Here is a 72,089-nt window from a genome sequence, read left to right on the forward strand (position 1 = left end):
CCTTACAGTACTTATTTTCCTCTGTTCCTCTGTACTCGGGGCGTCTCTAGGAGTCTCAGTTACAGGGAAGCCACCTGATAAAATGTCCCTGGCAGAGCTGATCAGGGTGAGCTAGGACCCCGCAGCTGAGTGTCTGGCAGAGACCAGTGATCATGTGACCGCTGCGAGTAACAGAAGCCGCGGCTGCCAGAAGTTTCTGTACTGTAGTGACGGGCAGTCTGGATCTTTTGGATCAGAAATGGATCCCTGTTAGACATGTGATAGTTCCAGATGAAATTATCGCAAGTGACATTCCGCTAATACATGAATAAAACCCCGCCTACTGACAGCCAGCCATAGGAATTGCTGGATGGGCGGGGCTTGGTTGTGTGTGGGCGGGGTTTGGTCAATGCGGGGCGGGTATTGGCCGCTATTTACCTCCAGTGAGAACCATTTAAAGACTTTAGTGTCTGTCACTGGGGTCTGGCTCCCATTGTACACAGCTGGAAGGGGCCCCTGTCTGGGATCGGTTATGAATGACCCATCACTACTATCCAGCACACGGAGCTCACTGAGCGCTTTGCGCCTACAGGAGAGAAGACAGAATCCATGATAAACCGCTTCTGTCTTCACAGGGGACACTCAGCTCCGTGCCGTGTGAGCTCAGCAGGTCATCAGTCACACTGCGCAGTGCTACACTGATGAGGAAAGGACACTTGGCTCACCGCATGGGGCGGCGGGACAGAGACCCAAATCCGGGCCAGTTGGGAGCTATGCTGGTGGTACGCAGTGGATGGTGGTGCCTCGGTGAACACAGTTATTGGGATTTTTCTTGGTTTATAATAAACTGCTCAACACTGAAATCACAGCAGCAAGAAGAGAAGGGGAGAATGGCAGACATCACCGGACGGAGACGCCCCCAACCTGTGCATGGCGGAAACATGGACACAACATGACCACAACCTCTGGATTATCATCGAGTACGAGCGAAATTAACCTCCGGACTTGTCTCCATCGGGGACGTCATTGGTCAGTGATTACACAGGAGCTGCCGGCAGCGTCTCCGGACTTGTCTCCATCGGGTACATCGGGGGCGTCATTGATCGGTGATCACACAGGAGCTGCCGGCAGCGTCTCCGGACTTGTCTCCATCGGGTACATCGGGGACGTCATTGGTCAGTGATTACACAGGAGCTGCCGGCAGCGTCTCCGGACTTGTCTCCATCGGGTACATCGGGGACGTCATTGGTCAGTGATTACACAGGAGCTGCCGGCAGCGTCTCCGGACTTGTCTCCATCGGGTACATCGGGGGCGTCATTGATCGGTGATCACACAGGAGCTGCCGGCAGCGTCTCCGGACTTGTCTCCATCGGGTACATCGGGGACGTCATTTGTCAGGGATTACACAAGAGCCGGCAGCGCCTCCGGACTTGTATCCACCCAGCACATCAGGGACGTCATTGGTCAGTGATTACACAGGAGCTGCCAGCAGCGTCTCCAGAATTGTCTCCATCGAGCACATCGGGGACGTCATTGGTGAGGGATTACACATGAGCTGCCGGCAGCATCTCCGGACTTGTTTCCATCCAGCACATCGGGGACGTCATTGGTCAGTGATCACACAGGAGCTGCCGGCAGCGCCTCCGGACTTGTCTCCATCGGGTACATCGGGGACGTCATTTGTCAGGGATCACACAGGAGCTGCCGGCAGCGCCTCCGGACTTGTCTCCATCGGGTACATCGGGGACGTCATTTGTCAGGGATCACACAGGAGCTGCCGGCAGCGCCTCCGGACTTGTTTCCATCCAGCACATTGGGGACGTCATTGGTCGGTGATCACACAGGAGCTGCCGGCAGCTTCTCCAGACTTGTCTCCATCGGGTACATCGGGGACGTCATTTGTCAGGGATTACACAGGAGCTGCCGGCAGCGTTTCCAGAATTGTCTCCATCGGGTACATCGGGGACGTCATTGGTGAGGGATTACACATGAGCGGGCAGCGTCTCCGGACTTGTCTCCATCCAGCACATCGAGGACGTCATTGGTCGGTGATTACACAGGAGCTGCCGGCAGCGGCTCCGGACTTGTCTCCATCGAGCACATCGGGGACGTTATTGGTCAGTGATTACACAGGAGCTGCCGGCAGCGTCTCTGGACTTGTCTCTGACGCACCCCTGGGCCTGAGTCGCGCAGCGTTGCGCACGCGGGAGCCTACCCGGAGCCGGATCGGATAGGGGTAGTAGTCTCGTGGCGATGACCCGGTCCGTGCCCAGGGAGTCAGACTAAGTGGCGGTATATTAGCAGTAGATGTAGGACGACTACGCCACCCGTTGAATGCAGCTATGGAGCTGCCACTGCAGGGCAGACCGCTGAGGCCGGTGGAAGGATGGTGCAGCGTGGATGGTGTAACCCCCAACGGGAGGGGTATGGCCTCAGGGCAGCCGACGTGGATAATGGGGGTAGCAGGAACCACTCAGAGACGATGCGGTGTAGTTCAGGGTCTTTACTGGTGACAAAGATAGACCCTCCCGGAGTACTGGCTAGCGGTCGGGGCCTGGTCAGTCCTTGAGCAGATGGGATCCCCCTTGGCCAGGCGGAGTTGTAGGCCTCCCCAACTAATTGTACTCTTCTGGCTTCCTTGCTAGAGGCGGGTAAAGGTAGCCCACGTCCCTGAGTGTACCGTGTGGTGTTCACCCGTATGGCCGGTGACTCGGGGCCTTCTAGTGGCTTCCGCTCCACGACGGCGGTGCTGGTCCCACGCGTGTGACCGTGCCTTCGGGTTTCTTGGCCAGAGGACCTGAAATCCCCTGCCGGTCGGTTTCTGCTGCTGGGTCAGGGTTAATCCCCACAGCCTCGGACTCCGGGTCCGGTGGTAACTCTTCAATCAGGGCGAGCTCTTCAGCTGCCAGCCCCTGATTCCTTTTAGCACTGCTCCCACTGAGCTCCTGATCTTTCTTTCCTAAGCTGCTCCTCTTCTTCTCCCTAACCCTGCCTCAGCCCCAGTTTTATATAGGGGAAGTCCTTCCCCTCCCAGGACCGGGCAGGAGGTGTGGCATGAATAGGATTCCTGACCAAGAGACCTCCCACCTGCTCTCAGACATAACATTGCTATTACTGTGGAGACCAGACCCCTGGGGTGCCACATTCCCCCCTAGTGAAAGTTAGTACTCCGGGACTAAACATACTTTTGTAAACATAACAAGGTGCAAACAATAACATTCTGATAGAGACAACACATAAGGTGGTCACGGCGTGTCCGCAACCGGGTGTAACTTTTGAGGAAAACAAGGGTGTCCATTTCACCAACACAGGGAGACGTAACCAGGTAGGGGTCTGTCCTGCCCCGAGTCCTTAACAGTCTTTCAGTCCGTCATGGGTTACGCTCCAACTATATGCACAAAGGATTCCCGGTAAATCCACCAAAGACTCCTATAAATAACTAGAAACACATAATTATACACAAGCAACAATAAACAGGTAAACATTAATAAAATAGCTTGAACATTTAGATCCTCCACCGTATGGGCAGCTGGCCTCTAGTGACCCTAGTGGACCTACGGAGCTGGTTGATTGGTCCTGAGCTACAGGGTATAGGAGCTGTCAAGGGTAAACTGGGCAGCCGTCTACGGACTCTTTGGCTCACTAGGGGTATGGCAGGCTCACTATAAGCAGAGGGTTGATTTTCCTGGTCTGCTTGTGTGGGGCCTTCTGCCTCCTGGACCGGCTGTTCTTCCAGTTCTACCTGTGTCTCCGTAGGCACTTGGGATGCTGGTTGGAGGAACGTGAGGATGGGTACCACAACAGCACCATTGACTTGAGTCCAAGACCGAGGGAAGTCTCCGAGCACAGTACTAACCATATCTTCCCTTTCCTCTACGGGTCGAGGGTCCTCTTGCTCCTCTTCAGGGTTCCGTAGCTGTTCGGGACACTTCTTTAGGTGATCCCGGGATACAATGGCTGTGGTTTCCCCTCCGTCTTTACTGATTGTACAGATCTTTGGGTTGTCGTGGCTTGAGGGCAGTACGGTGTACGGGTCCTTCTCCCATTGGTCGTCCAACTTGTGGAGCCGTCTTTTCCTCTTCAAGACCTGCTATCCGGGCACCAGGGGAACAGCGGGAGCATACTGGTTGTAAGTTTTCTCTTGTCTTTCCCTAGCTTGACAGAGACTATGCTCCACGCTCTCCTGTACTTTTCGGTATTGCTGCTGCCTCTCTGTGTCCCAGTTGGCTTCTGGTGAAGTGTCCTCGGGTGTCAGGACTCCCATCTCCAGATCAACAGGAAGCTTACCAGGTCTTGCCCTCATTAGGTAAGCCGGGGTACAGTTGGTGGAACCTACAGGGATGTGGTTGTATAGGTCCACCAGGTCGGGCAGCTTCTCAGGCCACAGACTGCGTTCCTCCAGGGGCAATGTTTTCAGGAGATCTATCACCACCTGGTTCATTTTCTCACAAAGTCCATTAGTTTGCGGGTGATAGGATGTTGTTCTTATCTTCCGGCATCCATACAGGGTGCAGAACTCCTGGAAGACCTCCGCTTCAAAGGCAGGCCCCTGGTCCGTCAGCACCTGCTCCGGGTATCCATGCAGACGGCAGAAGTGCTGCTGGAAGGCTCTAGCTGCTGTGTGAGCCGTTAAGTCCTTGACGGGGACGACAACCAAGAACCGGGAGTAGTGATCCACGATGGTTAACGCGTAGACGTAGCCACTTCTGCTTGGGGTCAGTTTTACATGATCCAATGCTACCAGTTCCAACGGCTGTCTGGTGATGATGGACCGTAGGGGAGTCTTCTGGCTGGCACGGTCCCTCCTTCTTAAGTTGCATGGGCCACAGTCTCTGCACCACCTCTCGATGGTTCCTCTCATGCCTACCCAATGGAACCGCCCGCGCAGCAGGAACTCCAGCTTCTTCCATCCGAAATGCCCAGCTCCGTCGTGGTATGCCTCCATCACCATAGCTGCGTCTCTTCTTGGCACCACTACTTGCCAGATTAGTTCATGCGTCCGGGAGTTAACCATTCTGCGGCACAGCTTTCCCTTGTAAAGGAACAGTCGACTCTTCTCAGCCCACAGTTGCTTGGCTTCCTCCGGAGCGTCTGGGTCAAGGCGTGCATCTCCTTTACCAGACGGACGGCAGGGTCACTGTCTTGCGTCTCCACCCAGTTGTAATGAGGAAAGGGGTTGAACGTAGCGGTTTGCTTACTTCTTACACGGTGGGAATACTGGATAGTCCCATGACGGTGGAACGCGGGGAGCTCAACTTCTTCCAGTTCCTCTGAATCTTCCCCTACGTCCGGTAGGTTTGGCATCCTGGACAGGGCGTCTGCGTTGGTATTGGAGCGTCCTGCCCGGTATTTGATTGTAAACTCATAGTTGGACAAGCGGGCCATCCATCTCTGCTCTAGGGCACCGAGTCTTGCAGTGTCCAGGTGTGTCAACGGGTTGTTATCCGTGTACACAGTGAAACGGGAAGAAGCGAGGTAGTGCTTAAAGCGTTCGGTGACTGCCCACACCACTGCCAGGAACTCTAGCTTAAATGAGCTGTAATTCTCAGGGTTTCTTTCGGTGGGTCGCAGTTTTCGGCTGGCGTAAGCAATTACCCGTTCTTTCCCCTGCTGGATCTGGGATAGTACGGCTCCTAGCCCGATGTTACTGGCGTCGGTGTAGAGGATAAAGGGCTGGCTATAATCAGGGTACACCAGGATTTCATCCCCCGTGAGGGCCATCTTCAGCTGGCGGAAGGACTCTTCTTCCAACTTCTCCCATCTGAAGGGCGGCTTCTGGTTCTTGGCCTTCCTGGACTGGCCTATCAGGAGGTCCTGCATAGGAGCTGCCTTTTTGGTGAAACCGGGAATGAACCTTCGGTAGTAGCCTACCAACCCGAGGAACTGCCTCACTTCCTTTACGCTGGAGGGGCTTGGCCATTCCTTAATTGCGGTGATCTTATCAGGGTCGGGAGCCACTCCGTCAGCACTCACCACGTGTCCCAGGTACTGCACCTTTGGCTTCAGGAGGTGACACTTGGAAGGTTTCACCTTTAGGCCGTAACTTGCCAGAGCTTCAAACACTTCCGCCAGGTGCTTCAGGTGGTCCTCGTAGGTCTTGGAGTAGACGATGACATCGTCCAGGTATAACAGGACCGTCTCAAAGTTCCGGTGTCCCAGACAGCACTCCATCAATCGCTGGAAGGTTCCTGGTGCGTTGCAGAGTCCAAACGGCATGCAGGTAAACTCACTAAGTCCCATCGGGGTGGTGAATGCGGTCTTCTCCCGATCCGCCTCTGCTACAGGAACTTGCCAGTACCCGCTAGTGAGATCCAAGGTGGAGAAGAAGTTAGCAGATTTTAAAGCAGCCAAAGACTCCTCTATTCTTGGTAAAAGGTACGCATCCTTGTGTGTGATACGGTTAATTTTCCGGTAATCTACACACATTCTCATGGTGTTGTCTTTCTTTTTGGCCAAGACTAGTGGAGCTGCCCAGGGGCTACAGCTATCCCTGATTACCCCAGCCTCCTTCATGTCTCTAAGCATCCCCTTGGCGTGTTGGTAGTGTGCAGGGGGTATGGGCCGATACCTCTCTTTTATGGGAGGATGGTCTCCCGTGGGGATGTGGTGTTCTACCCCCTTGACTCGCCCGAAGTCTAACGGGTGTTTACTAAACACTCTCTCGTACTCTTGAACCACCCGGTAGACTCCCTGTTTCTGGTGGGAGGGAGTGGAGTCAGTACCCAAATGTAGTTGCTGACACCAATCCTCCATTATTTTCTCAGAGCCGTTACCTTCCTCCGGGTGAGATGGAGGCAAGGGTTCCACAGACTGTATAGAATTTTGGTTGATAGTATATAATTTGGCTAGCGTAGCATACCGGGGCAGGTATACTTCCCTTTTCCCAATATTTATTATGCGAACGGGTACCCTCCCATGGCGTACATCAACTACCCCCCGGGCTGTCAAAATGGTGGGCCTACTGTCTGAGTAGACTGGTTCCACCATTGCCTGGTAATCTCTACCTCTCAGACCAATAGCTGCCCGGCACCAAATCATCATTTCACTTTTTGGGGGTATGGCAATAGGGAAAGGGTCACACATTTTTACGCTACCAATCTCACCGCCGGAGAGTTCCACTTGTTGCCGTCGCATCAGTGCCCGGATCTCTTTCTGGAGCACTCGCTGTTGGCCCGAGCTGGCGTTCTTGGCAACCTGCTGTAAAATGAAAATCACCTCTGCAAGACAATTTTCAATCACATTAGTTCCTAGAGTTATCTTTGGGTGACTCTCGCGCTTGTCAATGTCCACAATGATCAGTCCCTGTGCTGCCAGTTCGACTCTACCGATTTTAATGGTCATCTCTTTAAATCCGATCTGCGGCACGGGTTGACCATTGCTGGCAATGATACTCAAGTCGTCGTCAGGGTAGCGGGTTATATCCGAGTCATTCCAGTACTGCTTGAAGAGCACGTACGGGATGGTGGTGACCTGTGACCCGGTGTCCAGTAGGGCACTCATAGGAATGCCATCCAGTACCACAGGCAAGACTGGACGTCCTCCCACATATTTGTCGCGCCAGTTCGATGGGCCTGGTGATCTTTTTCCTGGGGGTTGGCCCTTTACCCCAGGTTGTGCCAGTTTAAAGGACAGTACCTTGCCATATGTCCGGGTTGATTGCAGCGGCGGCAGATGGGTTGTCCGTCCTCGTTGTATCGGTCGCTGGGTCTTCCTCTGGCCGGTGGGGTCCTCCTTGGTCGACGCCACGGGATGTCCTCCGGTCCGGATGCCAGCTGGATCTTCCCTGGAGTGGAAACCTGTAAAGACTGCACAGTTCGGGTTAGTGCAGCAACGCTTTTAGCTAGCTCTTGGACCTGATGGTGCAGGTCTGGAGCCGGGTCATTGTTCAAAGCCTGCGCATCAGCCCCCACAGGCCCTGCCGACAAGGGCGCCGCCTCCTGGTGGTAAGTGATAGCTGGGCGCCTGTGGGTCACAACGCCACCCGGTGCCGGTTCTCGGAGCACCCGGATGGCTCTGTCCTTGAACTGTGCAAAGTCCAGATGAGGATCCTGTAAGGCTATGGCCCGCAACTGGGTTCGGTGGACATTGCAATATAGTCCCTCTATAAATTGTTCGGTCAACAGCCTGTCCTCGTTTCCCACGCTGTCGGGGTCGGTCTGCTTAATGGCTCTCAGGGCCTCTTGTAGGTTTAGTGCATAGTCCCTTATACTCTCGTGTGCTCGCTGCTTGCACCCATAGAATTTAAGCTTAATCTCGGCTGAGGTGCGGGTATCAAAGGTGTCCCTCAGCCGGGTTAGTATCCCCGCGACAGTCCTCCTCCCAGGTGGCCAGGACTTTACCTCCCTTTGGGCTGCCCCGGTTAGTTGGGCCACCAGGATGCTCACTTTTTGCTCTTCTGTGAGGGGGTACACCTGGAATAGGCTATCTAGCTTTTCTCTAAAGTCATTCAGGGTATGTGACTCCCCTGAGTATTGGGGTAGCCAGGCTGCTCCCGGGATATAGGGCATGGTAAAAGGCATGACTGCAGCAGCGCTGGCGCTGGCGGGGGTTGAGGCAGTGAAGCTCTCCTCCGTATCCGACATCTTCCTCCCCCCTAGTGGACCGTGGCCTACCTTGCGATGATCCTCTTCCGTAGGCCGCGGCTCCGCAGTGGATCGTCAGGGTTGAGGACCTTCCGTCGCGCTCCTGTGACGTCAGCGTCTGCTGGGCTCCTTCCAGGACCTTACGCGACGTCTGGACGTGAGGCGGGGCTTCAGTTCTCGCACGCTTTTGGAATCCACGCCCCTCTTCTTCCCGCGCGGCGTCTTCAAGATGGCGTCCAATGGCGGGAAAACTCCACGGAAGGCGGGAAGAAGGCTGAAAATGGCGCCGGATGGCGGGAATCTTCACCGATGGCGGGAAGAAGGCTGAAGATGGCGCCGGATGGCGGGAATCTTCACCACAGGTAAGTTTAAAAGTCTCTTTTTTTTCATTCACGCAGTACCCGGTGGTTGCGGGCACGGGATCCTGCCGACTACGCCAAAAAGCTGACGCACCCCTGGGCCTGAGTCGCGCAGCGTTGCGCACGCGGGAGCCTACCCGGAGCCGGATCGGATAGGGGTAGTAGTCTCGTGGCGATGACCCGGTCCGTGCCCAGGGAGTCAGACTAAGTGGCGGTATATTAGCAGTAGATGTAGGACGACTACGCCACCCGTTGAATGCAGCTATGGAGCTGCCACTACAGGGCAGACCGCTGAGGCCGGTGGAAGGATGGTGCAGCGTGGATGGTGTAACCCCCAACGGGAGGGGTATGGCCTCAGGGCAGCCGACGTGGATAATGGGGGTAGCAGGAACCACTCAGAGACGATGCGGTGTAGTTCAGGGTCTTTACTGGTGACAAAGATAGACCCTCCCGGAGTACTGGCTAGCGGTCGGGGCCTGGTCAGTCCTTGAGCAGATGGGATCCCCCTTGGCCAGGCGGAGTTGTAGGCCTCCCCAACTAATTGTACTCTTCTGGCTTCCTTGCTAGAGGCGGGTAAAGGTAGCCCACGTCCCTGAGTGTACCGTGTGGTGCTCACCCGTATGGCCGGTGACTCGGGGCCTTCTAGTGGCTTCCGCTCCACGACGGCGGTGCTGGTCCCACGCGTGTGACCGTGCCTTCGGGTTTCTTGGCCAGAGGACCTGAAATCCCCTGCCGGTCGGTTTCTGCTGCTGGGTCAGGGTTAATCCCCACAGCCTCGGACTCCGGGTCCGGTGGTAACTCTTCAATCAGGGCGAGCTCTTCAGCTGCCAGCCCCTGATTCCTTTTAGCACTGCTCCCACTGAGCTCCTGATCTTTCTTTCCTAAGCTGCTCCTCTTCTTCTCCCTAACCCTGCCTCAGCCCCAGTTTTATATAGGGGAAGTCCTTCCCCTCCCAGGACCGGGCAGGAGGTGTGGCATGAATAGGATTCCTGACCAAGAGACCTCCCACCTGCTCTCAGACATAACATTGCTATTACTGTGGAGACCAGACCCCTGGGGTGCCACATCTCCATCCAGCACATCGGGGACGTCATTGGTCGGTGATTACACAGGAGCTGCCAGCAGTGTCTTTGGACTTGTCTCCATCCAGCACATCGAGGACGTCATTGGTCGGTGATTACACAGGAGCTGCCGGCAGCGCCTCCGGACTTGTCTCCATCGAGCACATCGGGGACGTCATTGGTCAGTGATTACACAGGAGCTGCCGGCAGCGTCTCTGGACTTGTCTCCATCGAGCACATCGGGGACGTCATTGGTCAGTGATTACACAGGAGCTGCCGGTAGCGTCTCTGGACTTGTCTCCATCGAGCACATCGGGGACGTCATTGGTCAGTGATTACACAGGAGCTGCCGGCAGCGTCTCTGGACTTGTCTCCATCGAGCACATCGGGGACGTCATTGGTCAGTGATTACACAGGAGCTGCCGGCAGCGTCTCTGGACTTGTCTCCATCGAGCACATCGGGGACGTCATTGGTCAGTGATTACACAGGAGCTGCCGGCAGCGTCTCTGGACTTGTCTCCATCCAGTACATCGGGGACGTCATTGGTCGGTGATTACACAGGAGCTGCCAGCAGTGTCTTTGGACTTGTCTCCATCCAGCACATCGAGGACGTCATTGGTCGGTGATTACACAGGAGCTGCCGGCAGCGCCTCCGGACTTGTCTCCATCGAGCACATCGGGGACGTCATTGGTCAGTGATTACTCAGGAGCTGCCGGCAGCGTCTCTGGACTTGTCTCCATCGAGCACATCGGGGACGTCATTGGTCAGTGATTACACAGGAGTTGCCGGCAGCGTCTCTGGACTTGTCTCCATCGAGCACATCGGGGACGTCATTGGTCAGTGATTACACAGGAGCTGCCGGCAGCGTCTCTGGACTTGTCTCCATCGAGCACATCGGGGACGTCATTGGTCAGTGATTACACAGGAGCTGCCGGCAGCGTCTCCGGACTTGTCTCCATCGAGCACATCGGGGACGTCATTGGTCAGTGATTACACAGGAGCTGCCGGCAGCGTCTCCGGACTTGTCTCCATCGAGCACATCGGGGATGTCATTGGTCGGTGATTACACAGGAGCTGCCGGCAGCGTCTCTGGACTTGTCTCCATCCAGTACATCGGGGACGTCATTGGTCGGTGATTACACAGGAGCTGCCGGCAGCATCTCTGGACTTGTCTCCATCGAGCACATCGGGGACGTCATTGGTCGGTGATTACACAGGAGCTGCCGGCAGCGTCTCTGGACTTGTCTCCATCCAGCACATCGGGGACGTCATTGGTCGGTGATTACACAGGAGCTGCCGGCAGCGTCTCTGGACTTGTCTCCATCCAGTACATCGGGGACGTCATTGGTCGGTGATTACACAGGAGCTGCCGGCAGCGTCTCTGGACTTGTCTCCATCCAGTACATCGGGGACGTCATTGGTCGGTGATTACACAGGAGCTGCCGGCAGCATCTCTGGACTTGTCTCCATCGAGCACATCGGGGACGTCATTGGTCGGTGATTACACAGGAGCTGCCGGCAGCGTCTCTGGACTTGTCTCCATCCAGTACATCGGGGACGTCATTGGTCGGTGATTACACAGGAGCTGCCGGCAGCGTCTCTGGACTTGTCTCCATCGAGCACATCGGGGACGTCATTGGTTGGTGATTATACAGGAGCTGCCGGCAGCGTCTCTGGACTTGTCTCCATCGGGTACATCGGGGACGTCATTGGTCGGTGATTACACAGGAGCTGCCGGCAGCGTCTCCGGACTTGTCTCCATCGAGCACATCGGGGACGTCATTGGTCGGGGATTACACAGGAGCTGCCGGCAGTGTCTCCGGACTTGTCTCCATCGAGCACATCGGGGACGTCATTGGTCGGTGATTACACAGGAGCTGCCGGCAGCGTCTCCGGACTTGTCTCCATTGAGCACATCGGGGACGTCATTGGTCGGTGATTACACAGGAGCTGCCGGCAGCGGATCCTTATGATTTGTACATTCAGTAGCAGAACCGTCCTCAGACGACCATTAATGACCTAAGTGACAGCAGCCGAGGCCGGAGGTGCCAAGATTTCTGCAGGAGGCTCAACCTGGAGACATCCTATTATATTCGGTGTCCATTTTCTCACCATGTGCAGATTGGTGACATCTCCATCATTCGCTTCTTCTCCTAGGTGCCTCTGACATCAGTTTTGAGAAAAGTGATTTACATTCCAGGGAGTGTTGCTCTGAAGAGAATGCAACTGAACAGAAATAAGTGACACAAAGGGGGTTTCCAAAAGTGTAATGTTAAAGCACCACTCCAGCATTTTGTTTTTTTTTCAGCGCTAGAGTGGCACTTTAAATCTAAGCCCCCTGCTCCTGGTCATATACTCACCTTCCAGTGTCTTCATAGTTTATTGGGGGCTGCTCCGGTCCCCCACGCCATCTTGTGACTGGCTAAAGTCAGAAGATACGTCACACATTCTCAATACAAGTCTATGAGAGCTAGAACGAGGCCAGAACGAGGCCAGAACCGGGCCAGAACGAGGCCAGAACGGGGCCAGAACGAGGCCAGAACCGGGCCAGAACAAGGCCAGAACCGGGCCAGAATGGGGCCAGAACGAGGCCAGAACGAAGCCAGAACGGGGCCAGAAACGGGCCAGAACGAGGCCAGAACGGGGCCAGAACAAGGCCAGAACCGGGCCAGAATGAGGCCAGAACGAGGCCAGAACGAGGCCAGAACCGGGCCAGAACGAGGCCAGAACCGGGCCAGAACGAGGCCAGAATGAGGCCAGAACCGGGCCAGAACGAGGCCAGAACGGGGCCAGAACGAGGCCAGAACCGGGCCAGAACGAGGCCAGAACGGGGCCAGAACGAGGCCAGAACGAGGCCAGAACGGGGCCAGAACGGGGCCAGAACGAGGCCAGAACGGGGCCAGAACGGGGCCAGAACGAGGCCAGAACGGGGCCAGAACGAGGCCAGAACGGGGCCAGAACGGGGCCAGAACGAGGCCAGAACGGGGCCAGAACGGGGCCAGAACGAGGCCAGAACGGGGCCAGAACGAGGCCAGAACGAGGCCAGAACAGGGCCAGAACGAGGCCAGAACAGGGCCAGAACAGGGCCAGAACGAGGCCAGAACGAGGCCAGAACGAGGCCAGAACGGGGCCAGAACGAGGCCAGAACGAGGCCAGAACGAGGCCAGAACGAGGCCAGAACGAGGCCAGAACGGGGCCAGAACGGGGCCAGAACGGGGCTGTCATAGACTTGTATTGAAAAGTGACCTCCAAAGCGTTCCATGAAACACTGGAGCTGCACATAGGTCACTTTTTGCCAGAGACCGATCGAAGTGACGCTGGAAGCAGTTGAAGGTGGCAGCAGGTGAGTATCAGACAGGGAGCACGGGACTTACATTTACAGCACCACTCCAGCGGTGGAATAAAAAAACCAGCTGGAGTGGTGCTTTAAGGGTTAATAAAGTGTGAGCCGTGTGCGGAATGTGCTGTACCACGTTTACATCAGGAACTGATCATAGAGTTAATCCCTTCACCCCCCCCAAGCCTTCGTGACCGGCCACATTTTACAGTTCTGACCCCTGTCCCTTTATGAGGTAATTACTCTGGAACGTTTCACCGGATCCCCCTGATCCTGAGCTTTTTCTGAGTTTTTTCGTGGCATATTCTACTTCATGATTGTGGTAAGAATTGTTCGTTATATAGGACTTGTGTTTATTTGTGCAAACATTGGACATTTAGTGAAAATTTCAATTTTTACATTTTTATGCCCTTAAACCAGAGAGTTCTGTCACACAAAATAGTTAATAAATCACATTTCCCACGTGTCGACTTTACAGCAGCGCAATTTTTGAAACATAATCCTTTTTGTTAGGGAGCTATAAGGGTTAAAAGTTGACCAGTGATTTCTCATTTTTCCAACACATTTTACAAAACCATTCTTCTTAGGGACCACATCACATTTGAAGTGACTGTGAGGGGTCTATATGACAGAAAATACCCAAAAGTGACACCGTTCTAAGAACTGCACCCCTCAAAGTCTGCAAAACCACATTCAAGAACTTTATTAACCCTTCAGGTGCTTCACATGAATTAATGGAATGTGGAAGGAAAAAAAATGAACATTTAACTTTTTTTCACAAAAATTTTAATTTAGACCCATTTTTTTTTAATTTCACAAGGGTAACAGGAGAATATGGACCCCAAAATTTGTTGTGCAATTTCCCCTGAGTACTCCAATACCCAGGGCCAGCGTCAGCACCCGGCGTACCCAGGCAAGTGCCGGGGCCCTGGACCATCAGGGAGGCCCACTCGTTATCGGGGCCCGGGCCGTTTCCCCGGCATCTGTGCAGGGCACCGGCGGTCCTGCACAGATGCCGGGGAAGTCCTGCTGATGGCGAGTGGGCCCCCGCTGATGGTCCAGGGCCATGTGACACACCTGGGGCCCTCCACTGCCACATGACTGAGGAGCTGGACGGGACACAGGCCAGGGGGCAGGTGAGCGAGCTTCCCCAATCCCAATATAAAAAATATTTCTTACGTGTGTGTGCATGTATGATGTGAATGTCTGTGTATGTCAGTGTGTATGACTGTGTATATATATTTATGTCTGTTTTATATGTGTTTTTAAGAATGTGTTCAAATATGTATGTGTATGTATCTGTGCGTGTCTGTGTATTGTGTCTGTATATCTGTGTACCATGTTCATGTGTGTATGTGTGTACATGCCTGCGTAAAGTGTGCATGCACATGTCTGTGCACTGTGTGTGCGTGTCTGCGTATTGTGTGCGTGTCTGCGTATTGTGTGTGCGTGTCTGCATATATTGTGTGTGCGTGTCTGCGTATATTGTGTGTGCGTGTCTGCGTAATTGTGTGTGTCTGCGTATTGTGTGTGTGTCTGCGTATTCTGTGTGTGTGTCTGCGTATTGTGTGTGTGTGTCTGCGTATTGTGTGTGTGCGTGTCTGCGTATTGTGTGTGTGCGTGTCTGCGTATTGTGTGTGTGCATGTCTGCATATTGTGTGTGTGCATGTCTGCATATTGTGTGTGTGTGTCTGCATATTGTGTGTGTGTGCGTGTGTGCGTATTGTGTGTTTGTGTCTGCGTATTGTGTGTGAGCATGTCTGCGTATATTGTGTGTGCGTGTCTGCGTATTGTGTGTGTGCGTGTCTGCGTATTGTGTGTGTGCATGTCTGCATATTCTGTGTGTGCATGTCTGCATATTGTGTGTGTGTGTCTGCGTATTGTGTGTGTGTGCGTGTCTGCGTATTGTGTGTGTGTGCGTGTCTGCGTATTGTGTGTGAGCATGTCTGCGTATATTGTGTGTGCGTGTCTGCGTATTGTGTGTGTGCGTGTCTGCGTATTGTGTGTGTGTGCGTGTTGCGTATTTTGTGTGCGTGTCTGCGTATTGTGTGTGTGCGTGTCTGCGTATTGTGTGTGTGCGTGTCTGCGTATTGTGTGTGTGAATGTCTGCGTATATTGTGTGTGCGTGTCTGCGTATTGTGTGTGTGCGTGTCTGCATATTGTGTGTGCGTGTCTGCCTATTGTGTGTGTGCATGTCTGCGTATATTGTGTGTGCGTGTCTGTGTATTGTGTGTGTGCGTGTCTGCGTATTGTGTGTGTGCGTGTCTGCGTATTGTGTGTGTGAATGTCTGCGTATATTGTGTGTGCGTGTCTGCGTATTGTGTGTGTGCGTGTCTGCGTATTGTGTGTGCGTGTCTGCCTATTGTGTGTGTGCATGTCTGCGTATATTGTGTGTGCGTGTCTGCGTATTGTGTGTGTGCGTGTCTGCGTATTGTGTGTGTGCGTGTCTGCGTATTGTGTGTGTGCGTGTCTGCGTATTGTGTGTGTGTGCGTGTCAACGTATTGTGTGTGTGCGTGTCTGCGTATTGTGTGTGTGTGCGTGTCTGCGTATTGTGTGTGTGCATGTCTGCGTATTGTGTGTGTGCGTGTCTGCGTATTGTGTGTGCGTGTCTGCGTATTGTGTGTGTGCATGTCTGCGTATATTGTGTGTGCGTGTCTGCGTATTGTGTGTGTGTCTGCGTATTGTGTGTGTGCGTGTCTGCGTATTGTGTGTGTGTGCGTGTCAACGTATTGTGTGTGTGCGTGTCTGCGTATTGTGTGTGTGTGCGTGTCTGCGTATTGTGTGTGTGTGTGCGTGTCTGCGTATTGTATGTGTGTGCGTACTGTGTGTGCGTGTCTGCGTACTGTGTGTGCATGCGTGTCTGCGTACTGTATGTGTGTGCATGCATGTCTGCGTACTGTGTGTGTGTGCGTGCATGTCTGCGTACTGTGTGTGCGTGCATGTTTGCATATGTGAAGGATGAGGGGGCAGCCTGGGCCCTGTGTTGTATACCTATATTTCTCCGCCGTATCTGTGCATCATGAATCGTGGTATGTGCTAAAGGGGCCCACTGAGACTCTTTCGCCCGGGGCCCACAAAAACCTGGAGCCGGCCCTGCCAATACCCCATATGTGGGGGAAAGCTATTGTTAGGGTGCACGGCAGGGCTCGGAAGGGAAAGAACGTCAATGAACTTTTGGAGTGCAAAATTGGCTAGAATCATTATTGGACACCATGTTGTGTTTTGAGAGCCCCCGATGTGCCTAAACAGTGAAAACCCCCACAAGTGACCCCATTTTGGAAACTTGACCCTTTGAAAAATGTATGTAGATGTGTGGTGAGCTCCTTGACCCCCCAGCTGCTTCATAGAGGTTTATAATATGGAGCTGAAAAAATAAAAATCTAATTTTTCCCACAAAAGTGTTCTTTTAACCCCAATTTTTTTATTTTCACAAGGGTAACAGATGAAAATGGACCCCAAAATATGTTGTGCAATTTCTCCTGAGTACGCCAATATCCCATATGTGGGGGAAAACTACTGCTTGACCACACGGCAGGGCACAGAAGGGAAAGAGTGCCAATGGACTTTTAGAGCACAAAATTAGCTGGAATCATTAGGGGATGCCATGTCGCATTTGGAGAGCCCCTGATGTGCCTAAACAGTGGAAACCCCCCATAAGTGACCCCATTTTGGAAACTAGACGCCTTGAATAATGTATGTAGATGTGAGCGCCTTGAACCCCTGGGTGCTTCACAGAAGTTTATAACGTAGAGCTGCGAAAATAAAAAAAAAATTCCCACAAAAATGTTCCTTTAGCCCTAATAGGAATCGTGGTTCTGCGCTCCCACCTGGGAATAGAGCAGGTCCGATGCTGTGCTACTCCAGTCGCAGGTGCCGCCATTGTCCTGATCTTGGAGACGGAGCTGCTATGCGTGCACGGAGACTGTCCCAGTCTTTTCAAGCATCACGGTCTGGTGTTGTGGGATGTGTGAGGACTCGGGATGCCGTGTCTGTCACTGATTTCCTCGGTTGCCAGGCAAAGCAAGATGCTGCTTTGTTTGGTACTAAGCAAAGGTGAAATTGTGTTCATTCTGCTGTGCAGGCTAGCAGGGAGTGGCTGTCTGGGGGTAATAGGGAGGTATTCAACACCTAATTATTAGGCGGGCTATATAATCTTGCTCCCTGCTCAGTGCCTTGTTGTTTATTGCAGTTCCATGTGCTGTAGTGTTGAGTGGTGCTAGCATTAGGTTTGCTATGTTTTCAGGGGTTTTCTCATTTTCTCTTCTGGTTTCACTTCCCAGGGTTCTTGCAGAGGTACTCACCTGTTTCTTGACTAGGCACCAGTCGCGCACCAGACGCCAGCTGTCCGGCGACAGTGGGCCTGGGAAGGGCTCTGCCAAAGTCGCCCCTTCCATTTACTGGAAGCTGGGTGAAGAGTATTCCCAGCCCTCATGGGCTCGCCTAGCTGTACAGCTTGCGCCAAGTGCGCCTGTGGCTGCGCCTTTGCTGGTTTGGTGCCAGTCTTGCTGGGTCCCACTGCAAAGCGCATAACATAATAAACAGCCATATATAAATAGATATATTAAAGAAAAAACGGGAAGAAAAAAAAATGGATCTCGTCAGGCAGTTTACTGGCCAGATGCTTAGTCTTCTGGGAATTTTCCAGGATTTGGCAGGCACTGTGAACCAGCACAGTCAGACTATGACTCAGGGGTTCCCCTGACACAGGCAATTTCTAACCCCAGTCCTGCAGCGGGTGTCATTCCCATAGAATCTAAGGTGCCCCTTCCTGATTTTTTTGGGGGAGATCGTAATAATTTTAATGAGGGATGTGATGTGCCCCCTGGGCCGTGGGGTACTCGGTGCCGGGCCGGTCGTTGCTAGGGGAGATGTCACAGTGGCGGTGACCCGGTCCGTGGCCCAGGGCTGTAAATCGAAAGGGGAATATTTCCAGGGGATTTATAGTTTTTATATACAGTTCGTGACGCCACCAGTGGTATGCGGCTAAAGGGAGCCGCCGCTGCGGAGCAGATCCTTTGGAGCTGTTGTTAATGCAGCAGAGTTGGTTTAGCTCTCCACAGGTAGAGCTTAGCTCCAGGGCTGTGCTGAGTTGTTATGGATGTTGCGGTGTAGTGCAGGGGTGATGGTGCAGCAATAACTTCACAGAGACAGTGGGGTGCAGTCTTCAGAGTTTACTCACAGTTGTTAAGTTCCTCAGGTTGCACTGTCCAGCTTACAGCCTCCCACGTTGCGCTGCGTTCACCAGGCAGGGGTTCAGCCAACCCTCAGGTACCTCCAGAGTACATAGCAGGACCCCCTTCTGTGTATTCCTTCTGGTCGTCTCACTGCACCTCACACCTAGTGTCCCAATCCAGTGACTGCAGACCTTGTCGGGCAAAGTCTTCTCTGTCCCCTGGGTCCTCTATGGCTACCTTCTTGGTGAGACAGATGTGGATTGTGGCTGCAGTACCTGAAATACTGCAGCCTCCGGTTTCCTAGTTGAGACTTGAAGAACTCTGCTAGTTTAGGGACCGGTCCCCTTTGTGCGACCTGACCCCTCCACCTCCGGGCAGATTCGGGCGTACGGGTGGCCTCCAGCACTGCCTGTACCCCTGGGGTCCCTTCCACGTTCCTGGAGCCTTTCCTGCTCCTCTCTCTCTCCAGTCCTGGGCCTCTCTCTAGGCCCGCTTCTCTGAGCAGAGCTCCTACAGAGCTCCTGCTCCCTTCACTGTCCTCCTCTGACTGACTGGCTGAACTCCCTCTAGAATGTTCTACCCTCTTTTTATATCACTTCTTCCAATGCTCCCCTGATTTACTTCCTCCACCCACACCCACTACATGGTTCCCCCTACTTTGGTTCCCCCCACTCCAGCCAGGGACAGGGCTCAGCAGGAAGCGCGACGCATCTTGCCCCTCCTGCTGGTCTGGAGTAGTGTAGTGTTGGATGCAGGTGTTAGGGTCCCGGGCAGTACTCCTTCCTTACCTGAGAGTGAGATACCACACCTCTGGATGAGATGCAGTACCTCTGTGGCGACCCAACCCTCAGGGGCACCACAGATGCAAAGTATATTTCCAACTTCGCCCTGTTTCCTCCGGGAATGAAGGTTCTCGGGTGGGTCTTGTTATTTCCCTTCTTAGAGGGGATCCCCAGTCTTGGGCATTTTCATTCATTCATTTCACCCATACTCTCTTCAGTAGAAGATTTTTTTTAAGGCTATGGGGCAGATTTATGATGAACTGGACCGGGTGACCTTAGCTGAATCCCATTGTGATGAAATGGCAGTGTTACGGGTCCGGGTGGTGGAACCTCTGTGCTTCGGTGCAAGTGTAGCGCCCCGAGGGTTCGGTCGCTACAGAGGTATTGCATCTCACCCAGAGGTGTGATATCTCACTCTCAGGTAAGGATGGAGTATGGCTCAGGACCCTGACACCTGCATGCACTACACCACATTTCCGGGGGACAGGGCGACAATGCTCCCACGGGAGAGCACAACTGTCCCTGATCCCTGGCTGGAGTGGGGAGGGATCACCTAGGAAAGGGGGAACCCAGTGGTGTGTGGGTGGAGAGTGCAGATCCTGGGTGCGCTGAGTAGGAGTATAAAGAGGGGAGCCATCTTAGGAAGTGTGTTCAGTCACAGGGGAGAAGTGAAAGAGCAGGGCTCTGTGGAGCTCTGCTCCAGGAGGCGGGCCTAGCCTGAGAGGCCCAAGACTGAGAAGAGAAAGAGCAGAGAGGAGAGGGAGCAGGAAAGGCTCCAGGAGAAGGAGTGAAGGGACCCCAGGGGTATGGGCCGTGCAGCAAGCCGGCCGTACGCCCGCCGCTACCAGGAGGTAGGGGGGTCAGGCCAAGACAGGGAACCGGTTCCCTTAACTAGTGGAGGCAGAAACCACGCTCAGCTAGTCACCGGAGGCTGTGGCATTGCATGTGCAACAGCCCCTTACAGTCCACGCTAGGAAGGCACCACATAGGGTCCAGGGGACGGAACACACGTCGCCCGCCAAGACCCGAGGCCGCTGGACAGAAGCGGTGTAAGGTGTGAGGCACGAAGGGCCAGAGAAAGGACACATGAAGGGGGTCCTGATAAGTACTCCAAAGATATCTGGGAGTCGGCCGAGCCCCTCACTTGTTGAACGCAGTACGATGCAGGAGATTATGACCGGTCGTAATAATCTGGATTAACAACTGTGAGTAAAGACCCTGGACTGCACTGCAAAGACTCTTGAGTCGTTTATGCTGCGCCCTTGCACCACAACTCTCATCATCCACTCACGCTGCCCTGAGGCAATACTCTTCCTGTCGGGAGTCACACCATCTAGCTGCACACCTCATCAGCCTCAGCGGCCTGCCCAGCAGCGGCGGTTCCTCCTAACCGCAATCGACAGGTGGCGTAGTCGGACATTTAATAATAATAAAAACCACATAAATAGACGGCCACTGGTTTGACCACCCTGAGCCAAGGGACCGGGTCACCGCCACGGTGACTACAACCCACAGCATCCACAAAAAGGCCCGGTTCCGGGTTCCCCACACGGCCCAGGGGGCGTGTCACAAGGAGGGACCAGAGGGGCGTGACTAAGTGCCTATTCGGCCTGACCAAGGTCACACGGCGGCTTAGTCGACTCCATGAACCAGGGAGGGACAGGGCAGGTGGACCAGGTGCCACGCTGGGACCGACCTTGTGTGAGAGCAGGTGACTCCCACAGGTCAGATGGCAGGAACTGACCGGTACAGCAGATGAGCAAGGCAGGAAGGCTGACTGGTGAACCAGGTAGATAAGCAGGCTGGTTCGGCAGATAGCCAGACGGGTGCTCCGGGTGGGCAAGCAGGCGGGCACGACAGGTAACAGGCAGGTGCTCCAGGTAAGCAGGCTGGCGGGCACTGCAGGTTACAGACAGGTGCTTCCAGGTAAGCAGGCTGGCGGGCTCAACTGTAGACAGACTGGAGGACAGAACTGTTAGATAGGCTGGCGGGCTCAACTGTAGACAGACTGGAGGACAGAACTGTTAGACAGACTGGCTGGCAGGACTGACAGGCAGCGGGACCTGAGGGCTGGAGCAAGTGTTTAGCACACGGAACAACAACCTTGCACTGGCACCTCCATTTTGGAGGAGGTGCCTTATATAGGGGGAGTTCTCTGGCCATTGGCTGGGGACACTATAGGACGGCGCGCGTGGCCCCTTTAAGAGGGAAGGAGTGCCCGGGAAGCTGCGCGCGGTGTGCGCCACAGCAGCTGGGGAGCGGGAGGACGCCGGACCTGGACCACGGCAGTGAGGGGAACAGTGTCTCTGCCTCCTGCTACAGTACCCCCCCCCCCCTTTATGCCCCCTCTTCTTTAGGCCCGCAAGAAATCTTTTAAGAAGATGAGGTCATGAATGTTCTCCCTGGGTTCCCAAGACCTCTCCTCAGGGCCAAACCCCTTCCAATCCACAAGAAAGAAAGTCTTTCCTCTTACTCTCTTGGTGGCCAAAATGTTTTCTACCTCAAAGACGTCCTCAGCAGAGACTGGAGCTGGAGCGGTACCTGGATCGTCAGAGAAAGAATTAATGTCAACAGGTTTGAGGAGGGATACATGAAAGGAGTTGGGAATCCGTAAGGAGGCTGGGAGTTTCAGCTTGTAAGCCATGGGATTGATTTGGTTCAGAACCTCGAACGGACCGATGAACCGCGGACCCAACTTATATGATGGTATCTTGAGACGGACATATTTGGAGAAGAGCCAGACTTTGTCTCCCGGGCGGAATTGAGGCGGATCCAGACGTCTCTTATCAGCATGCTTCTTCATCCGCTCGGAGGACTGAAGAAGCGCAGATCTAGTGTCTTCCAAAATACCCGAAAATTCGCTGACCAGAGACTCCGCGGCAGCATTGTCCACTGAAGAGGAGACGGGAAACGGAATCCGGAGGTGTTGACTGTAGACCACAAAGAACGGGGATTTAGAAGAAGACTCGCTCTCATGGTTGTTATAGGAGAACTCGGCCCAGGGCAGGAGCTCAACCCAATCGTTACGGTGAGCGTTGACAAAGTGCCGAAGAAAGCTGGTAAGGACCTGGTTGATACGTTCCACTTGACCATTGGATTGAGGATGATAAGCAAAGGAAAAATCCAAGGAGACATCCTGCAGCTTACACGTAGCTCTCCAGAAGCGCGAAGTGAACTGAACCCCGCGATCAGACACAATGTGGAGGGGTAGGCCGTGAAGACGAAAGATGTGATGAATGAAGTCCTTAGCCAGCACAGATGCAGACAGAAGACCAGGCAGAGAGATGAAGTGGGCCATTTTAGAAAAGCGGTCAGCGACCACCCAAATCACAGAACAACCAGCAGAAACAGGAAGATCGGTAATGAAGTCCATTGCAATGTGTTGCCACGGAGCGGAAGGCACGGGGAGAGGAAGGAGATGGCCGGATGGAAGGTGCCTGGAAACCTTGTTATGGGCACAGGATGAACAAGTCACGACAAAGTCCGCAACATCCTTGCGCAGGAAAGGCCACCAGTAATGTCAGGCGATGAGCAGAAAGGTCTTCCTCTGGCCAGCATGACCGGCTAGTTTGGATGAATGGCCCCAGAGTAGAACCTTCTTACGATCCGCAACTGCTACAAAGGTCTTACTGGGTGGAAGATGAGACAGGTCAAACGGAGCCACAGTCATTACTTTGGAGGCGTCAATGATATGTATAGGCTCCTCCTCTTGGTCGGAAGACAGGAATGAGCGGGATAGAGTGTCAGCTTTAATGTTCTTTGTAGAATATACAAAAACTATCGCACCTTCTGATTGTTTTTTTGGTGCACGGGTAAGGTACCAAACCAGAATCAAGTCTATCAAAAACCCGGCACTCAAAAAGATAAGTGAAGTTATGGAGTTTTTAATAAGGTGAGTACAATATTATAAACAGACGTTTCGGTCCCTCAGGACCTTCATCAGTGTACTACAAAATAAAAATAACAGACAAGAAGAAATTAAATACAGACAGTGGTCCAATTACAGTAGTAAATACACAAGATCAAAAATTATATAAAAGATTATATAAATAAGTGCAGTTCGTCCGAGCTGCAAATCTACCTTCCTGGGAGATGACAAAGGAGGAGGGAGGGATTTGGGAGGAATTTGGTTGGATGTCCCGTGAGAGAGGAAAAAAGGAGGGAAAAAAAAGGAAAGAGTAACATACCAGAGTGGAGGTCATGTAGGTGGACAAATTCCACTACGGTGACTGTAAGGGAGAAGTGGCTAAATAAGTTGTGACCTATGTATATAACTGGGGTGAAGAACAAATGAACTAGAGCAAACCTGAAATAGAAGCTGGAATCAAGAAGCTGTAATATCCAAAAGATATGGAAAATCTTGTAATGGAGACTGAAAGAAGAGAAAGAGGGCTGAAGTGAGAGAGGCACATTCAATAACTCCCTCAATAAAGGAAATATGTAGTGGGTAGCATGTACCTGTAGTCTCCTGTCCTGTGGAAAATCCTCTAGAGACGCGGAGTCCACCGCTTGTCAGTAGGAGATGTAGTGTCCCCGGTGTGTCCACCCGAATTTATATATGATAGGGGGAGTGATGGCTGTAGGACGCCGCAGGAGCGCGCGAATGAGTGAAGACCCGGAACCGGAAGTGACGCGGAGTGCGCGTCATAGGGTACATAGTCAGGTGCCGGTCACGTGAGCGGAAGTGCCACTGTTTGCGTTCCAGCAGGGGGAAATGCGTTCCACTGCGTGTTGTTGGAGAGGAGCAGGCTAATGGAGGAAAGGGAGCCAAAAACGGGAACATCCAAGGGGAGCAGGAGAGGAGGCAGAGGTCTAGGTGGGATGCTGGGAATAAAGGAAAACACAATTAGCAAGATATGCAATAACATAGAAAAGTAGTCAATGTACACACCACATATTTGTCTGTCTGGATATAATCATAAATAGTGGGGACAATACTTGTATCAATTCCTAATTATTTCTATTATGCATCCAAATGTGTTGTGTTGTATAGTCGTGGTTCACCTGTTATATGAAGGAAAGCAAATCATAATCTCGATTAAGACCTTTGGGGTTAAAGATTGTAATTCGTGAATCCAAAATGATTCCCTACGTTTGAGCATCCGAATTCGGTCGCCGCCTCTGCGTGGTATAGGTACATGGTCTATGACCTGGAACTTTAGTTGTGAAACAGTGTGGCCAGCGGATGAGAAATGTTGTGGCAATGGTAGTAACAAATTTTTACAGCGGATGGTGGACTTATGTTTAGATATGCGATCTTTTACTGGTTGAATGGTTTCTCCAATGTAGATAAGGCCACATGGGCATTTGATAAGGTAAACTACAAAAGAAGAATTGCATGTGAAGTAGTCCCTGATGTGGTATTGTTTGCCTGATTGTGGATGGTAGAAGGTACTACCTCTGGTGACATTGTTGCATTGGAAACAATGGAGACAAGGGAAAGTACCAGTTTTTGGGTTTGAGAGGAATCTTTGTCTCAATCTGGGGGTGTTGGTAGGAAGGTCAGCTCGAATGAGGTGGTCCTTGATGTTAGGAGCCCTTTTGAAACATGGGAGGAAAGGGTTCTTAAATTCAGGGACAGAAGGATACGCTGTATGTAGGATTTTCCAATGCTGGTGAATTTTTTTATGAAGGATACGTACTGCTGGATGATAAGTGTGGACAAAAGGTAGACGATCAGAGATGGTTTGACGGTTTTGGGTGTCAGAATCGAGAGATTTTTGTAAAAGGGCAGGGGGGTATCCCCGTTCCACAAACTTGTGTTGCATTTCCCTGAGTCGGGTATCCCTGGTGGTGGTATCACTAACTATGCGTCTAACCCTATGGAACTGGGATTTGGGTATGGATGAAATAGTGGATTTAGGATGTAGACTGTCAAAGCGGAGTAGGCCATTTCTGTCCGTCGGCTTGACGAATAGATCTGTGGATAAGAAACCTTCCCCATCTTTTATGACCTTAGTGTCTAGAAAATTAATGGATTCAAGGCTGGATGAAATGGTGAAATTGAGACCCTCCCAAGCCGTATTGATGGTGTTGAAAAAGATGTCAAGAGATTCCATGGATCCTCCCCATAAGCAGAATATATCATCTATATATCTTTTCCATACCATCGCATGTTTTTTGTACAGATCGTTAGAATAAATGACCTTCTGCTCAAATTCCGCCATATAGCAGTTGGCGTATGGGGGTGCTACATTTGAGCCCATCGCGGTTCCTTGTTTCTGGAGATAAAAGGTGTTCCCAAATAAGAAGAAATTTTTTTTAAGGACTAAAGTCAGTAGGTCCAAACAGAGATTCCGTGTGTCGATGGGTATGTTAAATCTCTCTAATAGATTGTCCACACATTCTATACCTTTGTTGTGTGGAATCGATGTGTATAAACTATTCACATCTAGGGTTACAAGCAAAGAGTTAGGTGGTATCTGGTGGATGGAATGAATTGTGTCCAGAAATGCCCCTGTATCCAGTAGGTAAGACGGGCTTTTTTGGGTGAGTGGGGTGAGTACTTTTTCAAGAAAGATGGACAAGGGGGACAATAAGGAGTCGGTGGAGGCGACGATCGGACGTCCTGGAGGGTTTTCAAGGCATTTATGTATTTTAGGAAGAATATAAAATACAGGTGTGATGGGAAATTTCTTGATCAAAAAATCACGTGTTTTAGGATCTATAGTATTGTTTGTTAGATAATGGTCGACTGTGTTGAGGATAGAAGCACTGATGTTTTGTGTGGGGTCAACATCTAGTTTCGAGTAAATCTTAGTGTCACTCAGTTGGCGTTGTATTTCTAAGATATATTTATCTTTATCCATGACTACAATTGCCCCTCCTTTGTCCGCGGGTTTGATAATAATGGATTTGTCAGTTTCCAGTGTTTTGAGGGCTTGTTTGTCTATGTTTGACATATTGTGGTGGTAGTGAATTAGGCCTTTTTGCATGTCTCCCCTCAATTGTTCAAAGGAATTATTAATAAAGCCTATGAAGGTTTCCACAGCATGTTTATCCCGGGGTGGACGGTATGTGCTCCTGGATTTGAGACCTAAACTCGCCGCAGTGATCTGAGCTGGGTCTGATGGGGAAGTATTTGGAGCCATAGGGGATAGAGGCTCCTGTGAAAAGTGTGCTTTAAGGCGAATGGAACGATAAAATCTTTGTAGCTCCATATCGAGCAGAAATGTGTTGAATTTTTTTTTTTTTTTTTTTCCCACTTTTTTTTTTTCCCTCCTTTTTTCCTCTCTCACGGGACATCCAACCAAATTCCTCCCAAATCCCTCCCTCCTCCTTTGTCATCTCCCAGGAAGGTAGATTTGCAGCTCGGACGAACTGCACTTATTTATATAATCTTTTATATAATTTTTGATCTTGTGTATTTACTACTGTAATTGGACCACTGTCTGTATTTAATTTCTTCTTGTCTGTTATTTTTATTTTGTAGTACACTGATGAAGGTCCTGAGGGACCGAAACGTCTGTTTATAATATTGTACTCACCTTATTAAAAACTCCATAACTTCACTTATCTTTTTGAGTGCCGGGTTTTTGATAGCTTTAATGTTCTTGTCAGCCGGGCGGTAATGCAGAGTGAAGCAGAATCAAGCAAAGAATAGAGACCACCTGGCCTGACGCAGATTTAATCTTTGGGCGTTCTGCAAATAAGCGAGGTTTTTGTGGTCAGTGTAGATGACCACCGGGTGCAGAGCCCCCTCCAGCAAGTAGCGCCACTCCTCCAGCGCTAATTTGATGGCCAGCAGCTCACGATCTTCTATGGAGTAGTTGCGCTTGCACTAGGAGAAGAGCTTGGAGAAGAAGCCACAGGTTACCATTCTCCCGGACAAGGATTTCTGGGTGAGCACCTCTCCGGCTCCGGAGGAGGATGCATCAACCTCCAGGAAGAACTGCTTGTTGCAATCCGGACGGTGTAGCACAGGGGCGGAGGAGAAGGCTTGTTTTAGGGAGACGAAGGCCTCCTCCGCTTCGGAAGTCCATTTCCTGGGATTTGCTCCTTTACGGGTGAGCGTGGAGATGGGAGCAGTCCGGGAGGAGAAATGAGGAATGAAGAGGCGGTAATAGTTTGCCAAGCCCAGGAATCGCTGAATTGCCTTCAACCACTCCGGTCGGGGCCACTTTAAGATGGCAGAGACCTTCTCAGGGTCCATCCGCAGACCAGTTTTGGAGATAATATAGCCCAGGAACGGTAGAGAGGTCTGCTCAAAGAGGCATTTCTCGAATTTAGCATATAGGCGATTCTGCCGGAGCCTTAGCAGAACCTGACGAGCATCAATCCGGTGAGAGGGCAGATCCGGAGAGAAGACCAAGATATCGTCCAGGTACACCACCAGGCAAGAATACAGGAGATCACGGAAGATGTCGTTAACCAGCTCCTGGAAGGCGGCTGGAGCATTACAGAGACCAAAGGGCATTACGCGGTATTCGTAGTGACCATCCCGGGTGTGGAATGCCGTCTTCCACTCGTCTCCCTGGCGGATCCGGACCAAACTGTACGCCCCACGAAGATTGAGCTTGATGAAGATTTTCGCGCATTTAAGGCGGTCGAACAGCTCCAAGATGAGAGGCAGGGGGTACTTATTTTTGATGGTAATCTGGTTAAGACCCCTGTAATCGATACAGGGATGTAGAGAGCCGTCTTTCTTTTTAACGAAGAAGAATCCTGCTCCAGCCGGAGAGGTGGATTTCTGGATAAATCCCCTAGCAAGATTCTCCTCTATGTACTCACACATGGCCCAGGTCTCAGCCAGCGACAAGGGGTAGATACGCCCGCGGGGAGGGGAAGCACCAGGTACCAGGTCGATGGGGCAATCATATGGCATATGAGGTGGTAGTGTCTCTGCTTCCTTTTTGTTGACGAAGTCCGCATAGGACCTGTAGGGTGCCGGCAGACCAGGTAGATTAGCCGGAGTAGATGGGGGTCGAGCTGGACGAACCTAAACCAGACATGACTCATGGCATTCCTTACCCCCAGCAGAGATCTCCAATTCAGGACGGGCTCATGTCTTTGTTACCAGGGTAGACCAAGCAAGAGGGAGTGAGAGAGACCGGACAGCACATGAAAGGAGATCTTCTCCGAGTGCAGCATTCCCACCTGAAGGGTTACAGGCTCTGTGATGAGCAAGATGGTCTACGGAAGAAGCCTCCCATCCATGGAGGCAACCGCCAACGGTTCAGCCAGAAGTACAGTAGGAATCTGATACCGCTCCACAACAGCCTGTTGAATGAGAGTCCCAGTGGCTCCGGAATCCAGATGGGCAATCTTGAAGAAGCGGGTCTCACCACTGGAAATAGAAACATGCAGAGTCAAGGACGGAGAGGATTTAGTCTTGCCTAGGATGACCTCTCCGAGCGGTCCTAGATACTGGAGTTTTCCGGCCTCACCGGGCAGGAACGGATCAGATGCTCTTTACTGCCACAGTAGAAGCAACTCCCCTCAGCTCGGCGTGTCTCCTGGCGAGACTTGACCATCTTGGTTTGGTCAATTTGCATGGGCTCAGGCTAACATGCCCGGGGAATTGCTGGTTGCGAGGTTGGCTTTTGGAATACAGGAGCGAGATGTGGAAATCTTCTCTCCCGGGTAGTCTCCTTAGCAAGTTCCATAAAACGGATGTCAATCCGGGTAGCTAATGACACCAGGTCGTCCAGGGTGGAAGGGATGTCACGACTGGCTAGCTCATCCTTGATCCATCCGGAAAGACCCTCCCAGAAGGTGGACACCTGGGCCTCGTTGTTCCAGGCAAGCTCAGATGCGAGGGTTCGGAAACGTATGGCATACTGGCCCACGGAGAGACTCTCTTGGATGAGACGGAGAAGTGAGGAGGCAGTAGAAGATTTTCGCCCGGGCTCATCGAAGACCTTCCAGAAGGCAGTGAGGAAAGCCAGAAGATCGGACACCAGGGAATCCCCTCTCTCCCACAGAGGGTTTAGCCATGCCAATGCCTCCCCGGTGAGGTAAGACATGATGAACGCCACCTTGGCCCGGTCGGACGGGAACTGATGTGCCAGGAGTTCAAAGTGCAGCGTGCACTGATTTAAGAAGCCCTGACATAAGACGGGGTCACCACCAAAACATGGAGGTGCAGAGAGCCGGGGTCCGGAGCCGGGTGCCACAGCGCCAGTGGGTCGAGGTGCCGCCGGAGCGGGTGCCGCTCGGCTAGAGACGGACACAGATGGGGTGGACAGCGTGTCCAGGCGGGAGTTGACAGTCCGCAGATAGGACAGGATAGTTTCCTGTTGGGATCTCTGAGTTGAGACCTCCTGGTATAGGTCAGAGAGCGAAGGAGCCTGGGGGCCACTGGGTTCCATGGCCTGTGCAAATTGTTACGGGTCCGGGTGGTGGAACCTCTGTGCTTCGGTGCAAGGACTACTCGGCCCGACCAAGGTCACACGGCGGCTTAGTCGACTCCGTGAACCAGGGAGGAACCGGGCAGGTGGACCAGGTGCCACTCTGGGACCGACCTTGTGTGAGAGCAGGTGACTCTCACGGGTCACATGGCAGGAACTGACCGGTACAGCGAATGAGCACGGTAGGAAGGCTGACGGGTGGGCCAGGTAGATAAGCGGGCTGGTTCGGCACATAGCCAGACGGGTGCTCTGGGTAGGCGAGCAGGCGGGCACGGCAGGTAACTGGCAGGTGCTCCGGGTAGACTGGCTGGAGGGCACGACAGGTAATAGGCAGGTGCCCCAGGTAAGCAGGCAGGCGGGCATGGTAGGTTACAGACAGGTGCTCCTGGTAAGCAGGCTGGCGGGCACAACTGTAGACAGACTGGAGGACAGAACTGTTAGACAGGCTGGCGGGCTGGGCTGACAGACTGGCAGGCAGGACTGACAGGCAGCGGGACCTGAGGGCTGGAGCAAGTGTTTAGCACACGGAACAACAACCTTGCACAGGCACCTCCATTTTGCAGGAGGTGCCTTATATAGGGGGAGTCCTCCGGACATTGGCCGGGGACTCTATAGGACGGCTCGCGTGGCCCCTTTTAGAGGGAGGGAGCGCGCGCGTGCCCTAAGCACAGTGCCCAGGAAGCTGCGTACGGTGCGCGCCACAGCAGCGGGGGAGCGGGAAGACGCTGGACCTGTACCGCGGCGGTGAGGAGAACGGCGTCTATGCCCGGCAGGAGGCAGAGACGCCGATGCTACAGGCAGCAGGGAGACCCCGCAGAATCTCGCTTTTGCCACCACTTATGATGGATCCACACCCCACCACCCGCCTGACGTCACAGTTAAGTCAGACAGAGCACGTGGTACGGACCTGCCCTCTGCACCTACGTGACGTTCCGCACCCCTCGAGGACGCGTAAGGTCAGATTGGTACAGTTCTGCACAGACACCCCCTGTCCACACGGGTACAACAAGGCACCAGGGAGTGAGAAGAGGAGGCCCACTCAGTCACTGACGTGGCACACTCGCTCACACCACCTGACAGGCTGAGAGGCTCTTTCACAAGCTCCAGTGAAGCAGAGCCTAGTCGGCCTGGGAGATCTGCCACCAGTTTCTATTAGATATAACGGACTTATATCGGGCTAGAAACCAGCCCGGTAGCATGTTCGTTGGACCGAACAACAGACGTGAGGTTCGTGGATTGAGATAAAAGAACAGCCCATGGTTAAATTATATATTTAATCGCCTTAGGGGCACACTAAACAATACGCTATGTTACACGCACGCCGCTAGGTTCAGATAGGGGAAAGACAGGTTACATGAATTCTTTGGACTCCTGGGGGAACTGTTACTCAGGGCGACCATAGACCATGTGCTGCAGCTTCTCTCAGGCACACAGCAGTAGTGACTGTGGTGCCCTGCTGCGCAATGGTGCCACAGATCCCAGAGGGGTGCATGGATGGAATTCTCCCCAGTGGCCTCAATACATACAGACACCTCCACCCAAGTCCACTAGATGGAGCTCTGTCAGGTATATAAATACTGGGGGGTGGAGTTCAGGAAGTCAGTCAGTGGGAAGCAGACAGTGTGACACCATGCTGCAGCTCCAGACAAGCTGAAGTCTGTGTGGCTGAAGGCCAGGCTAGGCCCAAGCTGCGGGCTAATCTGGCCAGTGAGAGCCTGGAGAGGGCTAGAAGGTGAGTGAGAGTTCCTGTCAGGCACAGACAGGGACAGAACTCAGAGAGTCTGCTCAGGGAGTCTGCATGAGAGAGTCACCTGGATGAGGAGAAGAAGGAGAAACGCATAGGGGGCAGAGGAGCATAACAGGCTCACCCCGAACCATATACCGGACACCAGGTCCGCGCCTACAAGGATCTTTATGACCAGTAGGAACAACCGGAATCCCTGGAGAACTACAAGTCCCAGGTTAACCAACCGCTGACCACAGCAACAGGGTTAGGTACCACTAAGGCTCCAGCGACCAGGAATAGTGGGAACCAGGAGAAAACCCTACCGCCAGGTCAGTAGGTACAAGAAGGAAGCAGTAAGCAAGCCAGGACTAGCTCCAGGCAGGCCCGAAGCTTAGAGAGTAAAAGATACAGATCAGGAGGCCTTACACCCGCTCACTGGGGAGAGTCCAGAAATGTACCCTTCGCCCTGAGTGCTCTGGACCGTACCTGCATCACCACCAGTAAAGGTATTGAAGTTTACCCTTGTGTGTGTGCCTGTACTTCCTCTGGGACCGTCCTGCCGTCTCCCTCCTGCTTCCACCATCTTTCTACACCTCTACACTGCCCTGAGGCCTGCTCCACCTGTGGGGAGCCGTCCCATCATAGCTGCCCCTAACATGAGCCTAAGTGGACTGCCGCAGCGCTGGTAACCTCTTATCAGGATCCACAGGTGGCGTCATGAAAAATACCAAAAATCCCCATATAAAAGTATTCCCCCATTTAACTGACCGCCCTGGGTCACGGACCGGGCCAGCCACCGTGATATCCCCCCCGGCAACCAGAGGCCAGGCTGCCGAGTACCCCACGGCCCAGGGGGCTCGTCATAACCCTCAGGCACAGACACGTAGGTTGTTTCACTTGCTGATCAGACACACTTGACAAGAGTCCTCATAAACGGTAGAACAGTAGCATTTAATAAGAAGCCACACAGCCAGTGCAAGTTAAGTCTTATGAGCAAAAGGCTCCAGTACAGTTTCCTTAGCAGCACAGCAGTTCACAGTCTTCCCAGTAGTACAGGACAGCATAGTTCTAATGCAAAGGCACATTAATGAACACAGCATTCTTTACAGCACAGTGAGATGGACAAGGGGGGGGGGGTTGCTGAAGGAGATGATCCCTGTGACACCATTTCTTCCAGTCCTTATCTCTCTGCCTGACAATACTCTGCACTGTTAGTTCAGGAACTCTACCTGACCTGTGCTTAGCTTCACTCCTGACTTGAATCCTTTTCACTTGCAGGGGCGCTTCTGTGAGATACAGAACACACACACCACCTTTCTCTTTGGCTCCAGCCAGACAGTAAACAACTTCCCCATAATCCCCCTGAGGCTCTGCTAAAACACTCCCCTTCTGTGACTGTGTTAACCCCTCTAGTTGCTGGATGCTTCTGGAGCACAACACTTCCTGTCTCCTGAGCTTGTGTTACTTCTAATAGTTGCTGAATGCTTTTAAAGCAACAGGACTACTTCTGCCTGTCACGGCTATATTCATAAGCGTTATACATACACAGTGGTCAGACTTACAAATACAATAGCTGGGGTACAAAAGGTATAAAGCAGTTATTAAGAGTCAGTTACTGGGTGTATGGAAGATCTGGCTGTCGGGGGAAAGGCTGACACATGGGAGGTGTGCGGGCCTTCTCTTTGTTGCTGCAGGACTTTTCCCACATGACTTGATGTCACAACCTCCCCAGGAAAAGACAATGGACCTGGAGCGCAGGATCTTTTAACCTCTCTGGGTCACTCCCCTTACGACCCCCGGGCTGGACCTAGATCTCCACCCCTGGCCTCTCTTAGCTAACAAACTCCCAAAACTAAAATGGGCCTACCATCCTTACTGGACAGTCCTAGGCAGCCGGTTCTGGTGTCATCAGATCCAGCTGGACCCCTGCTACGCGTGGATACCAAACAACGGGGCCCTAGGGGCCCCCGCAAGGCTGTGCCGGGTATCTCCCTTTCTTTACGCATTGGACTATGTTTTAAGCTAGGGTTACATTCCCCATCACCTCAGGTTCCCAAAAATCTGGTTGGTTTATCACTGAGATAAATCGTATTCCCATAACTCGGTGTTGAATTATCGTATTTTACACAAAGAGCACATGGCTTGGGGGGAAGGGCCTGCCTGCAGCAGATTCACAGCTGCTGCTGGCGGGTTGGGGGGTGGGGGGCTTTTGTCACTCACTGTGTCTCTCAGCCTCCTCCCCTCTGCTTGAGCTGCAGTGGTGTCGGATTTGCATATGTAGAGCTCTGTAAAACCCGCCTGGCAGTGCACAGTGATCGACAGGGGATTACCTTTCATATCTTCCCACTCATCTTAGGGCATTCTGTCAGCGGGACCTCACTGCGGAGGACTACTGCTCCCAGTTTCGTTGGTGAGCCATAAAGACTGGGTGGAACAATACTGCTCTTTGTAGTACTTTTCTGTCGGGGCTTAAAGGGAACCTGTCACGTCCTAGCTGCCCTCTAGACTGCCCCCATAACGTTGTTAGTGATGCAACATGCGCAGTTAGCAATGCACATGTGCGGGGAACATAGCGCGTCATAGCGCATGCGCAGTGAAGCTGGTAATCACACAGCCTCACTGCGCATGCGCGGGGAATAGAGCATCACTGCGCACTGCACAGCTTCACTGCGCATGTGCTATGACCCGCTATGTTTCCCGCGCCTGCGCAGTGAAGCTGGTAATCACACAGCCTCACTGCGCAGGCAGCTGGACATATATACAAGTGCGCCTGCGCCCCACAATATCAGCGCTTGCCGAGAGCAGGATTCAAACACATGGGCATCGCCAGCAGTGAGTGAATGCTGTGCTCGCCCATGACTGAATATGACAAGCACGCCCCTATGACCGAAAAGGCAGGTAGGATATAAGTATACTAAACGTTATAAGATCATTATAGCTGCAACAATTTTCATGAAAACATCTTGTTAGTGACTAACAACGCTATGGGGGCCGTGTACATAGCAGCTAGGACGTGACAGGTTCCCTTTAATGAAAACATTAAAGATATGCTAGTGCACCACTCTCCTTCCAGGTGGTTGGAGGCCGCCATCACTTTAGCTGCACAATTTGATCGGAGAAGATAGGAGAGAAGTTGGGAACTTATGACTGTTCCATCCAGCTCATTGAGGGGGCAAAGTTACCTAAGGGCAGAATTTTTAACCTGTCAGAACCCAAGAGGCAAGCCATGAGGGAATATATTTAGGAAAATTTGAAGAATGGGTTCATCCGCCCTTCTAAATCCCCGGTTGGAGCAGGGTTCTTTTTTGTGGCCAAAAAGGATGGCGGTTTGAGACCGTGTATTGACCATCGTGAGCTCAATCGCATAACTGTACATAATCAGTACCCTCTCCCACTCATCCCTAACCCAAGTGTTGGTTTACTAAGCTGGATCTCCGGGGGTGGGGGGAGGGAGGTTTATTAAGGGCTAGTCCAAGGTGGTGAAACCCATTATTGATCTCACCCATAAGGGGGCAGGACCATTTCCCATTATTGAGGTTGTCAATAAGGTTGCTTTTCGGGTAGGTCTGCCTTCCTCTATGTCAGTTCCTAATGTTTTTCACAAGACATTATTAAAGAAGGTGGTTACCCCGCTTGTGACCCAGGATCCTCCTTCTATTCTGGTAGATAATATTGAGAAATTTGAGAAAGTATTGTGGACTCTCGTAAAGTTTGGAACTCCATTCAGTATTTGATTCATTGGAAGGGTACGGTTCTGAGGAGAGGTCCTTGACCTCGAGAGGTAATATACATGCCAAACATCTCATCGCTGAGTTCCACAAGAGGTTTCCGGACAAGGTGGGTGGTGAGAGCCTGGAGGTCTCTCCTACGGAGGATGGTACTGTTAGGTATCGTGGGTCTGTGCTCCCACCTGGGAATATAGCAAGTCCAGTGCTGCACTACTCCGGTCACAGGCGCCAGCACTGTCCTGATCCTGGAGGCGGAGCTGCAAAGCATGCAACGAGACTGTCCCAGTCTTTTCGAGTGTCGCGTTCTGGTGTTGTGGGATGTGTGAGGACGCGGGACGCCGTGTCTCTGATTTATCTGCCAGGGGAATGTGGGAAGCTGTCTTCCCCGGTTGCTAGGCAACGCAGGACGCTGCTGTGTCTGGCACTAGGCAGCGGTGGGAGTGTTTCCAGCCTGCTCTTCAAGCTAGCAGTGAGTGTCTGTCTGGGGATGATTGGGAGGTATTCAACACCTGATCATTAGGCGGGCTATTTAATCCTGTTCCCTGCTCAGTCCTGTGCTGTTTATTGTAGTTCCTATTTGCTGTGGTGGTGAATGGTGCTAGCATTAGTGTTGCTATCTTTCAGGGTTTTTTAATTTTCTCTTCTGGTTTCACTTCCTGGGGTTTTTGCAGAGTTACTCACATGATTCTTGACTAATCATCAGCTGCATCACCAGACGGTCAGTGGGCCTGGGAAGGGCTCTGCCAAAGTCCCACTTCCATTTACTGGGAGCTGGGTGAAGAGTATTCACTGCCCTCAAGGGCTCGCCTACCTGGGAAGCTCATGTCAAGTGTGCCTTTGCTGTTTTGGTGTCAGTCTTGCTGCGTCCCTCTAAGAAGCGCATAACATGGAGTGAATGGTGGGAGCAGCACTGGTGTTGGTGTGGAGGAAGTAGGCGTTGGTCCCACTGCCCCGCTAGCAGTGGTGGGGCCTTCAGCCCAAAGCTATTTGGGAGCTGTCAGTGCTGGGGGTAGTCATCTGGTGGCCCTGGGGACGGCGACTTTCAACAGCACCTCCTAGACGCCCTGAGGAAAGGTGAGCGTTCCATCAATGTACAGGGGAGGGAGGTTGATCTGTCTTTCTGGATAGAGAGACATGGTCTTTCAGCCTTCCGAGATAGAGGGGCAGAGACTGTCAGGTCCCTGCCAACAACGGGACAGAGGAGTAACCGTAGGAACGTGGCCCGTCTCCAATGGGTAAGCAAAGATGCCTGTCCTGATAGGTTGAAGGTTGGTGCGCTACTGCTGGGGATGGGCTTTGCGGCATATGACATCTTTACCTTGATCCATCCCTATGGGACCTCCTACTTTTGACATCAGCTTTGTGAGACCGGAGGGCCTTGAGCATTTCTGGTCCCGCCATGAGCTGGCTTGGAGTCGCCCCGAATGGCAGGGTTTCTTTCCTCTGGCAATATCCCACCAGAATTCAATCAGGAAGGTGACAGTTTTGAATACTAACGAGTCACTTTACTGTATGGACATTACGATCTGGGTAGGTCGATGCAGAGATATTGTTGATGTTCCTCAAAAGAACCTCGATGACCATGGTATCTGGTCAGGGGCCTAGACCTTCATGGTGAAATTGAAGGTTTGTCGATGTTCCTCAAAAGAACCTCGATGACCATGGTATCTGGTCAGGGGCCTGGACCTTCATGGTGAAATTGAAGGTTTCTGGAAACACCGTTACCCGTATCCCTTCCTCAACATTTTTGGGGAGGGATAGGATCTTGTTTTCCTCCTGGAGGCAGCCTAAGGTTTGTCACGGGTGTGGTAGCCCCACACACTTCAGTGCGCAGTGTACCACCCAGAAATGCGCACTGTGTGGGGACCTTGGACATCTTGCTGCTTCCTGTGGCAGGATTAGGTGTAACGTGTGGTGACCTCGGTCACCCGTTCAGTAGCTGTCCACGTTCCTTTGCCAATGCGGTCCTGAAAGCGGCAAGTGCAGGACAGGTGAAATCCGGGATTAATCTTGCCGTTGAAGGGACCCATAGGGGCGAAGGAGGCAGGGAACCGGTGAGGAGCAAGCTGCCACCATCCAAAAACAGGCAGCAGAAGCAGCACCGTAGGGCCAGGTCTTGAGCCACCTGTTTAGAGTGCGACGCCTCTGACTCTTTAGCCCTGATCCAGGTGCAATTGGAGAGTCCAGCCGACCCCCCCTCTCGTGGATCTCTCTAACCGGTTCCGGGCCCTCCAGGACTCCCCTCCAGAGGTGGAAGACGGGGACCCAGAGCCGAAGGTTGCGGACTAGGTGGTTGGGGCTCAGGAGATGGCTGGGTCTTCCTCTCGGGAGGCAAATAAAAGGCCCTCTGGGGGTGGGACTAATTCAGGACCATCAGGCAAGGGTCAGAATGTATTTAAGGTGAAAATGGATGAGTCTGCTTGCCTTAAGAGCACTAAAAACTCATCATTATCAGAGGAAGAGGGTGGGACTGTCGGTGGTGGGAAGAAAAAGGCTATCTAATTCAATCAATCATGATGGCGGCACTTAACCCGTTGGCGCTGGCAACCATTATTGTATCCAGCATAAAGTCAGATGCTTCAAGGTCCATGGCTTTTCATTTTCTCGGCCAACTTGATGCTGACATTTTGTTTTTGCAGGAGACAAGGTTGATAGATATATCAAGCTTGCATAAAGCAAGGCGGGAGTGGAGGCATGGACCCTCCTACTGGTCTCTTGCGACCGAGCCTTATAGCGGGGTGGCGGTCCTTTTTAAGACCGCAGCAGTTGAATGCAGCTCGAATTAGAAATGGGGAGATGCTTGATCCTAGATGTTTCCATGGGGGGACAAGAGCTTTGGCTCATTATCATCTATGGTCCCCAGTCCAAGTGTGACTGCAAATGTCTCTTCCTGAAGATCAAACCATTTTTATTTTCGAGTCAGCAGGTGGTCTTCGGAGGGGATTTCAACAATGTCACGAGATCCTGTGATAGAGGAGGTTCCGGAGACCAGCTGGCTTATGACTGCGTCGCGTTAAAGAGGATAGTAAGTGAGGCTCGCCTGGTGGATGTCCACATCCGGCACAACCCGGGCGACACGGGATTCACCTTTTTTAGAAGTAGTCAGTGCAGGTCTAGGCTAGACAGGTTTTATTTGAAGGAGGAGGCCGTCTCTTCACCGTTGTCTGTTGTGGAGGTGGAGTTCTCCGATCACTGTTTGATTATGTTTTCTCTGAACGTTACAGAGACTCCTCGGATGGGAAGAGGCTATTGGAAGCTGAATTCATCACTCCTTGAGGAAGAAGCTGTAAGACGGTCTTTTGAGCAATTCCTTCAGAGCCAGGTACCATTGCTGGGCCTAAGTAACACTAAGTCAGAGTGGTGGGAGATGTTCAAACATCGGGTGGCGAGATTCTTCCGGCACTCTCGAACCTCAGAAGCCTGAACAGGGATCGCCAGTATCAGAGCCTGAGGAGGAAACTCGAGCATCTTGTCTCGACTGGAGGTGGCCGCGAGGAGATCTCCAGAGTGAAGTCCTTGCTGAAGAGGTGTCAGTACGATAGGCACGCATCTTTGGTTTTCGAGAGGGACTATGGGAAGTACTGCTCGCCCGACCCTTACAGAAACTGTAAGATGTCAGTGAATCGTAAGATAGTGAGGGGGCTGATAGACAGTATGGGGTCCCTGAGAAGGTCCAAATCAGGGATCTTGGAGGTCGTCAGTTCCTACTACTCGCACCTCTTGGGAAGGAAGGAGCTGGATCGTGACGGGATGTCGGCTTTCCTGGCTGAATCTGTTCCTGAGCCAGGGGCTGACCTCTTGCTGGGCGGTTTGGCAGAAGCGATCAAAGAAGAGGAAGTGAGACTGGCGATCGATGGGCTTAGGCCCAAAAAATTGCCATGCCCGGATGACTTAACATCCGGGTTCTTTAGCACCTTTAGGGACTCTCTGGTTGCCCTCTTGACTCAGGTGTTTAATGGGTGTCTCTCCTCGGGCACTCTGCCGAGATCATTAAGGAGGTCAGCTTTGATCATTTTGTCAAAGGGTAAGGATCCGTCACGCATTGAGAACTGGCGTCCCATAGCACTTCTAAATGTGGACAGGAAGATTTTGGCTAAGATACTTTTCAACAGGCTGGTGAAGTTTGCACCCCGGCTCCTTTCGGAGGTTCAGCACTGTTGCGTTCCTGGCCGTAGCACTTTTAGTGCTGTTCTAGTGTCAGGGTAAGAAAGAATATATATTTTCTCTACTTTTATACTTTTATACGCTTTGCTTATGTACTAACCACCATTTTGTGTCTTATAACAATAAGCTTTCCTTGCTACGTGTTACTTAGATCGAAATTTATGCTAAGATGGCGCCGGTATCAGCCAGCACCTGTTTCAGAGAAATGAAACCGAATCATCAACTGACGGTTGTCTGTCCAGAGAGTGAGTTAAGGAGACATGGACCAATCAGGAGTGGCCGGATACTAGACATTTATGGCTTACCCCGCCCCGAACAATCCATTTATGGCTTACCCCGCCCCGAACAACCCCTTTCCCCTCCCCATTATGTAGTGTATTTAAGTTTGTGCATGCGGAAATAAAAGCAGAACATTGCTGAGATCGTGGCTTGCCAGTAGCCTTCTGAGCATGCTCTGAGTTTGAACCAGCTTGTTGTCTGACTCATTCTTTGAATGGTTGACCCATGCTCATAGCCTTAATTTGGAGTGACTGGAGGACGAGTGGAATGTCGCTACGACCCCGACAAATGGCGCCCAACGTGGGGCGTGGCTAGCGGTTCGCCGCCCTCCCGGATCCATATTGTTGACTTCCCTGGTGGTGACGGCGGCGGCTGAATCTGAGGCCTGATCAACCTCCATCGAACACGGTAAGTCGAGATATATTTCATATGTCTCACTTGCCTGTGTGTCAGCCGCAGCGGTTCCTGTGGGGTTGTCAGGTTGGATCTGGGTGGGTGATCGGTCGAGTGGTGAGACCTCAGGCGTCCCGCGCCACGTCCTGAGCCAGCAACTGTGAGACCGAGTGACGTCGCATGCCTGCGCGTGCTCGTGTGCACACCACCTCCTCCTCCCCCGGTCACTGTACTTTTCTTAGATAGCTGCCTCCCGTGACTGATAGTCGATTCCAAGCCATCCCTAAATTGAAGTGTAAGGAAGAAAGAATCTGTGACGAATTGAGGAGTGCTCTTCGTCTACCACAGAGACTGCTGTAAAGTCAAGGTTAAGAAAGGAGATAGATGAGGTGTCTCTCTGTCTCACCAGTGTATTGAGGTGTGCTCTACACTGACGGGTGGCGACCTGTACTCAGGGTGCCGTGGTGAGTCGCACTGTAAAGTCGCCATTCAAGGTTAGGGAAGGAGATAGATGAGGTGTCTCTCTGTCTCACCAGTGTATTGAGGTGTGCTCTACACTGACCGGTGGCGACCTGTGGACTGCACCAGTGATCTGAGTTGCGACAGATCATTGCATTCTATAAGAAAATGTTGCGTATGTTCAAATCTGAAAGACCTCACAAGTTGCCAGATGGTGCAGTGGGAGTCATCCAGCTAGTAGAGTCACGGGAAGGCAAGAAGGCTGTTAAGAATGTTAGGAATCTGTATAAAATGATAAGCTTACCCAGTATGGGCAGGCTCCAGCCTTCAGTGTGGAAAGAATACGTTATATAAAATAAGGGGAAGTTGAGTGACGAAGGACTCCTGCACCAGGCTCAGGCACATCTTAGAGTAGCAAATGATTTAAAGGTTGAGGGCTGGAAAGAAGTAGATGGTGCAGGGGGAACAGAGAATGCCGAGCCTTTGTTCGGATACATGAAAGCTGCAGAATGTGATTTGTTATGTGACTCTAAATTGGCCGTAACCCCGTTGATGCCTGTCACTACACCGAGCCCTCAGCCACCACCCTATAATGGCGCCGACGCCAAATCATCGGAAGGATGGACGTGTCGTATGTGCGGAGAGCAAAACCCGCCCTGGGCGAAGTTCTGCTGTGTCTGTGGGGCGGGCCGCCCATGGCACGATGCCCAGCCTGTCTCCAAGAACAATCCCACCCCCACTCCAACTCCTCCCTCCAACGGCCATCTTACTACACCTTTCCCTGCCCCCAAGAACAATCCCACCCCCACTCCAACTCCTCCCTCCAACGGCCATCTTACTACACCTTTCCCTGCCCCCAAGAACAATCCCACTCCCACTCCAACTCCTCTCTCCAACGGCCATCTTACTACACCTTTTACTTGTTGTGGGCGGCCCGGGAGACCCCAATCCGGCCTATATCCACTACTAGATTCGTCCGGTGCTTATTACCAGCCGCCAGCACGGGTGGAAAAGCCCGCAGTCCCAGAGCACCCATCTGAAACTAATGTGATACCCTCTGCTCCAGTCCACGATGCTGAGGCGCTCCCTCTGTTCCCCATGGGGGTCGCCCATAACTCTGGGGATATCCTCCTCAACTCCCCAGAATTTCAGGCCAGACTGCTCTCGCTCCGCCAACATACTGTTACTCAAGACGATACGGAGCCAGATGAGGGATGGGCTCAAGATACTCCAGCGCCCCCCCCTTTACCCCATACATCTCCTATGGCATCCTCCACCCCACATTCATTACCCATACTCCGGCCCTTGCTCCAAGCAACTGCTGAAAGAGCACCACCCCCCAGCCCCTCAGAAGTCTGGGACCCCTGCCGCTCCCGGAACCTAGTAGACCCATCAGGACGCCCCGTCACTCTGTCAATAGGCTATGGTGACATCCTTACACATCGGGTGGGGGCCATAGTCAACCCTGCAAACACCCGTATGAGCCATGCTGGAGGATTGGCTCGTAAAATTGCCCTTGCTGCTGGTTCCACTCTGGCTGCAGAATGTCAGGCTCACTTAGCCGAAAACGGAGAGCTTTCAAAAGGCCAGACCTTAGTCACCCGTGCGGGTAGACTGCCCGCTGATGTCATCATACATGCAGTGGGTCCTATTTATGACCCCCAGAACCCCGAAGAGTCACGTTCCACTCTCGCATCTACCATCCGTTCAGTACTCCTTCATGCAGGAAAATTGAGTCATCAGGATATGCCCAGACGCACTTTAGCGATACCACTTATATCTTCTGGAATTTTCGGCTACCCACTCGGGCCGTGCATGGAGGAACACGTACTAGCCCTCAAGGAAGGCATGGAGACCCTCCCCCATGGATTGGACTCAATACGCATTGTATGTGTCCGTAGTCCAGCAGTTCATGCTGCTATGCCTTTGGCCCTTAAGCTACTAGTGGCAACCTCCTCCCCGACACCGATACCTAATGCGGTTCTGTTGCCTGAAGAATCCTCCCTAGCGGCCACCCCAAACACCACCAAGGCACACGCGACGCTGCCCGGTCCTCAACAAGTTCCTGGACCTTTAGGGATGATCAAATATCAACCCTTTACCCCAGTACAAGTAGACACTCTGGTCTCAAAGCTTCCTGATCCCGATAAATCTCCCATGCAGTATGCTAGACGCTTGGACACAACCAGAGCCATTTATGGTGCAACATGGGCTGATTTGGCAGGTATCACATCTGTGAAGGCCAAGGAATATTTCTTGCCTACTATCGAAAAGGCCATGGATTCCACAAAAGCAGGATCCCTTAGTACGTATGAATCCGGCCTAGAATACATGAAACAGTTAAAAGCCTGGGCTCAGGATCGCTTGTCAGATCAAGCTGGGTCTGTACAAGATGTTCAACAAGACCCTGATGAATCTGTGGAAAGATATGCTGCAAGACTCAGCATGCATTTTGAGGATCTCGGATACAGTCCTCACATCAAGACGCAGGCCGCGCTGTTGGTTCAGGCCCTAGTAGATGGCCTACAAGACGCTCTCAGAGATGAGGTTCTGAGGGTACGCCCCGAGATTCGTTCTTCTTCTTTTAACGACGCGGTGGACATTGTCAAAGCTTTCCAAAAAGCCATGCTAAAAATGGAAAAGGATACTAAGCCAAAGAAGAAAGCCGCTCCTGCCATGGTATATCAAGCTCAAGAAAGCTACCCACCCCCTGGCAACCAACATGGAATCAAGTGGGTAATGGTTAAAGGCACAGGTGATGATACTCCTCCCACATATAGAAAACAAGACAGAAGAAATGACAGGGGGCCACCTAGAGACAAGAGACAATCTCGTGATTCTGAAGGACGCATGCTGTGTTGGGAATGTGGTAGCCCTAATCACATTCTCAGAGACTGTCCAACCCGCAGACAGTACCATGACCGCTCGTTTCATGATGGTCCACACAACCATGGACCTTCCCGTGAACCATCTCACCCACGCCAATGACGGCCCGGTCAACCAGTGTCCACTTTCCCGGCTACGCACCCCACGGCCGCCTGTGGGACTGTCACTTTACAGGTGGACCATCAACCATTGAAGTTCCTGGTGGACACTGGGGCGGCCACATCTGTCATTTCTTCCACACAGCTCCCTCCCTCGGTATCCCTATCACCGGATACCCTCACCTGTGTTGGGGTGGAAGGCCAACATATTTCCTCTCCACTCACAGTCCCTGTGTCTGCAGGACCATTCACTGGAGTACTCACAAGATTCTTGGTCTCAGAAACTTGCCCCGTTAATTTGTTGGGAGCCGATCTCTTAGAGCGGATGAAGGCAACTATTACCTTCGGAAACCATGGCATGGAGCTTCTTCTGCGAGATCCTCATTCCGAACAAGGGACTGAAGACCGCTGCGTTCTCAAAGCCTTCCCTCTCATGATGATGACCATACAACCTCACACTCTTCTTGATACCTCACAGTTCCCTCACTCTCTGTGGTCCAGCGGGCCAGAGGACGTTGGCCTCCTGCAGGTTCCCCCGGTCCAAGTACACCTCAAGCCTGGTCACAGGTACCCACGGTTGCCACAATACCCCCTCAAGGCGGCACAAGAACAAAGCTTGGGTACCCAAATCGCTTCCCTCCTGGAGTCAGGAGTCCTTGTCAGATGTGTATCTCCATGCAATACACCCCTCTTTCCTGTAAAAAAGAAAACTGCTCCGGGAGAGCCTCCAAGATACCGGTTGGTTCAGGATCTCAGAGCCGTCAATGCAGCTACCATTTTAGAAACTCCAGTGGTACCCAACCCAAACACCCTCTTGTCTCAGGTGCCTCCAACGGCCACCTTGTTTACGGTGTTAGATCTGGCCAACGCCTTCTTCAGTATACCCTTGCATGAAGATTCGTGGTTTCTTTTTGCCTTTACCTTTCAAGGAGCACAGCTTACATGGACCAGGACTCCACAAGGAGCCCAGAACTCTCCTAACCAATTCATTCATTCTATGAAGTCTATTCTGGAGCCATGGGTTCAAGAGAACCCTCAGGTCACTCTTCTACAATATGTGGATGATCTTTTACTCTGCGGCACTGAAGAAAATTTGCCAGAGATGTCAGCATCCCTTCTCTGGTTTCTTCACTCAGCTAACTGTAAAGTCTCGAAAGGCAAAGTCCAATGGTGTCTGCCCAAGGTCATTTTCCTCGGACATTGTATATCACAAGGTGCTAGACATCTGACTGAAGAAAGAAAACAAGCCATCATGGATATCACCTTCCCAACCACCTACTCCGCTATGCAGACTTTCCTTGGCCTCATCACTTACTGCAGGCAATGGATCCCGGATGCCTCAAAGCTTATGCAACCCCTGTATGACTGTTTTAAGGACGAAGGCTCCGTCTGGTTTCATGCTGAAGATTCACGTATCTCTCACCAACGCAGACTATGTTTTGACCGCCTTAAACAGGATGTTGTCTCTGCCCCGGCCTTGGGCTTACCAGACTATACTCAGCCATTTCACCTCTTTGTCTCTGAATCGGAAGGTCATGCCTCTGGAGTTCTAGCACAACGCTATGATCATAAGTATCGGCCTTTAGGCTACTACTCAGCCCGCCTGGACCCTGTCGCCCGAACTGCCCCCACGTGCCTTAAGGCGGTCCACCCTGCTCACATCCTCCTTGACAAGTCAGCTGAAATCGTCCTTGGACATGATCTAGTTATACAGGCTGGACATGATCTCTCGGCTGTTCTGCAACAAACATCTCCGAAACATCTAACCAACCAAAGACACCTGCGGCTGCAGTGTTCCCTATTGTTGCCCTCCAATATAACATTTACCAGATGTCTGACTATCAACCCTGCCACTTTGCTTCCACCTTCTAGGGGGGAAGACGAACAGGGTGAAGGTCCATTGGTGGAACCTCATGATTCTCATGATTGTATAAAAATTTTGCAGGAAGAGACTTCTGCTCCAGAGAATATGGTGGCACATCCGCTCGCACACCCTGCCTTGCATCTATGGACTGATGGATCCCGTTTCGCAGACCCTCAAGGGAAGTTCCACACGGGATATGCTGTCACAACAGACCTAACAGTCCTCAAGGCTGAAGCTCTACCACCATACATGTCTGCACAAGAAGCTGAACTTGTAGCTCTCACAGAAGCCTGCCACCTGGCAGCTGGAACAACGGCAAACATATATACCGATTCTAGGTATGGACATGGAATTTGCAATGATTTTGGACTCTTGTGGAAGTCTAGAGGATTCATCACAGCTGCAGGTACACCAGTGAAACATGCCTCATTGATTAAGGCCCTAATGAAGGCCCTGGAACTACCCATTCAGGTTGCTGTTATCAAGGTCAAGGCTCATGGAAGACTAGATTCCAGGGAAGCCAGGGGCAACCACCTAGCTGACCAAGCAGCCAAGACTGCGGCAGTGGAGAATGTGTCATCAAAGTGGCAGGAAAAGGAAGAAGAGATGGGGGAGACCCTGCAAACCGTAGCTGTGGCGCTCACTAGAGCAAGAGCCAAAGAACAGCCGGCGGAAGACCATACAAGTCCAGCGGAGACACGAGTGGAATCCAGGGGGGTCAGGATGCCTGAAGAAAAATTGTGTGAAGAACAAAGGAAGACCCCCACTGAAGAAGTCAAGCAATGGAAAGCGGCGGGAGCCGTGCTGGCAGGTCGCAAAGATTTAAAGGTCGACTCAACTCTTTATCAAGTGGACGGAAAACCTTGCTTGCCCAGGCGCATGTACTCAGCCGTGGCAGCATGGGCTCACGGGCCTACACACAGAGGAAAGAATCAAGCCTTGGCATGTATCAAGAAACTGTACTTTGCACCCGGAATCTTTTCCACTGTGACTGCATACTCAAAATCCTGCTCTGTCTGCGCTACCTGCAACCCAACGTGTGCGGCACGGGTCCCTCTCCAACACCTGGCTAAACCAGACTACCCTTGGCAGAGAATACAAGTCGACCATATCCAAATGCCTAAAGCAGGAAAATAGGAGTACGTTTTGGTAGCCGTGGATATGTTCTCAGCCTGGCCCGAGGCCTACCCGGTTGTCAACATGACTGCTAAAGTCCCAGCCAAGAAACTGATCACTGAAATTGCCTGCAGATTTGGAGTTCCCCAAGTCATAGAATCGGATCAAGGACCAGCTTTCACAGCAAATATCTACAAAGAACTTTGGAACATGTTGGGAACAGATTTGGGCCTCCACACTCCATACCATCCTGCCAGTTCAGGCAAAGTGGAAAGGATGAATTCCACACTCAAGACCCAGCTCTTGAAAATGACCCAAGATCATCCCCTCCCCTGGCCCGACCTACTCCCTATAGTATTGTATCATATCAGACACACCCCACAAGCTAAACATGGGCTAACTCCCTATGAAATTTTGTTTGGGACCCCCGCCTAAAATAGGAGAAATTAGGCCCCAAGAGTTGTCTGAAACACATGATAGAGTAGTAAAATTTGTGATTGCTCTGTCTAAAGAATTGACTAACACCCGCTCTACAGTATCTGCTTCTCTCCCAGAATCCACAGGTGATGCGGTACATGATTTCACCCCAGGCGACCTGGTGTACGTAAAGAAGTTTGTCCGGGAAGACTGTCTCCAACCCAGATTTGAGGGCCCCTACACTGTGATCCTGACTACTCCTACAGCTCTGAAGCTTGAGGGCAGGAGCACCTGGATTCACGCCTCCCACTGCAAGAGAGACAAAGCGAGCCTATAAAAGATGACTACCTTCTTCTATATCCTTTCCATATGCTTACTGTCTGTCCCAGGGTGGACAGCTACCACATTTTGGGTAGATACTCACGCAAAAATCCAGACGTATCGATTCGATTACTGTGACATAGTGGATTGTGCAGGAATAACATGGTATGCTGCATAGTCCCCTCATACAGGAAAGCTATAAACAATGCTGTCCCAACCTCCGAGACCTTTTTGAATCAAGAAACCACATCTCTGTTACATGATGATACCAGTAAGGAAGATATGGAGAAATACACTCCTTTGAACAAGCCTGACCAGACCCCCCATGACAGAGTCCAATTGAGAGATCTAGTTTAGGGTCAGTTGGGAGAACTCCATGTGTCATTTAGGATAGGGCTCAATTGTCTGGGGGCGTCCCATAAGGGGGCAGCTTCTAAGATAATTGGGTGAAGAAATCCACCTCCCCTCTCCCCACACATGGACAGTCTCAAAGGCCCCGAAGCAAGGGAAAGCTTAGTGTTTAGGGGGGAATGTCAGGGTAAGAAAGAATGTATATTTTCTCTACTTTTATACGCTTTGCTTATGTACTAACCACCATTTTGTGTCTTATAACAATAAGCTTTCCTTGCTACGTGTTACTTAGATCGAAATTTATGCTAAGATGGCGCCAGTATCAGCCAGCACCTGTTTCAGAGAAATGAAACCGAATCATCAACTGACGGTTGTCTGCCCAGAGACTGAATTAAGGAGACGTGGACCAATCAGGAGTGGCTGGATACTAGACATTTATGGCTTACCCCGCCCGAACAATCCATTTATGGCTTACCCCGCCCCGAACAACCCCTTTCCCCTCCCCATTACGTAGTGTATTTAGGTTTGTGCATGCGGAAATAAAGACGGAACATTGCTGAGATCGTGGCTTGCCAGTAGCCTTCTGAGCATGCTCTGAGTTTGAACCAGCTTGTTGTCTGACTCATTCTTTGAATGGTTGACCCATGCTCATAGCCTTAATTTGGAGTGACTGGAGGACGAGTGGAATGTCGCTACGACCCCGACACTAGGTGTCCGAGAGGCCGTGGAGCAAGGCAGGGCGGGCCTCTGGAAGGGGTTCCTGCTGACCCTGGATCAGGCAAAAGCCTTTGATCGGGTTAACCACGAGTACCTCTGGTCCACTCTTTTGAGGTATGGTCTGCCTGGAGGGTTTGTGGACTGGCTTAAGACCTTGTATGCAGGGGCTGAGACTTTCCCTCTGGTAAATGAGTGGATTGGACAACCTTTCAGGGTAGGGTCTGGTGTCCGTCAGGGCTGCCCTCTTAGCCCTTTGCTTTACGCGTTTCCAATTGATCCCTTCCTCAGAAGGATCGATTGTGGACCGTTGGCGGGGGTGCGGATGGGCGGGGCGGCGCCGGAGGCTATCCTGAGGGTAGTGGGCTACACGGACGATGTCACCATCTTTGTTTCTTCGCAAGAGGAGGCAGCAGCGGTGATGTCAGAAGTGGAGCACTACTCGGAGACATCCGGGTCCAAGGTCAACCAGGATAAGTGTGACAGTCTCTGGCTGGGAGTTGGAGATCCCGGGTTTGATCTTCCGGACACCCTCCCAGAACCCCAAGAACATGCCAAAGTCTTGGGCATCAAATTCGGCCAGGGTGATTACCCCACGAAAAACTGGGAAGGCAGAATCAAAGGTGTCGCCCAAAGAGTGGACCAATGGAAGAGTTGATCTTTGACCCTGAGGGAAAGGGTTGGCCTGTGCAAGGCTTTCCTGCTCCCCTTGCTAATCTACCGGGGCAGCGTCTGTGTCTTGCCAGAGCCTCTCTGGACACGGGTCTACAGTCTGTTCTTCCAGATGTTATGGGGGGATCAGACTAAACCTAGTCAAGCGGGAGGTCACTTATCGCACGAGGAGACTAGGGGGGTTGAATATGGCGAACCCCATGGTGTTCCTAGTGAACACCTTCTTGAAAGTTAACATGGCAAACTTCTGGAAAGAGAGGGCTCCTCCGTGGGTATTCTCCTGCAAGGGTGGAGGAATTGAAGGATCTTCGCACACCACACGGGCATCTCCCGGCTTACGTTACCCCGGTTCTGAAAATGATCCGCCGGTGGGGTCTGGGAATGTGGGAGGTGAGGTCCCTCCCGAGGAAACTCCTTGATATGAGGGTCTTGCTTTCTCATTTTCAGAGTCCATTGGTCCTCAAAGACTGCCCAAGTTGGGATCTGGAGGTTGGGTTGAGTTTGTTAAATTCTAGCAGGATCCCCAAGAAGTACTGGGACTTGACTTGGCGCTGCTTCCATGGTAAGCTGTATGTGAGGGACAATTTGAAGTACAGGAGCTCCGAGGACAGGAATTGCCCCCGTGAGGCTTGTGCTAACGTGCTGGAAAGCATGGAGCACTTCCTGCTTCATTGTCCCTTTAATACAGAGGTGTACAACAGGGTGGGGGCTTCCATTGGTTGGCCGCGGCTGGCTACTCTGTCCTACGCCGGGTGGGCCTATGGAGCGTTTGGAGACCTTGGGAGAAGGGACCGAGACACTTTATTCATAGTCAGCGCAGTGGTCAGGTATTTCACGTGGAACGCACAAGTTTTAGTCTCGACGCAGAGTAAAATCCTCCATGTAGATGAAGTCTGTAGGAACATCCTAGGTGACCTGGTGAAGGTACGTTCTCTGGAGTATGAAGGACTGGGTGCCCGGAGGGCGGCCCGTCTCTGGAGGGGCTTTTCCTTCAGGGTGCCTTAGTCCGGTAGTACTCCTATATCCTGGTGGTGGGCTGATGTCTTTTCACCCTAGATTTTTGTTTTGTATTTCTGTCTCCTGGATAGAAGGTTTGCCGGCATCGAACTTGAGCCTTGGATGGTGAGTGTGTAGGTTGTGTTCTGTATATATTGTATATAATGTATAATAGGGGGTTTTAGTTAGGTTGGGTGGGGGATTTGGAGGGGTTTTCATCAGCGGTGATAAGAGGACTGATCTGGCCTGGTCCAGGCCCCGCCTGGGGAAAAACTTTGGGGCCTGATCCTAGCTCGGAGTAATCCTGAACTTTGTGGCCAGAGCTGGATCAGGGGTGGCGGGATAGTTAGTGTAGGGCTGTGTTTTATATATATATTAAAAAATTACAAAAAAAAATAAATATATAAAATATATATATATATATATAAAAAAAAAAAAGGTTTAAAATTGTCCATGTCACTATTGTGTATATTGTTATTTTTGGTTTTCTGTGGTGTGAATGAGGTGCGGTAAGGGGGTGACTAAGGTCAGGCAGTGGGACCAGTAGGTTAGTGTTAGTGTCCGGTTGTATATACGTTATATTAGGTTTAGTGTTTTATTGTATATAATCTTGTATATAGGACGGTGTTTTATGTGTATATAGGACGGTGTGAGCGTTGTGTGGGATTGTATATAGTAGTATGAATGAAGCTGGGCCGGGGGTCTTATAGGTTTTATAATAGTTATTTCTTCTCTATGTATATATTCCTGGGGGGATGGTGATTTTGTTCTTTCTCTGTAGGTCGGATCTTCTATTTCTGTGATTTGTGTCGGGTTTTTGTCGTCTTGTTCTTATGTTTTGTGTCCTGTAATGTTTTCTTCTATAAATAAAAAAGACCTACAATCTATTACTCCCTGTTATCAGCCATTACTGGAGGAGGTGACTGTAGGACAGGAGACTACAATCTATTACTCCCTGTTATCAGCCATTACTGGGGGAGGAGACTGTAGGACAGGAGACTACAATCTATTGCTCCCTGTTATCAGCCATTACTGGGGGAGGAGACTGTAGGACAGGAGACTACAATCTATTACTCCCTGTTATCAGCCATTACTGGGGGAGGTGACTGTAGGACAGGAGACTACAATCTATTACTCCCTGTTATCAGCCATTACTGGGGGAGGAGACTGTAGGACAGGTGCCCACAATCAGTTTCTCCCTGCTGAGAGTAGCACCTGCCTCGTGAGCTCCAGCACTTCCAGGAGGAGGGTCGTCGTCTGCCTTTCTTCTCCCCAGGGAGAGGCAGGCTTACTGGGAGGCCGGCATGGCTTCCCAGCCTCTTATCCCCCGGTTTATGCCGGCAGGGGACAAGGAGCCACAACAACCGGCCCAGGAGGGAATGAGATCGGGTAGGGTGAAGAAAAACATACCCACCTACTCCAACCCCGAGACGATTCATCGCTCGCCCAGAGAGGGAGACCGGGGCACCCCAGGCCCCAGGAACAAGAGTCCAGCAAGATCCTGGGGGGAGATGAGCTCCAGCAAGTCCACAAGTTCCTTCTCCTCCCGAGTGGTCGCCATGCTACTGTAGCACCCTGAGGATTCGGCTGCTACAGGGGTATTGCACCTCAACCCAGAGGTGTGATATTCCACTCCCGGGTAAGGATGGAGTGTGGAACTGAGCTAGTAGGCTGCATGCACTACACACATCCCATTTCCGGGGAACAGACCGATGGTACTCCCACTAGAGAAATGTGCAGGTACAACAGAGTCTGTTCCTGGCTGGAGTGGGAGGGGGGTGGAACATCCCAGTAGTGTAGGGGCAGATAGGGGGAGCAGCCTGGGTAAAGCTAGGAGCTCATTGGGTGCTGGTCACCTGAGCTCACACATAGAGGGAGTATATAAAGTGGGCACCATCTTAGATCAGGGTCAGTCAGTCAGTCAGTCAGTTGTCAGTCTGTGAGACGTCAGTCTGTCAGAGTGTAACCTGAGAAGCAGAGCAGAGGAGAAGAGAGAGAGACCCAGAGGCGCAGAGGGGACCCCAAGATCCCAGAATAAGGACAAAAGGGTGAAGGGTCGGCAACAGGGTACCGGATCCCAAGCTGGCAGAGGCTACAGCACACCTTAGCCAGGAACCGGAGGTCGTGGGCAGGATCTGCCACGATCACCCACTAAATCCACCCGGAAGGCAGACCAAGAATAGGGTCAGGGAGCCCAGAGGAGGCTTGACCAACAAGAGGCCCGAGGGAGCCGGACTTAGGTGGATCCCTGGTGGGAACGGCCAGAAGAAGGGAGAGACAGAAAGGAGCTCAGGACCACACTCCGGAGTTGCCTGGGAGTTGACCGAGTCCAGGACCTGGTGGACGCAGCACGGCTTGGGTGGTCACTGCTGTACACAGTGACCCGAGCAACACCAGTAAGTAAAACCCTGGAACTGCATTTTATGCCTCTGAGTCTCCTTGCTGCACCTTCACAACCACCATCCTCCACGGCTGACCCCCTGAGGCTATACCCCTCCCGTTGGGGGTTATACTACCTAAGCTGCACTCACATCATCAGCCTCAGTGGACTCTGCTGCAGCGGCGGCCGTATTGACCGCAAATCAACGGGTGGCGTAGTCGACACAAAAGAACATCTAGTAACATCATAAGGACTGCCACACACTGAGCTTGACACCCTGGGCACGGACCGGGTCACAGCCACTCGGCGACTACAACCCCCATCTGATCCGGCTCCGGGTATCCCCAACAACACTGGCCCAGGGGGCGCGTCAACTTTGGCGTAGTCGGCAGGATTACGTGCCCGCAACAACCGGGTACTGCGTGCCTGAAGAAAAGTTCACCGTTACCTTTAAAAGAAGTCTCCCGCCGGTTCCGGAGGGTCCCCGCCATCGGGCCCCATCACAGGTCGTTTCCCGCCGGTTGCCCGCCATCTGCAGCTTTTTCCCGCCATCCATGGAGTTTCCCGCCACTGGGAGACGATTCCCGCCATTTCCGAAGATTTCCCGCCTTGGAAGAGCGGACGCCATTATGGGCGTGCCAGAGGGTGGCAAAAGGCCACCTCCCATCGTGGGCCAGGTCGAAGAATGGCGCCAAAAGCGGAAACCGCGCCCACCAACAGAGACTGTGATGCTGGAAGTGTCCATCAGCGTAAGAGAACTGCCCCTGGAACTGAAGTTGCCCCGGGACCACCCTCGATGTGGGCGGAGACAGAAGAAGAGAACAAAGATGGGTGTCGCCTGGAGCAGTCTGGAGAGAGCGCACCCGGAGACAAGACGTCTGGAAGAGAGTCCAGAGAGAGCCTACCCGGAGATGGAGGGAGAGTCAGGCAGCACCGACCCAGTGGTCAGGAGCCTGTTGCAGGTCGCCACTCCAGAAGGCCTGCTGGAGATCCTAGCACAGCTTCCCTGAGACCGGGAGTGTGCACAGACCGCGTTGGAGGGCCTCGCACGGAGGATGGCCCGGGTGCAGCGGGAGACGTTGGCGGAGTGGAGCCGAGAGATGGCCCAGCAGACCGAAACCCGTCAGCGGAGCACGCCACCCGAGACGAGGAGACAGACCGCCTCTGAGGATGGCGCAGGAGGAATGAAGGCAGGAGACGGCGCCGAGAAGGGAGCTGAACGGACGGAGGCAGGTAAAGGGGACGTCTCTACCCCGAGCCGGGAAACCGCGTGCCTGCCCCAGCTCCCCGTCGCAGAGCCCGAAGTTCCCCCTGCCGTGCCCGTCGCTGCATCGTCACCGCCGCCGACTAGGCCTCAACCGGAAACCGCGGCCGCGACCCCTGTGACGTCACACGCCTCGACCTCGAGCGTGGCCAAGCAGGAAATACCACCGGCCTGGTCGCAAGGCCTAGTACCTCCGGGCGCCGCAATACCAACAGCGCCCCCTACCCCCGCGGAGCCACCGGCCTGGCCGCAGGGCCGAGTAACCACGGGCGCCGCCGTTCTTACGGTGCCCTTTTCCTTTAGCGTGCCCCAAGCCTGGTCGCAAGGCCTGGTCAACCCGGGCGCCGCTACCACCACAGCGCCCATAGCACCTAAAGTACCGCACCTGGGTGAGGACCTGTTCGCCCAGCATACGTGCCCGGATGGGCAGCCCTTCATATGGCCACCGGAGTTTCACCATCCCCGACTCCGGAAAGAGAGACCCCTAGACGAGCCCCTGATTCCGGCTCCGAAGCCTGTAAAGAGGACCTCGCCCCCACTGGAGGAGATCCAGTTCGAGTGGGACCCCACCGGAGAAGACCTCATGGGGTTCACTCAGGAGACTCGGGCGGCCGCAGCGGAGCGTGCAGAGTGCTGCCGGCAGCAGCTCGAGGTCTTCGAGAGGGAGCGGAGAGAGAGGCGGGTCCGGGAACAGCAAATGCAGATAAGGAGCGCGGAGCAGAAGAGCCGGAGCAGGAGGAAACCCCGTGCAGCTCATGGTCCCCGTGCCACCGGGACTGTGATAAAATTCAATATGCAGCACGGATGGGGCTTTATTAGAGACCATCAGACCCCCGGCGACGTCTTTGTAACCCGCAGAGACATAGAGAGCCATCTGCCGGAGGGACACAGAGGTCGTGACCTGTACGTAGGGGACGAGGTCACCTTCACCCGGCACAAGTGTGCCAAAGGACCCTACGCCCTCCATGTGCATCGCCTGACGGAGGAGGAACTGCGGTGTGAGGAGGAGCAAGAGGACCCGGACGGGTCTGAAACTGAAACCAACCAAAAAGAGCAGGAGGACGCCGTCGTTGAAGTACGGTAGAGAGAGACTGTACATAGTTACCCGTCAGGGTATAAGAACTGTTCTAGTTAAAATATAGTCCCCGTTGGGACCAGCCAATTGAACTGAAACCCGTGTGTCCCTATTCCCACTGACCGAGGACTGAGAGCGGTCATTCCTCCCTAATACCTGGCCGAGGACTGAGAGCGGCCATATCCCTTTGTATATAGTTGCGCTTCCTAAAGCGCCCCCTACCGGTTTTATAGGGAACTGTTTTATTCCAAGAAAGACTGTCGCACTTTACCCGGTCACAAGTGGCACAGTGACCGGAGGAACCAGAAACAAGAATGTTATATATGAAAAGTTTATTGCTGCTGATGATGTATATGATGTTTTATATGTTTTATATGTTTATGTTTATAAAAAAAATTGTATGTTTTGGATGTTTATATTTTACAGCCCGAGGACGTGCTGTGATTTACCAGGGGGGAATGTAGCACCCTGAGGATTCGGCTGCTACAGGGGTATTGCACCTCAACCCAGAGGTGTGATATTCCACTCCCGGGTAAGGATGGAGTGTGGAACTGAGCTAGTAGGCTGCATGCACTACACACATCCCATTTCCGGGGAACAGACCGATGGTACTCCCACTAGAGAAATGTGCAGGTACAACAGAGTCTGTTCCTGGCTGGAGTGGGAGGGGGGTGGAACATCCCAGTAGTGTAGGGGCAGATAGGGGGAGCAGCCTGGGTAAAGCTAGGAGCTCATTGGGTGCTGGTCACCTGAGCTCACACATAGAGGGAGTATATAAGGTGGGCACCATCTTAGATCAGGGTCAGTCAGTCAGTCAGTCAGTTATCAGTCTGTGAGACGTCAGTCTGTCAGAGTGTAACCTGAGAAGCAGAGCAGAGGAGAAGAGAGAGAGACCCAGAGGCGCAGAGGGGACCCCAAGATCCCAGAATAAGGACAAAAGGGTGAAGGGTCGGCAACAGGGTACCGGATCCCAAGCTGGCAGAGGCTACAGCACACCTTAGCCAGGAACCGGAGGTCGTGGGCAGGATCTGCCACGATCACCCACTAAATCCACCCGGAAGGCAGACCAAGAATAGGGTCAGGGAGCCCAGAGGAGGCTTGACCAACAAGAGGCCCGAGGGAGCCGGACTTAGGTGGATCCCTGGTGGGAACGGCCAGAAGAAGGGAGAGACAGAAAGGAGCTCAGGACCACACTCCGGAGTTGCCTGGGAGTTGACCGAGTCCAGGACCTGGTGGACGCAGCACGGCTTGGGTGGTCACTGCTGTACACAGTGACCCGAGCAACACCAGTAAGTAAAACCCTGGAACTGCATTTTATGCCTCTGAGTCTCCTTGCTGCACCTTCACAACCACCATCCTCCACGGCTGACCCCCTGAGGCTATACCCCTCCCGTTGGGGGTTATACTACCTAAGCTGCACTCACATCATCAGCCTCAGTGGACTCTGCTGCAGCGGCGGCCGTATTGACCGCAAATCAACGGGTGGCGTAGTCGACACAAAAGAACATCTAGTAACATCATAAGGACTGCCACACACTGAGCTTGACACCCTGGGCACGGACCGGGTCACAGCCACTCGGCGACTACAACCCCCATCTGATCCGGCTCCGGGTATCCCCAACAACACTGGCCCAGGGGGCGCGTCACTACGAGAATACGAGGACGCCGGCAAAGCACTAACCCAGCTGAAAGAGGAGCTGCGGGAGGCCCGGATCCTGAACACCCGGGCGTCCAACAAGGAGAGACCCGCGACCTCCCAGAGGTTTAAAGCCCTCAGAGACGAGGTGGTCAGGTTAGTGCTCCTCCGGGAGGGGATTGAGAAAAGTGCAGGTCCCTTCCTGGAGAGGTTTAAGAACCAGCGGCGGTTCTCCGAAATGAAGGGGTTAAACACCTCAGGAGAACCGCCAGCCGGCGTCCTTAGTGAAGAGGAGGAGGAGGATGAAGAGGTGACTGGAGTTCCAGGTGCTGGAGCCAGTGAGGGGCAGAGCCGGAGTTCCAGTGGTCTCCCTGCAGGGCAGAGGACTCCCAGAGCAGAGGCTGGAGTGTCGGTGGAGGAAGAGGAAGGAGGACTGCTGAGGGAGATCCGACTGCTGGAGTCTCCAGTGGACCTGACACGGTTTTCCTTCGGGGAGGACGATCCAGTGGAGGAGAAAAAAAAAAGAGGAGGAAGAAGATGGGAGGAGCCGCACAGGAGGTGGTGAGTTACAAGTATGTACCAATGTCTGATGTTGCGCCTGCCACCTCCTGCGTAAACCCCACCAAACCTAAAGGCACGGGCTCTGCAGTGGGCTCGAGGCAGAGGCAAGGTGGGAAGAGGAGGAGGACGTCCGGCGATGCTGCCATCTGTGCGGGGAACAGTGCAGGGGGCGAGGCTGTGGAGGTACTCACAGCGCCGGACATAGGAAGTTCTGTGGAGTTTCCCACCCTGCCCTCTGCGGCTAAGCCGGTTATCACCGGGGCTGGGGGGGCAGGGAGGGATGTGAAAAAAACATCTGCGAGGAACACTGGGCACACTGCTGCGACAGGGGGGCAGTGTGCCCCAGCGCCCAAAAAGGACAGTAAGGCCCCAAAATCTGTGGGTGCAGGGCGGGCAGCGGTGCCCAACAAACAGTCTGCCCAGCACAAGGAACAAAATGCTGCAGTAGGGGGGCGGGGCGCTCCAGGAGACGACCTGCAGAAAGCCAGCAGCAACCAAAAGAAAACGGGTGTGGTGCTGCAGGGAAAGGAGTCTCTGGGAGTGCTCCCCTCCCCCGGCCCAGCAGGTGTGAGTGCAGAGACACCAGACACAAGGGAGGAAGGAATGGAGGTGACTGTGGAAGGTGCAGAGAACAGCAGAGCTAATGGGGTGACAAGTAAAGGGAATGGAAGTAGTGGTGCAGTGAATGATGGGAGTAATGGTGGAGCAGAGGGTGGGAGTAATGGTGGAGCAGATGGTGAGAGTAGTAGGAATGGTGGAAGTAGTGGTGCAGTGAATGATGATGCAGCAAATGGTGGGGGTAGTGGTGCAGTGAATGATGATGCAGCAAATGGTGGGGGTAGTGGTGGTGTAGCAAATGGTGGGGGTAGTGGTGGAATGAATGGTGGGAGTAATGGTGTAGCAAATGGTGGGAGAAGTAGTGGAGTGAATGATGGGAGTGGTGGTCCTGCGAATGGTGGCAGTAGTAGTGGAGTGAATGGTGGGAGCAGCATTGGTGTTGGTGGGGGGGAAGTAGGCGATGGTCCCGCTGCCCCCCCAGCATTGGCTGGGGCTTCAGCCCAAAGCTATTCAGGAGCTGTCAGTGCTGGGGGTAGTAGTGCTCCCTCTTCTGGTGGCCCTGGGGATGGTGACTTGCAACAGCAGCTCCTGGACGCCCTGAGGAGAGGGGAGAGCTCCATCACTGTAGAGGGGAGGGAGGTTGATCTGTCTTTCTGGATAGAGAGACATGGTCTTTCAGCCTTCCGAGATAGAGGGGCAGAGACTGTCTGGTCTCTGCCGACAACGGGGCAGAGGAGTAACCGTAGGAACGTGGTCCGTCTCCAGTGGGTAAGCAAGGATGCATGTCCTGATAGGTCGAAGGTGGTTGAGCTCCTGCTGGGGATGGGCTTTGCGGCATATGACATCTTTGCCTTGATCCATCCCTACGGGACCTCCTACTTCGATGTCAGCTTCGTGAGACCGGAGGGCCTTGAGCTTTTCTGGTCTCGCCATGAGCTGGCTCGGAGTCGCCCCGAATGGCATGGTCTCTTTCCCCTGCCAATAACCCGCCAAGATTCAGTCAGGAAAGTGACCGTTTTGACTAGTAACGAGTCACTTTCCTGTATGGACATTACCACCTGGGTGAGTCGATACGGAGAGGTCACCAATATTCCCGAAAAGAATCTGGATGACCATGGTATCTGGTCAGGGGCCTGGACCTTCATGGTGAAATTGAAGGTTTCGGGAAACACTGTTACCCATATCCCCTCCTCAACCTTTTTGGGGAGGGATAGGATCTTGATTTTCTACCGGGGGCAGCCTAAGGTCTGTCACAGGTGCGGTAGCCCCACACACTTCAGTGCGCAGTGTACCACCCAGAAATGCGCACTGTGTGGGGACCTCGGTCATCTTGCTGCTGCCTGTCGCAGGATTAGGTGTAACTTGTGTGGTGACCTTGGTCACCCGTTCAGTCGCTGTCCGCGTTCCTTCGCCAATGCGGTCTTGAAAGCGGCGAGTGCGGGACAGGCGAAAGCCGGGACTAATCTTGCCGGTGAAGGGACCAGCAGAGGCGGGGGAGGCAGGGATCCGGTGAGGAGCAAGCTGCCGCCATCCACCATCAGGCGGCAGGAGCAGCGCCGTGGGGACAGGGGGCAGGGAGTAATGTCCCTAAACTCTGACCCAGGTACTTCACTTGCAGCTGAGGATCCTAAAGACAGCGAATTGAGTGAGGAGGTCAAGAGACTTGAAAGGGAAGAGCGAGAGGATGCCACGTCTTCCCAGGAACCCTCTTCTGGTGACAGTCTAGATGAGGGAGAGGGGGAGTGGTCACAGAAAAAGAAAAAGGGTAACAGGAAAACGGCCAGAGGTAGGAGGGGGACCAGGTCTCGAGCTGCCTCTTTGGAGTGCGACCCCTCTGACTCTCTGGCCGTGATCCAGGCGCCATTGGAGGGTTCAGCCCCCCCCCTCTGGTGGATCTCTCCAACTGGTTCGTGGCTCTCCAGGACCTCCCTCTGGAGGGGGGAAGTGGGGACCCGGGGCCGGAGGTTGCGGACAAGGTGGTTGGGGCTCAGGAGATGGCTGGGTCTTCCTCTCGGGGGGCAAATACAAAGCCCTCTGGGGGGACGACTAACCCAGGACAACCAGACAAGGGCAAGAATGTATGTAAGGAGAGAATGGACGAGTCTGTTTGTCTTAAGCGCACTAAAAACCCGTCGTTATCGGAGGAAGAGGTTGGGACTGTCAGTGGTGGGAAGAAAAAGGCTATCTAATTCAATCAATCATGATGGCGGCACCCACCCCGTTGACGCTGGCAACTATTAACGTTTGCAGCATAAAGTCAGATGCGGCAAGGTACACGGCCTTTCATTTTCTCGGCCAACTTGACGCCGACATTTTGTTTTTGCAGGAGACCAGGTTGACCGATATATCAACCTTGCATAAAGCAAGGCGGGAGTGGAGGCATGGACCCTCCTACTGGTCTCTTGCGGCCGAGCCGTATAGCGGGGTGGCGGTCCTTTTTAAGACCGCAGCGGTTGAATGCAGACGAGTGATCGAATTAGAAATGGGGAGATGCTTGATCCTAGATGTCTCCATGGGGGGACAAGAGCTTCGGCTCATTAACATCTACGGTCCCCAGTCCAAGTGGGACCGCAAATGTCTCTTCCTGAAGATCAAACCTTTTTTATTTTCGAGTCGGCAGGTGGTCTTCAGAGGGGATTTCAACAACGTCACGAGATCCCGTGATAGAGGAGGTTCCGGAGGCCAGCTGGCTTATGACTGCGTCGCGTTAAACAGGATAGTGAGTGAGGCTCGCCTGGTGGATGTCCACATCCGGCACAACCCGGGCGACACGGGATTCACCTTTTTTAGAGGTAGTCAGTGCAGGTCTAGGCTAGACAGGTTTTATTTGAAGGAGGAGGCCGTCTCTTCACCGTTGTTGGTTGTGGAGGTGGAGTTCTCCGATCACTGTTTGATTATGTTTTCTCTGAATGTTACAGAGACTCCTCGGATGGGAAGAGGTTATTGGAAGCTGAATTCGTCACTCCTTGAGGAAGAAGCTGTAAGACGGTCTTTTGAGGAATTCCTTCAGAGCCAGGTACCATTGCTGGGCCTAAGTAACACTAAGTCGGAGTGGTGGGAGATGTTCAAACATCGGGTGGTGAGATTCTTCCGGCAGCTCTCGAACCTCAGAAGCCTGAACAGGGACCGCCTGTATCAGAGCCTGAGGAGGAAACTCGAGCATCTTGTCTCGACTGGAGGTAGCCGCGAGGAGATCTCCAGAGTGAAGTCCTTGCTGAAGAGGTGTCAGTACGATAGGCACGCATCTTTGGTTTTCGAGAGGGACTACGGGAAGTACTGCTCGCCCGACCCTTACAGAAACTGTAAGATGTCAGTGAATAGTAAGATAGTGACGGGGCTGGTGGACAGTACGGGGTCCCTGAGAAGGTCCAGATCAGGGATCTTGGAGGTCGTCAGTTCCTACTACTCGCACCTCTTGGGAAGGAGGGAGCTGGATCGTGATGGGATGTCGGTTTTCCTGGCTGAATCTGTTCCTGAGCCAGGGGCTGACCTCTCGCTGGGCGGTTTGGCAGAAGCGATCAAAGAAGAGGAAGTGAGACTGGCGATCGATGGGCTTAGGCCCAAAAAGTCGCCAGGTCCGGATGGCTTAACATCCGAGTTCTTTAGGACCTTTAGGGACTCTTTGGTCCCCCTCTTGACTCAGGTGTTTAACGAGTGTCTCTCCTCGGGCACTCTGCCGAGATCATTAAGGAGGTCAGCTTTGATCATTTTGTCAAAGGGTAAGCATCCGTCACGCATTGAGAACTGGCGTCCCATAGCACTTCTCAATGTGGACAGGATGATTTTGGCTAAGATACTTTTCAACAGGCTGGTGAAGTTTGCACCCCGGCTCCTTTCGGAGGTTCAGCACTGTTGCGTTCCTGGCCGTAGCACTTTTAGTGCTGTTCTAGGTGTCCGAGAGGCCGTGGAGCAAGGCAGGGCGGGCCTTTGGAAGGGGTTCTTGCTGACCCTGGATCAGGCAAAAGCCTTTGATCGGGTTAACCACGAGTACCTCTGGTCCACTCTTTTGAGGTATGGTCTGCCTGGAGGGTTTGTGGACTGGCTTAAGACCTTGTATGCAGGGGCTGAGACTTTCCCTCTGGTGAATGGGTGGATTGGACGACCTTTCGGGGTAGGGTCCGGTGTCCGTCAGGGCTGTCCTCTTAGCCCTTTGCTTTACGCGTTTGCGATCGATCCCTTCCTCAGAAGGATCGATTGTGGACCGTTGGCGGGGGTGCGGATGGGTGGGGCGGCGCGGGAGGCTATCCTGAGGGTGGTGGCCTACGTGGACGATGTCACTGTCTTTGTTTCTTCGCAAGAGGAGGCAGCAGCGGTGATGTCAGAAGTGGAGCGCTACTCGGAGGCATCCGGGTCCAAGGTCAACCAGGATAAGTGTGAGAGTCTCTGGCTGGGAGGCGGAGATCCCGGTTTTGATCTTCCGGACACCCTCCCCGAACCCCAAGAACATGCCAAAGTCCTGGGCATCGAATTCGGCCAGGGTGATTACCCCACGAAAAACTGGGAAGGCAGAATCAAAGGTGTCGCCCAAAGAGTGGACCAATGGAGGGGTTGGTCTTTGACCCTGAGGGAAAGGGTTGGCCTGTGCAAAGCTTTCCTGCTCCCCTTGCTAATCTACCTGGGCAGCGTCTGTGTCTTGCCAGAGCCTCTCTGGACACGGGTCTACAGTCTGTTCTTCCAGATGTTATGGGGGAACAGACTGAACCTAGTCAAGCGGGAGGTCACTTACCGCACGAGGAGACTAGGGGGTTTGAATATGGTGAACTCCGTGGTGTTCCTAGTGAACACCTTCTTGAAAGTGAACGTGGCAAACCTCTGGAAAGAGAGGGCTCCTCCGTGGGTATTCTCCTGCAAGGGATGGTTTCAGCCTTTCTTCCAGGAATGGGAGACAGGGGGAAGAGTGAAGGATCTCCGCACACCACACGGGCATCTCCCGGCTTACGTTACCCCGGTTCTGAAAATGATCCGCCGGTGGGGTCTGGGAATGTGGGAGGTGAGGTCCCTCCCGAGGAAACTCCTCGATATGAGGGTCTTGCTTTCTCATTTTCAGAGTCCATTGGTCCTCAAAGACTGCCCAAGTCGGGATCTGGAGGTTGGGTTGAGTTTGTTAAATTCTAGCAGGATCCCCAAGAAGTACTGGGACTTGACTTGGCGCTGCTTCCATGGTAAGCTGTATGTGAGGAACAATTTGAAGTACAGGAGCTCCGAGGACAGGAATTGCCCCTGTGAGGCTTGTGCTAACGTGCTGGAAAGCATGGAGCACTTCCTGCTTCATTGTCCCTTTAATACAGAGGTGTACAACAGGGTGGGGGCTTCCATTGGTTGGCCGCGGCTGGCTACTCTGTCCTACGCCGGGTGGGCCTATGGAGAGTTCGGAGACCTTGGGCGAAGGGACCGAGACACTTTATTCATAGTCAGCGCAGTGGTCAGGTATTTCACGTGGAACGCACGAGTTTTAGTCTCGACGCAGAGTAAAATCCTCCATGTAGATGAAGTCTGTAGGAACATCCTAGGTGACCTGGTGAAGGTACGTTCTCTGGAGTATGAAAGACTGGGTGCCCGGAGGGCGGCCCGTCTCTGGAGGGGCTTTTCCTTCAGGGTGCCTTAGTCCGGTAGTACTCCTATATCCTGGTGGTGGGCTGATGTCTTTTCACCCTAGATTTTTGTTTTGTATTTCTGTCTCCTGGATAGAAGGTTTGCCGGCATCGAACTTGAGCCTTGGATGGTGAGTGTGTAGGTTGTGTTCTGTATATATTGTATATAATGTATAATAGGGGGTTTTAGTTAGGTTGGGTGGGGGATTTGGGGGATTTCTTCATCAGTGGTGATAAGAGGACTGATCTGGCCTGGTCCAGGCCCCGCCTGGGGAAAAACTTTGGGGCCTGATCCTAGCTCGGAGTAATCCTGAACTTTGTGGCCAGAGCTGGATCAGGGGTGGCGGGATAGTTAGTGTAGGGCTGTGTTTTATGTATATATATTAAAAATTACAAAAAAAATATAAAATATAAAAAAAAAAAAAAAATTGTCCATGTCACTATTGTATATATTGTTATTTTTGGTTTTCTGTGGTGTGAATGAGGTGCGGTAAGGGGGTGACTAAGGTCAGGCAGTGGGACCAGTAGGTTAGTGTTAGTTCCCGGTTGTATATACGTTATATTAGGTTTAGTGTTTTATTGTATATAATCTTGTATATAGGACGGTGTTTTATGTGTATATAGGACGGTGTGAGCGTTGTGTGGGATTGTATATAGTAGTATGAATGAAGCTGGGCCGGGGGTCTTATAGGTTTTATAATAGTTATTTCTTCTCTATGTATATATTCCTGGGGGGATTTTGTTCTTTCTCTGTAGGTCGGATCTTCTATTTCTGTGATTTGTGTCGGGTTTTTGTCGTCTTGTTCTTATGTTTTGTGTCCTGTAATGTTTTCTTCTATAAATAAAAAAGACCTACAATCTATTACTCCCTGTTATCAGCCATTACTGGGGGAGGTGACTGTAGGACAGGAGACTACAATCTATTACTCCCTGTTATCAGCCATTACTGGAGGGAGGAGACTACAATCTATTACTCCCTGTTATCAGCCATTACTGGGGGAGGTGACTGTAGGACAGGAGACTACAATCTATTACTCCCTGTTATCAGCCATTACTGGAGGGAGGAGACTACAATCTATTACTCCCTGTTAGGGGTGGATTAAGAGTAGCAAGGGCCCCGGGCAGTTTAGAAGGCGCCCCCCACCTACACACACACCTGATGTATCATATGTCACATGATCCCCTGTGATAGATCATGTGATAGTTCACGTGAAATTAATTTGGCACAATATTAATTATAATATTTTTTTTAGGCTGTGTGCCCACTATGCGTTTTAAGCAATTCCGCTGCAGAAAACTTAAAAAACTCTTGGTAGAAGGTCTGCCATGTCCCCCAATGATAATCCGCATGAGCTGTTATTTTGCGGAAGTGCTGCGTTTTCGCCGCCATTGACTTGCACTGGAACGCATGGAATCCGCACCACTGCATATGTAGATGCAGAATCCACGCGTTTCAATGTGCGGATGGTACCCGGGTGTGGAGGACAGGAGACTCATCAAGACCCGGGGACCATAGAACCTGTAAAAAAAAGAATAAAATAAAAAATAAATATTATACTCATCCTCTGATGGCCCCCGGTGTCTTTATCCGATGCGTCCTGGCTGCCGGCAGCTCGCGATGGTCTGAAAAGGACCTGCCATGACGTCATTTAGTCATGTGATGGGTCATGCGACCGCTGACGTCGGCAGGCCATCAGAAGATAAGTATATATTTATTTTTACCAATCTTTCGGTCACACTATATATGCCGGTTGCCGGTTGCCGGTTGCATGGATTTATATAGTGTGACCAGGTTGTCAAGCACTTTCCAACTGATGCTAAAATCGCAACCCGCATGCGGAAATGCAAGTGAAGAACGTTTCACATCCGCATGTCCCTGACAGGAAAAACACATGCACAATCCACATGTACAATCCGCATGTACAATCCGCATGTACAATCCGCATGTACAATCCACATGTACAATCCATATGCATTTTTTCTGCCAGGGAGATGCAGAAACGCTCAGGAAAAATCCGGAACATTTCTGCATCGTGGGCACATAGCCTTACATTAATTGTATGGCTTAATATTGAGCACATGTAGCCATCTATACACAGCCAGAGGCCGCACGTAGCCATCTATACACAGCGGGAGGCCGCACGTAGCCATCTATACACAGCAGGAGGCCGCACGTAGCCATCTATACACAGCAGGAGGCCGCACGTAGCCATCTATACACAGCAGGAGGCTGCACAGCGCCATCTATACACAGCAGGAGGCCGCACAGCGCCATCTATACACAGCAGGAGGCCGCCCGTAGCCATCTATACACAGCAGGAGGCTGCACGGCGCCATCTATACACAGCAGGAGGCCGCACGGCGCCATCTATACATAGCGGGAGGCTGCACGGCGCCATATATACACAGCGGGAGGCCGCACGTAGCCATCTATACACAGCAGGAGGCCGCACGTAGCCATCTATACACAGCAGGAGGCCGCACGTAGCCATCTATACACAGCAGGAGGCCGTATGTAGCCATCTATACACAGCAGGAGGCCGCACGTAGCTATCTATACACAGCGGGAGGTCGCACATAGCCATCTATACACAGCAGGAGGCCGCACATAGCCATCTATACACAGCAGGAGGCTGCACAGCGCCATCTATACACAGCAGGAGGCTGCACAGCGCCATCTATACACAGCAGGAGGCCGCCCGTAGCCATCTATACACAGCAGGAGGCTGCACGGCGCCATCTATACACAGCAGGAGGCTGCACAGCGCCATCTATACACAGCAGGAGGCCGCCCGTAGCCATCTATACACAGCAGGAGGCTGCACGGCGCCATCTATACACAGCAGGAGGCCGCACGGCGCCATCTATACATAGCGGGAGGCTGCACGGCGCCATATATACACAGCAGGAGGCCGCACGTAGCCATCTATACACAGCAGGAGGCCGCACGTAGCCATCTATACACAGCAGGAGGCCCCACGGTGCCATCTATACACAGCAGGAGGCCCCACGGTGCCATCAATACACAGCAGTAGGCCGTACGTAGCCATCTATACACAGCAGGAGGCCGCACGTAGCTATCTATACACAGCGGGAGGTCGCACATAGCCATCTATACACAGCAGGAGGCCGCACATAGCCATCTATACACAGCAGGAGGTCGCATGTAGTCTTCTATACACAGCAGGGTGCCGCACGTAGCCATCTATACACTGCAGGGGGCCGCACGGCGCCATCTATACACAGCGGGAGGCCACACGGCACCATCTATACACAGCAGGGGGCCGCACGGTGCCATCTATACACAGCAGGGGGCCGCACGTAGCCATCTATACACAGCAGGGGGCCGAACGGTGCCATCTATACACAGCAGGGGGCCGCACGTAGCCATCTATACACAGCAGGAGGCCGCACGTAGCCATCTATACACAGCAAGAGGCCGCACGTAGCCATCTATACACAGTGGGAGGCCGAACGTAGCCATCTACAGTGGTGGCCAAAAGTATTGGTACCCCTGCAATTCTGTGTAAACTTTCCTACATTCACGATCTCTTCATCACTAACAAGCTTTCCTTCCTCGGCATCACTGAAACCTGGCTCACCCCCTCTGACACAGCCTCTCCTGCTGCACTTTCGTATGGTGGATTCCACCTCTCCCATACCCCCCGGCAAGCACGGTGGAGGAATAGGTTTCCTCCTCTCAGATAACTGCTCCTTCACCCATATCCCACTGCCGCCCGCAATTACTCTCCCCTCTTTTGAAGTGCACTGTGTGCGCATCTACTCCCCATCCAACCTCCAACTAGCTGTCATTTACCGCCCCCCAGGATCAACCACCACTTTCTTTGACCACTTCAACACCTGGCTACTTCATTTCCTCTCCGTTGACATCCCCACTATCCTCATGGGTGACTTCAACATCCCCATTGACACTTCCCTCTCAGCTGCCTCTAAGCTTCTATCCCTCACTTCCTCCTTTGGTCTTGCTCAATGGTCTTCCACACCCACCCACAAAGACGGCCACACGCTGGACCTCATCTTCACCCGCCTCTGTTCCCTATCTAACCTCTCTAACTCACCTCTCCCTCTTTCTGACCACAACCTACTCACATTCTCTTCTCTCTCCTCCCCGGGGCAACAATCCCCACTCCACAAACTTGCATAGCCTCGTAGAAATCTCAAACACCTTGATCTACACTCTCTCTCTGAATCCCTCCTCCCTCTTACAGACATTAGTTCCTTACATGATGCAGATGCTGCTGCCACTTTATACAACACCACAACAGCTGCAGTTCTCGATTCGGTCGCCCCCCTCACGCATACCAAGGCTCGCACAATCAACAGACAACCCTGGCACACCAGCCTAACTAAAGAACTGGCCTCCAGGGTTGCTGAACGTAGATGGAAAAGGTCCCACTCCCATGAGCACTTCATCGCATTCAAACAGTCCCTCACTACCTTCAAGTCCACACTCACTGCAGCAAAACAAACATACTTTGCATCTCTCATATCCTCCCTGTCTCACAACCCTAAACAACACCTTCAATTCTCTCCTCCGTCCCCCAGTGCCTCCTCCCTCTCCTCTTATTTCAGCTGAAGACTTTGCCTCATTCTTCAAGCAGAAGATTGACACCATCAGACAAAGCTTTTGCCTAAAGCCCCCACATCTACTCAACCCTCCTCCTCCAAAACTACATTCTCCACCATTTCTGAAGATCAACTTTCCTCCTTACTCTCCAAATCACACCTCACCACCTGTAAACTTGACCCAATCCCGTCCCACCTCATCCCAAACCTTACCACTATCTTCATCCCAGCCCTAGTCCACCTCTTCAACCTGTCACTAACAACTGGTGTCTTCCCCGCATGCTTCAAACATGCCTCAATCACACCCATCCTCAAAAAGCCCTCCCTTGACCCATCCTCCGTGTCTAGCTATCGCCCCATATCACTTCTCCCCTATGCCTCAAAACTACTGGAACAACACATCCATTCTGAGCTGTCCTCCCACCTCTCCTCCTGCTCCCTCTTTGACCGCCTACAATCTGGTTTCCGACCTCACCATTCTAATGAAACTGCCCTGACTAAAGTCACAAACGACCTACTAACCGCCAAATCTAAGCGACACTACTCTGTCCTCCTCCTCCTAGACCTGTCATCTGCCTTTGACACAATGGACCATTCCCTCTTACTCCAGACCCTCTCATCTCTCGGCATCACAGACTTGGCCCTATCCTGGATCTCCTCATACCTAACAGACCAGACATTCAGTGTCTCCCACTCACACACCACCCTTCATCTCACCCCCTATCTGTCAGTGTCCCCCAAGGTTCAGTTCTAGGACCCCTGCTCTTCTCCATCTACACCTTAGGCCTGGGACAGCTCATAGAGTCTCATGGCTTTCATTATCACCTCTATGCTGATGACACACAGATCTACCTCTCTGGACCCGATATCACCTCCTTATTAACCAAAATCCCACAATGTGTCTGCCATCTCATCCTTCTTCTCTGCCAGATTTCTAAAACTTAACATGGACAAAACAGAATTCATCATCTTTCCGCTATCTCATTCACCCACCCCAACTGACCTATCTATCAACGTCAATGGCTGCCCACTCTCCCCAGTCCCTCAGGCTCGCTGTCTCGGGGTAACCCTGGACTCTGATCTCTCCTTCAAACCACATATCCAAGCCCTCTCCACTTCCTGCCGACTCCAACTCAAAAATATCTCCCGGATCCGCACATTCCTCAACCATGAATCTGCAAAAACACTAGTGCACGCCCTCATCATCTCCCGCCTTTACTACTGCAACCTCCTGCTCTGTGGCCTCCCCTATAACACTCTTGCGCCCCTGCAATCTATCCTAAACTCTGCTGCCCAACTAATCCACCTGTCCCCCTGCTATTCCCCGGCCTCTCCTCTCTGTCAATCTCTTCACTGGCTCCCCATTGCTCAGAGACTCCAGTTCAAAACCCTAACCATGACATACAAAGCCATTCACAACCTGCCTCCTCCATATATCTCTGATCTAGTCTCCCGTTACATACCCGCAAGCAGCCTCCGATCCTCACAAGATCTCCTGCTCTACTCCCCTCTTATCTCCTCCTCCCACAACCGTATACAAGATTTCTCCCGTGCTTCCCCCCTACTCTGGAACTCTCTACCCCAACACATCAGACTCTCGCCTACCATGGAAACCTTCAAAAGGAACCTGAAGACCCACCTCTTCCGACAAGCCTACAACCTGCAGTAACCACCGCTCCACCATACCGCTGCACGACCAGCTCTACCCTCACCTACTGTATCCTCACCCATCCCCTGTAGACTGTGAACCCTCGCGGGCAGCGTCCTCGCTCCACCATACCGCTGCACGACCAGCTCTACCCTCACCTACTGTATCCTCACCCATCCCCTGTAGACTGTGAGCCCTCGGGGGCAGGGTCCTCGCTCCACCGTACCGCTGCACGACCAGCTCTACCCTCACCTACTGTATCCTCACCCATCCCCTGTAGACTGTGAGTCCTCGCAGGCAGGATCCTCGCTCCACCATACCGCTGCACGACCAGCTCTACCCTCACCTACTGTATCCTCACCCATCCCTTGTAGACTGTGAGCCCTCGCGGGCAGGGTCCTCGCTCCACCATACCACTGCACGACCAGCTCTACCCTCACCTACTGTATCCTCACCCATCCCCTGTAGACTGTGAGCCCTCGGGGGCAGGGTCCTCGCTCCACCATACCGCTGCACGACCAGCTCTACCCTCACCTACTGTATCCTCACCCATCCCCTGTAGACTGTGAGCCCTCGCGGGCAGGGTCCTCGCTCCACCATACCGCTGCACGACCAGCTCAACACCCGCCTACTGTATCCTCACCCATCCCCTGTAGACTGTGAGCCCTCGCAGGCAGGGTCCTCGCTCCACCATACCGCTGCACCACCAGCTCTACCCTCACCCATCCCTTGTAGACTGTGTGCCCTCGCGGGCAGGGTCCTCGCTCCACCATACCGCTCCATGACCAGCTCTACCCTCGCCTACTGTATCCTCACCCATCCCCTGTAGACTGTGAGCCCTCGCGGGCAGGGTCCTCGCTCCACCATACCGCTGCACGACCAGCTCTACCCTCACCTACTGTATCCTCACCCATCCCTTGTAGATTGTGAGCCCTCGCGAGCAGGATCCTCGCTCCACCATACCGCTCCACGACCAGCTCTACCCTCACCTACTGTATCCTCACCCATCCCCTGTAGACTGAGCCCTCGCGGGCAGGGTCCTCGCTCCTCCTGTACCAGTCACTGTCACATTGTGTTCAAGATTATTGTAATTGTTCTTGTATTATACCCCTTTTTCAAATGTAAAGCGCCATGGAATAAATGGCGCTATAATAATAAAAAATAATAATAATAATAATAATTCTGTCAGATAATACTCAGTTTCTTGCAATCACAAATTCTTTGGTCTTATTCTCTTCATTTAATTTGCTTGCAAGGTAAAAACACAAAAGAGAATGAAGCAAAAATCAAATCATTGATCATTTCACACAAAACTCCAAAAATGGGCCGGACAAAAGTATTGGCACCCTCAGCCTAATACTTGGTTGCACAACCTTTAGCCAAAATAACTGTGATCAACTGCTTCCGGTAACCATCAATGAGTTTCTTACAATGCTCTGCTGGAATTGTAGACCATTCTTCTTTGGCAAACTGCTCCAGGTCCCTGATATTTGAAGGGTGCCTTCTCCAAACTGCCATTTTGAGATCTCTCCACAGGTGTTCTATGGGATTCAGGTCTGGACTCATTGCTGGCCACCTTAGAAGTCTCCAGTGCTTTCTCTCAAACCATTTTATGGTGCTTTTGGAAGTGTGTTTTGGGTCATTGTCCTGCTGGAAGACCCATGACCTCTGAGGGAGACCCAGCTTTCTCACACTGGGCCCTACATTATGCTGCAAAATTTGTTGGTAGTCTTCAGACTTCATAATGCCATGTGCACGGTCAAGCAGTCCAGTGCCAGAGGCAGCAAAGCAACCCCAAACATCAGGGAACCTCCGCCATGTTTGACTGTAGGGACTGTGTTCTTTTCTTTGAATGCCTCTTTTTTTTTCCTGTACACTCTATGTTGATGCTTTTTCCCATCTACTTTTGTCTCATCTGACCAGAGAACATTCTTCCAAAACGTTTTAGGCTTTCTCAGGTAAGTTTTGGCAAACTCCAGCCTGGCTTTTTTATGTCTTGGGGTAAGAAGTGGGGTCTTCCTGGGTATCCTACCATACAGTCCCTTTTCATTCAGACGCCGACGGATAGTACGGGTTCACACTGTTGTACCCTCGGACTGCAGGGCAGCTTGAACTTGTTTGGATGTTAGTCGAGGTTCTTTATCCACCATCCGCACAATCTTGCGTTGAAATCTCTCGGCAATTTTTCTTTTCCGTCCACATCTAGGGAGGTTAGCCACAGCGCCATGGGCTTTACACTTCTTGATGACACTGCACACGGAAGACACAGGAACATTCAGGTCTTTGGAGATGGACTTGTAGCCTTGAGATTGCTCATGCTTCCTCACAATTTGGTTTCTCAAGTCCTCAGACAGTTCTTTGGTCTTCTTTCTTTTCTCCATGCTCAATGTGGTCACACAAGGACACAGGACAGAGGTTGAGTCAACTTTAATCCATGTTAACTGGCTGCAAGTGTGATTTAGTTATTGCCAACACCTGTTAGGTGCCACAGGTAAGTTACAGGTGCTGGTAATTACACCAATTACAGAAGCATCACAGGATTTTTCAAAGGGTGCCAATACTTTTGTCCACCCCCTTTTTTAGGTTTGGTGTGGAATTATATCCAATTTGGCTTTAGGACAATTCTTTTTGTGTTTTTTCATTGAAGACAAATTACATGAAGAGAATAATACCAAAGAATTTGTGATTGCAATCATTTTCAGGAAGAAAATGAGTATTATCTGACAGAATTGCAGGGGTGCCAATACTTTTGGCCACCACTGTATACACAGCAGGAGGCCGCACTTAGCCATCTATACACAGCAGGAGGCCGCATGTAGCCATCTATACACAGCAGGAGGCTGCACGTAGCCATCTATACACAGCAGGAGGCCGCACGTAGCCATCTATACACAGCAGGAGGCCGCATGTAGCCATCTATACACGGCAGGAGGCCGCACGTAGCCATCTATACACGGCAGGAGGCCGCACGTAGCCAT

The 72,089-nt window shown here is 52.4% G+C and overlaps 1 long non-coding RNA gene across 1 annotated transcript; it reads left to right on the forward strand.

Annotated features, from left to right (window-relative positions):
- The first annotated feature begins 31,220 nt into the window (after positions 1 to 31,220).
- Positions 31,221 to 47,960, forward strand: LOC141160913 (uncharacterized). The gene is made up of 3 exons (XR_012250569.1): positions 31,221 to 31,359; positions 38,306 to 38,403; positions 46,895 to 47,960. It is a non-coding gene; the product is annotated as an uncharacterized lncRNA (long non-coding RNA).
- The last annotated feature ends 24,129 nt before the right edge of the window (positions 47,961 to 72,089 follow it).

Source organism: Phyllobates terribilis, unplaced genomic scaffold, assembly GCF_046119375.1.
Source record: "Phyllobates terribilis strain yellow unplaced genomic scaffold, ASM4611937v1 Scaffold_9__5_contigs__length_417890890, whole genome shotgun sequence".
NCBI classification, from domain to species: Eukaryota; Metazoa; Chordata; class Amphibia; order Anura; family Dendrobatidae; genus Phyllobates; species Phyllobates terribilis.